The 71,789-nt window shown below is 40.2% G+C and overlaps 5 protein-coding genes across 8 annotated transcripts in view; 2 read left to right on the forward strand and 3 right to left on the reverse strand.

Annotated features, from left to right (window-relative positions):
• Window positions 1-24,102: 24,102 nt before the first annotated feature.
• On the reverse strand, window positions 24,103-33,238 carry gata2b (GATA binding protein 2b). Its single transcript, XM_068594185.1, has 6 exons — window positions 33,127-33,238; window positions 32,523-32,933; window positions 31,361-31,933; window positions 29,506-29,651; window positions 27,031-27,156; window positions 24,103-26,043 (listed from the first exon to the last, which is right to left on the reverse strand). Exons 2-6 carry the CDS (start codon window positions 32,746-32,748, stop codon window positions 25,765-25,767), a joined length of 1,350 nt encoding a protein of 449 aa, XP_068450286.1. The 5' UTR covers window positions 32,749-32,933; window positions 33,127-33,238; the 3' UTR covers window positions 24,103-25,764.
• Window positions 33,239-46,866: 13,628 nt separating this feature from the next.
• Window positions 46,867-49,684, reverse strand: si:ch211-157b11.8 (fibroleukin). Its single transcript, XM_068593383.1, has 6 exons — window positions 49,406-49,684; window positions 48,613-48,808; window positions 48,137-48,214; window positions 47,945-48,057; window positions 47,546-47,808; window positions 46,867-47,209 (listed from the first exon to the last, which is right to left on the reverse strand). The coding sequence occupies exons 1-6, from the start codon at window positions 49,682-49,684 to the stop codon at window positions 46,867-46,869; spliced, it is 1,272 nt and encodes a 423-aa protein (XP_068449484.1).
• Window positions 49,685-52,736: 3,052 nt separating this feature from the next.
• On the forward strand, window positions 52,737-62,440 carry LOC137796771 (ras-related protein rab7-like). The gene is made up of 6 exons (XM_068594884.1): window positions 52,737-53,088; window positions 57,352-57,414; window positions 58,946-59,072; window positions 59,252-59,470; window positions 60,771-60,899; window positions 61,060-62,440. Exons 2-6 carry the CDS (start codon window positions 57,362-57,364, stop codon window positions 61,153-61,155), a joined length of 624 nt encoding a protein of 207 aa, XP_068450985.1. The 5' UTR covers window positions 52,737-53,088; window positions 57,352-57,361; the 3' UTR covers window positions 61,156-62,440.
• A 2,366-nt stretch (window positions 62,441-64,806) lies between these two features.
• On the forward strand, window positions 64,807-68,470 carry arpc4 (actin related protein 2/3 complex, subunit 4). Its single transcript, XM_068594528.1, has 6 exons — window positions 64,807-64,879; window positions 66,727-66,845; window positions 66,987-67,098; window positions 67,237-67,332; window positions 67,722-67,892; window positions 68,171-68,470. The coding sequence occupies exons 1-6, from the start codon at window positions 64,877-64,879 to the stop codon at window positions 68,174-68,176; spliced, it is 507 nt and encodes a 168-aa protein (XP_068450629.1). The 5' UTR covers window positions 64,807-64,876; the 3' UTR covers window positions 68,177-68,470.
• A 341-nt stretch (window positions 68,471-68,811) lies between these two features.
• Window positions 68,812-71,789, reverse strand: part of pfkfb4b (6-phosphofructo-2-kinase/fructose-2,6-biphosphatase 4b) — a 14,738-nt gene continuing 11,760 nt past the window's right edge. For 3 of the 4 annotated variants that reach the window (XM_068593887.1, XM_068593886.1, XM_068593884.1), the window contains one exon: window positions 71,574-71,789. This exon is cut by the window's right edge. Coding sequence is in view for 1 of the 4 variants with exons in the window: in XM_068593885.1 (XP_068449986.1) it covers window positions 69,759-69,818 (60 nt within the window). In the remaining 3 variants the exon portion in view is untranslated. Of the gene's footprint in view, window positions 69,819-71,573 lie in introns of those variants that run through there. The other variant, XM_068593885.1, reaches the window with a different exon arrangement.

Below are 71,789 nucleotides of genomic sequence, written 5' to 3' on the forward strand. Positions count from 1 at the left end.
TCCTCAGTCCAGGGGGCAGTAAAGTGGTTATCTCTGTCTCTCAGATCCTAATCTGACAGCAGCTCCTGCCTGTTGCCAGGTTACCCCTTGGGCGTCAATCTCCATTTAAATCCTTGCTGCCTCCCCGCCCACCCATCAACACCAGCCCCATACACCCTTCACTGTTGTCCTCCACTCCCTCTTTCTCACCCCCCGGCCCTGAGGGTCCGCGCTCTCCTCCCTCACCCCTCCACCACTCCCCCCAGTCGGGCGGTGACGCTGACATCAGGCTGAATTCACACGGGGCAGCAGGTGACGCATGGATGCTTTGGAATCAGTTGCTATTCAGGGAAAAGATGGATTGTGTGTTTTTACGACGTGAGCTCGCATGGTGGAGTTTGTTCGACATGCCCTGCACTGCAGGCTGTTCCCAGTGTGCTTTGGCACGGTTTCGCTCACTGTGTAGAACCTGGTCCTGGAGAGCAGGGGGATACGGGCTGAGTGAGGGTTGGTTTTTTTTTTAGAGAAGGGCGACAGGCAGACAGGGGGTCTGGTAGCTGTAGGAGGATGTGGGCAGAGTCTGCTCTGCTCAGACAGATGAGGGGGAAATGATGGAGAGATGGAGCGATAGGGAGTCTGATGTCTGAGAGAACTTTCTTCTCCTCCTTCTCTCTGTCCTCCCCTGACTTGTGAATGGAGGTCCATTGTGTATGTTTGAAGGAACGTCTTGGATGTTGACCCTCATCCAGAGGTCATAAGGGGAGCTGGGTGGATGAGAGAGAGCGCATAATTACAGTGCAAACACAGAGACCAGCCCACTAAACATTTTTCCCCCTTAGAATCAAGAAGGAAGCACAGACACCTGTTGACATGGAGGTGTGTTTACTGTGTTCCCAACTATCGTGGAGGAGGTTTTAGTTCTTTTCTGAGAGGGTTTTCATTTCTTTGTTGACAAGAAATATTCCTGCTTGTTCAAACAGCCACAGATAAGAGACATGAAACTAAAAGAGCATGGCTCATGCAGGCACCTCTGAAGAGAGGAGAACATCAGCATGTGATGGGCAGCAAGGATTGCCATCACTTATATTGAAGATTTCTTTTACTATTTTCAATTTCTGCAACTCGTAACCATTTTAATGTGGACATGTCAATTATGCAATAAACTTGAAAAAGCAAAACCCTATTTTTAAGCTCATTGCATGCAAGTGTGGGTATGTGTGTCTGTTTCAATTCATGTTATATTTATCCCTATATGAGCCAAAGCTGTGGCATGAAATCAGAATTTACCGACACGATTATCATGGCCAAAGGAATTCAGGACAACAATCTAATGTTAATAATAGTGCTTTGAGTCAAATTCATGTTTAAGAGTCGCTGGATTATTTACACAATATTATCAGAAGGTGATTTTTTTAAACCCCAAAGGGAAAAGTTTCTCACATGGACCGCACCATAGATTCATCAATACACAGCACATAGAGAGAAGCTTCTGGAGCGCACTGCTAGGTGTAGTATAGAGCATTGTGCAGAGCGGCTGCTTTGTCTCTGTGATGTGCGGCTTCTCCAGGAGGCGGCTGTTAACTTGCACACACCTGTCAGATAACCAATCAATGAGTCAGAACAGATTAACCCTGCTGTCTCTCTACTGCTATGGGATAGAGAGACCAGGCAGGTTAACAAGAGGGATGCATTTGGGTCATTTTACTATGGCATTAAATTGCCTACTGACTATTATCATATTTGACCTATTAACATATGTTATAGCTTATAATATGATATCAATATTACATTTTTTCATTATCCTATATTGATATCATCATTATCAATAGCGCTACTTAGTTCTGAACTCACATTTAATGACCAAGCGATGGTGATAATGAAAAACAGCCCGGTCCGATGTAGGACAATTCTGCACCTTATGATTTATGTTCAGTGGACAAGCTAAATAACTTAATAGCTTAACTACCAAACTACCTGAGCTTAACTTGCTAACTAGCTTTGCTTATCTAGCTAACTAGCTTTGCTTATCTGACTAACTAGCAAGCCGTCCGTCTGTCCAGCGGCGTTACAGACTCCTTCTGGTTCTGATTGTTTTTATTTGGACGCGGTGGTCTGGTTTGATAGATTATCTGCCTGGTGTACTACAGTCTGGCTACTGTCACAGTTTCAACAAATAAGACAACAAAAATATGTTTCATAAAAGTTAGCATACCAAACTCAAACCATACCGTACCCAAATTTTATTTGCCATATCGTCGGCCTTTAACAATGACAACATTATGTAGTTGCCGTGTGCGGATGTTGTTCGAAGCAATATTTTAAAATGAATATTTCAATATTTCTGTCCGTCAGTAAGGTTGGGAAAAACATACACGGTAGACAAACTAGAAGTGATGGTGAGATTTGTGTGTGTATATATATATATATATATATATATATATATATATATATATATATATATATATATATGCCCCTTGCAGCGAAGTTGACATTGAGCCATCTTTGGCACTTCCAAGCCACTGCTTGGTGCCAGCGTCCCAAAGGATCTGCGGTTTTGGGTGGAGGTGTGTGTGTGACTGCAGTCCAGTTGGCTCACTCTCGGTCAGTGTGTCATTCAGTCTGTCGTGTGAGAGGGCATGCTCGGTGCATCTGAAACCTCTGGGCTGACGGCCGGCGGGCATAGCTCAGCCGCCGGTGCTCCACCTGGCTGATTGATGCGGTCCTGTTTGAAGTCTTCTCAGGGAGAATGAACTTCATTCATAAGCCGCTGCAGCCTCCACACTCCCGGCCCCACCTCTCGCTGCTATCCCTCCACTCTGTTAACAGCTGAAAGGCTACACGACTCGAAGCTCATAGTGGTATGAAACTGAGGTGGACAGAAAGCAATATGATAGATAGCCTCAGGATATTGTCCATCCGTGTGGCGCTGCAGCCTGTTGCGGTTTTAGTCGTCTGCTCCTCTTATTTGAATGTACTGTATTCAATGTGCGTGAAAAAATTCCCTTCCCGAAACCTAGTTATTGTTGATGATAGACCACCCCACAATGACTAAAGTTTTTTTTTATTTAGCTAACAAATATTTAGCTTAGCTTAGTCTAACGATTGGGAACAGGAGGAAACTGCTCGCCGAGTTGTGTCCAAATCTTAGAAAACATATAGTTTACTTTTGGACAGAGCCAGGCACAGTTGGGTGCCTGTTTGCATTATGTATGCTAAGATAAGCTAGCCAGCTGCTAGCTATAGCTCCATTCTTACTGAACATTAACAAAGGAAAGCAACTAAGCGTGTTTTAAATGTAAATCCACTTTTATTGTCAAATAGCACAGCACACAAAGACATTTTTCCTCTGCATTGAACCTATCCTAGTATTAGGAGCAGCGGGCAGCTATATACAGTGCTCAGGGAGCAGTTGGGGGGTCCTGTGCCTTGCCAAGAGCTCTTCCTGCGAACTGGCACCTCTCCAGTTACCAGCCATACTTAGTCATTGCATGCAGCGACTTTCCGGTTCCCAAGCCAAGTCCTCACGGACTGAGCTTCTGCCACTAGTGAAGATATCTACTATTCTTTTGAGAAGAAAAGTGAAAACTTGTCGTTCAAGACAACACAAGATCCGCAATCTGTTTTCTAAAGTGAAACAATTTTTAGAATTTGTTTTTATTTATGTGTGTGTGTGTGCGTGTGTGTGTGTGTGTGTGTGTGTGTGTGTGTGTGTGTGTGTGTGTGTGTGCGTGCGTGTGTGTGTGTGTGTTTGTGTACATGCTGATCATGCGTGTGTTTTTCTTGTGTCTTGTATCATGCACATGTGAGTAAGGGTCCCATGCAATATCTAACAGAGAGATCTGCCGTTGACAGGCAGAGCCAAGGTCAGTTCCTGGCCCTCTCACCACGCTTTGTCTGAGGGATCCCTGGAATGTGCAGGAATGTGGGCTCCGACAGGTGGAGAGGTTCTTCTGAGAGACAGACACCCAGACACAACCCCAAACTCCCTTCCCACCTCTTCCCCCCTCTTTCACTCCCTCGACTAGTCTTTCGGCCTCCACACTTCACCCGGTCTGGACCCTCTCTTTCAAGTCTCCCCTCACTCTGTTTCTGAAGAATGAATGTCAGGAAGCCGCTCTCCTCTTTTCTCTCTGCACATGGTGAGCAGAAGAGAAAGGGAGGTAGACATACTGGAGAGGAAAGGTTGATTTAACATGGGAACAAGAGTCCAGGCATTTCCCTTTATTTTTTTTCCCCTTCCTCCTACGTCTAATTGATTTGGTTTGGACACCATTGTCACCACATATAGAGAGATATTCCCATTCTTCTGCAAATGGACTGTCAGGAAAAAACGTGCCTCTCATTCACAGCACTGGTTCATTCAGTCTACCTCAGCAAGAAGTTAGACAGGTATTTATCCACATTAAACTGGAGAAATAACCTGCTGCAAGTAGAGCTGGATAAAGTGGAGAAAAAAACCTTATACTGTCAGCTTCCCTCATCCCCCATCCACCCACCACCCTCTTTCCTTCTCCCAGATTGTTATCGTCAGTTAGATTATTGCTTCCTGTAGAGACCTGGAGCTGCCTCTGCTCTCAGTTTTATGTTCCTCATGTTCCTGAATAAAGCGTAAGGTCAAATTACTATCCACACGCGATGAGATGTACCGAGAATATATGTTTAAGAGTATGTTTAATATGTTGTTCCTTCATTTATTTGTCCTATTCTCTCCACTTCTCCTATTTTACTTTTTGTTGTATGTGTGGTCCTACTCAGAAGATTTACTATGGTTTTTGCTCCATTAAAAGAGAATTTCATGGGTATTTCAAATTCAGCTTATATTAACTAGACCCTATTTTAACAAGCTATGCGGAACTATACATAGTTTTCACGTTTTATTTAATCAAAGTAGATTAAATGTGACTTGTCTGACATTGCTCAACAGAACAATACCTTAAAGTTGCAATGGACACATTCTTGTATTTATCCCCCGACTTTTCCACTAAGTTTTTTGGAGAGTTCCTTTATCTTCATGGTGAAGGTTTTGCATCGATACTGACTTACAACCAATAGGCTGCACGCAGATAATTTAGGTGTCTCCTGTGCACTTGGGCAAACATATTTTGTACTTTACAATTGTGATTAATTGTGGTCCCATTTAGAGATTTGTTTTAACTTTGAAATTAAGGGGTCTTTTTTCTGGAAATATGTGTCAAAAGAAGACACAATGAATCTCTTTGGGTTTGATGATTTTAGAGAATAAAAGGTGATAACTTCCAAGGTAAATACACAAAGATAAAATATCAAAGACACTCAAACATAGATGAATTTTGGCAAGCACTTGTTCCTATTTTTTTAATATGCTGATTTTTTTTAATTCTGAGAAATGATGATCTCAATACAAGTATTACTTCTATGACTTCATATTTTCCAGTAACTTTTGGGACTCTGGTTACAGTTGTATGTCGGTGATTTCTTTCAACTCTTTTTGAAATTGGAGCCATATTACACACCGTATAACTACGACAGCCTGGTTTAAAGAAAAAATAACATGAAAATAAATTCAAACCATATTAAAAACACTGTATATGAAATTGATGCCAACTTTCCATTCAACTCAAACATAATTTCACAATATATTGCGCTGACAGAGACACTGGCTTTGCTTGAATACAAATAGTTGCACACACACACACACACACACACACACACACACACACACACCCATAAACACACACACACACACACTATGAGAAAAGCTCATGTCTCCATCCCCTTCTCCATACCCTAACTACTGGTGAGCTCGCCATCAGCTCCTCTGCCCCATTACTGCATCACTTCTGGGGTAACTAGAGCCATTCAGGTCCTGTAAGACTTTGGTGTCCTCTGATTAGATTTGACTCCGCAAATTGAATCTCCCTCTGAAACAAACACCCTTTTATGCACATGAGCATACACACAAACACACATGAACTGGACATTGAAACCCTACTTAGTTGATTGTTTACACGATGACTCTTATTCTCAGTAAAAGCTGCTAATAGGAGCAAATTACTGCCAACAACTTGGAAATATCAAGTGCCTGACTGCTCGGCTGTAATAGAGTTAACTGCTGACCAATCCAATTATAGGCCTGCAAGGGGCTCAATGGAGCCCGGGGAGGGACGGGTGGGATGGAGAGAGGGGCGTGTCGGCCTCAGGGGACGGGGGAGTGGAGGGTACCTAGCTCCTGGGCCGCTAACTGTCACTGTTTGGCTGTAATTGCATTTGGAGTGGACCAAGAGGTAGAGTTGCCCAGGCCAGCCAGACTAAAGCAGGAGATGTGATATGATCAGTATTTATTAGCAAACATAAAACAGCTGCTCAGCTCAGGGCATCTCTCATTCCCTGTCTGTCAAAAAATTAGTCTTCTTCTGTCTCTCTTAAACTGTTACAATTATTCCAAGTCCTTCATTAGCACTTCCTGATCAGCGTCGCATGACAGATTGACATGTTTTCATTGAAGAATGAATGAAGTTTAACTAAAATGCTTGTAATAATTGAAGGTTTTATTGAGGTTAAGGACATACAACACCACTTTGAATCAGAGCAGTTGTAGCCGCTGAGGACCACGGCGTGTTTGTTTTTGTTCTGCTTTGTGAGAGACATTAGACTTGTCCTGACCTGGGAGGTCAGCAAGAACACAGCTCTCAGCTCGTTGGGGCAACTTTGTTTGACCTCTGGAAATGTTAGAAGGGTAACTCAAACCAGGCCTGTTAATCAAAGCTAGTGCAAGTTTGATGCAGTTGTATTTCTCCCTCTATCTCCACTTCATTTAACCACCATTACCTCGGCCTCGTTTCTTCATTCATGTCCCTGTCCTCCCTTCTCGACCCCCCTCCCGTCTGTCTCCTGTTGGTGCTCTGTTCAACTGGCTCCATAACTGGGACCACCCCCTCCCTTTACCCCTGCGTCCCCTCAGGCATCCCAAACCTCATTTACACAGATATGTTTAGCCAGCACAGGAAGCAACCCGTGCCCTTAACAAAATTACGGTCCAGCCAGCGAATGAGCCGCGGGGCTGATCTGCGAGGACCAATCGCAGAGGCCCTCGGCTCAACCACTTCCTCCTTTGAAAGGAGAGAGGGGGACTCCAACATGCTGGTGTTTTTGGTATCCCCCCTTTCTTTGAGACAACTTTGGACCAGACCAAATAGCTCACCTCTCCCAATGTGAACTAATGTACTCCATTACAGCTTTTATATGGGCTTCATGTGCAGCTTTGAACGATGTTAATGATAAGGATGGTAATGATGGTGATGTAAATGCACTGAGTGCTGCGTTAACAGACCCAGGGTGCACGGCTGCACTCTGATCACTATCTCTGCGGCGCCTCAGTAATTTGGCTCTGAAGTTTCCCTCTAATAATGGTACTCTGCTTTTCCTTTTTCCTCTCATATCCTTTAATTCTCCATGTACCTGCATTCCTCTTTGTGTCTGGTGAATCTCGCTTGCTCTATCAGCCACACTTTTTAAGTGATCACACTATTTATATTGAGGTTCCTTAACAAATGTCTCAGACATATTTTATATAGAAAAGTCTATTTATGTGCATTTATTTTGCATTAGCGCCTAACACCATGCCTCACCAATATTTACTTGAAACACTCCTTCATGGTTTTTATTGCTGCAGGGCTGCAGGTCTGTTGCACGGTGGGATAAAGTGTTTCCCTTTGATTCCTGTTTAATATTCCAATGTTGTCTGTGGTCTTGGAAGGAGCATGAGGCCACTTAAAAAAGCCCCTCTTCCCACTCCTCCCCCTCAAATCTGTTTCAGTATGCATCAGGGACTCTGGAGGGTAGCCATGTGAGATATCTCTCTCTCCCTCGTTCCAATCACCTCTCCCTCCATGCCCTCTGCTCAGGTAATTAACTTCTCCCTCCCATCTCGATCCCCTCCACGCCTAGCCTCTCTCTGCTCCTTATCTAGGCTCCTTTCAGACTGTTAAAACTATCAGCCTTCTTTCCCGTCCCCCCTGTCTAATTCCTCTGACTGAAGGCGGGGAATAGGTAGAAACTAATCCAGACCTGCCCTCCACCACCACCGCCACCACCACTTCACCACCACCTTCCCGTCCTGTCACTCCCCACATCCGCTCACTAACTCCGACTGAATCACTTTCCACCTGTTTTGTCCCTTTTTTAAAAGAATCAGGGCTTTTCAAAGGTTCATCTTTCTCACCTTCAGTTTGAATGGAGATTTAAGAGCCAGAGATTGGATTAATTAGACATGTTATCCTGATCAGTGAAAGAGAGACTTTATCCATGTTCACTATATCCTGATTAGGAACCACACACACACACACACACACACACACACACACACACACACACACACACACACAGGTGAGGTGAGCAAAAACAGGCTAAATCTTTGACTTTTGGAACTGCTAGGGATTAAAAGGAGATTGTAATTGCTTTTTCTCCTTCTCTCAGTTCATTTGTATTGACAACTTGTTAGTCCTCTGTCACACAGCAGAGAGCAGAAAGGTCGCAGCTCTGTGAATAGAGTCGGTCCGTCCCTTGACAAAGACAGAGCATGAATGAGAGGACAAGTAAGAGTGAAAGAGGCTTTCATCTTTCCTCTAGTTAGGCTCCTTAGCCACTAATGCCAATGTATGATCTGATTCGGACCATCTGTAAATGGTGATGTGCACACAGTTGGCACATGTGAATGGAGAATACAAAGACGGGTACGCTCTATAACAGATAATATTAACAGTCATAATTATCACAGTGAGATATTGGAAAAAGGGCTCTGATTGAATGTGAGAGGAGAGACATGTACACTCCTCTCATGTCTTCCTTCTTCCCCTTTTGCCTTTTGCCTGTATCCCTCTCTTAACAGCCTATATGGCGCGTAGTGTGTGGCATTGCTCGCCGAGTTAGAGGTCAAGTGTTAAGTGTTGTGTGTGCTGCGAGGATGCGTTCCAGATCGTGTGTGGTTAACCGAGACGAGGTGAAGTGCACTGTTGAAAATGAGCCAAACCCATGAGCACAAAATATCCAGCTCAAGGGGATCGTAAAAGTGAAGTCTGTGAGTTCTCACAAAACAAAAGGATCAGAAATCTATGATGAATGTTTCTGGCATCATAAATCAGCATCATAGAGGCTCAAAGATTATTATCTTATCAGCTGACAACTGAACTGTTTAAATGCAGCACGTTATGTCATCTCCATTATTATTAATTTATCTGATTAGAAAATTACAAACAGAAAATAAGGGTTTACATGAAGGTTAATTGTGTAAATCTAATGTTATAACTCATTTTAAATGACAAACTATTTATTATATACTTCCATTTATTATGTTAGCCTTCTGGTTTTTTGCAATAATAATTATCTATAAGTAACAATATCATGTTTTGTTGTACTCAAATATCATGACATTTAGATTCAATTCAGTTGAAATGTATTTTAGGAAACAAAGTTGTTTCTGATTACTTTGTTTCTGATTACTAGCCATGCACATTGTAGTATTGTTGATGCAGACGTTAGGTCTTTGGTGTCAGAAGGTGTCAAAGGAGACATACGCATACAGTACATGTTATCTTTGCAGGCAGATGAGTGCATTGTCTAAATTTAGAAGCCTGTCATTTATATCCCCGAAGCCCTAGATATAGTTTTGGGAAAATGTCAGGCTATAGAATATTATTTCCAGACAACATTTAGGCAAACCTCATGGATTCTGATCGGTTTTCATTTCAAATAGCCTGTCACCAGCATGTCAATTTAAATATTTATTGCAATTGTATTTTCTTATTTATTTGTATTCTATTTGTGTAATAGTTGTGCAACTGGTTCAATGAATGATGGGGAGCCTCAGCCCCACATCTGGGCTTTTAACATCAGCTGATCAGAGGCGCTCTCTTGTTAACACAAAACCAGAGTCACAGTTCCCCTCTCAGCATTGTGCTTTTGCTTCCACTTAAACAGCCACAAAAACAATAATGGAAAGTTTCAAATTAAATGATTTCCGTTTCGAAATACTCCGTCACGGCCGCGGCACATACATACAGGACGGTATAAATTTCTGAATTGAGACCTCTTTCCTTTTTTACTTTGTTGGCTGTATCATGTTGCCAGGACAAAGCTGCGCAGATCCCTCCTCCTTTTACACCTCTGTCTATAGCCGGGGACAAAGAACTGATTCACACACCCTCTACACATTCTACCCTCGCTTTGAGTGTTTACTGTTTACCGCTCTGCACCGAGGTTGGCCTCTGACTCAGCCATCTTTGCTGCTGCGTTGAAAGCTGGAAGGTTTAAAGCTGTTTGGGACGGAGCTGTGCAGGTCTCAGTGGGGGAGCAGGAGAATGACTGTGATAAAAGTAGAAATGGAGAGACTGAGAGCTGAAAATGAGAGGGTGCAATAGGAGAAAGGAAAGAAGGCGATTACTCGCAGTTCTTATCTCAAAGTGAAAGAAGGTTACGGTGACGAGAAGAGAGGAGAGGGGGATGGAGGGACATTTAGTGTTTTGGGCCGATTGGTAAGTGCAGTGGAGACGGTGACTGCAACTCCTTATAAGACCTGGACCACTGCTGGTGTCTGATCTCTGTGTGTGGTGATGTGGCATGAAGATGGAAAAGATGACTGCCTTTCATCTTTCCCCATCACTCTTCCTCTCCTCCAGCATCTCTTCAATCCGAGATAGGTGGTTGTCTGTAACGGCAGAGTATGTAGTGTCGTTTTTGACCATAGTGAGTATAAGAGTGACATGATGCACATTCCTGCAGGTTTTAAAGATACATTTGATACGTTTTTTGACATTTTTGTATATCTGAATTTATTAAAGGCCCAGGTGTTGTGCGTACTGGCTCACTGTTATGGCTTACTGGGACACTTGAATATATAAATATTAGTGGGTTATTAAAAATACTTGGAAGCTGCTTTTACCAAGAGTTAGATGAGAAGATTGATAGAAAAAATATGCAGCGAGAGTCTTTTTTCGTCACTGCGAACTTGCAAGTCAAACAGTGCAGAAGAAATAGTCTGGCACTGTAACCCCCCGCAAAACCACAATGTGTATTTTTTACACTACGACTGTTCTACACATTAAACAAACAATGTATAACATGTTAATAAGTGAGCTTTAACATAGATTTGGTTGATGGATTTCATTTCCTTTGGATTGGCTAGCTGTTTCTTTGAGCTAAACTGGAAAAACTTTTCATCTGGCTCCCAAAAAAAAATACATACACATATTTTATTAATTATTCTTTAGACATGGATGAGGATTACACACATTACATTTGAGTAAGAAAGACTGAATGTAAATATAACCCAAGTTGTCTTTTTCTGTCACATAGTCTTCATGCAGAAAATTGAGTTTGTTCAACGACAAACTTTAAAAAGAGAGCAAGTTAATTGGTATTGTTTTGCCACACTTTACATGTCAAGGCCAAGGATTAAATTGCATATTTATCTTTTAATAAGATGACAACAATTAAAGTCTTACAAGTGCAAAGAATAAAATCATTCAATAAACTACTGACTACTGATCCGTCTCAGTAAAAACTGAGCAAACTGAATCAGGACTTGATGCTTATACGGGTACATTACCACTAAAATAACAACCAAATATCACTATTACAAATCTGTCAGTGTTCTCAGCTGTAAATCTGAAGTACCAGACGGAGATTTTATTTTCATGTTTGCTACATTTTTGTCACATTTACTCCGGTTCCCCATTACTCCCCACCTGTACTGAGTGTAACAACCAGCCCAGTCTAAGATTACCCACCATAGCCCAGCAGCTTTGTTGGCATGACAAAGAGTGGAAGCAAGCACTCAAATGACAAACTATGTAGTTGCATAAAACAACCACCAGCCCTATATACAAGCACAAAAACAGGCAGTCATGTTACATGCCCACCATATCTTTCTCTTTGTACCGGCTGTGCTGTTCTGCTCTTCCCCAACTCCTTTCCTCCAGAGTAGACCCTCATCTTCCTCTGTTCATTTGTAGGTTAACCAAGTTACTGTGTAGTCTTTAATCCCATTTGTCAGAAGATACAACAATGAGATGAAGTGGGATGTATTTTTTGTGAAAATGTGTGAACAAAACATTGTCTCAGGGACTGTTAAAGGGCGTCGGAGTAATTTGAATGCAACCACCATCACTCATTCACTATATGACAGATGCTACAGAGTGCCGTTACAAGCAAGTCTCAGGGGAGAAAACATAACGGAGCAGGATTTAGCAGGAAGGGGGAGCAATGGCAAGCACACAGTTAGTGGACAGTAAGATTTCTGTCGACCACCAGCCATGCAGAAGGTATGACTTGTTGACTGGCAAAATCAGTTTTTTTTAACATTTCAATGCCCATTTACAACATACCATATAGGAATGGCAAGATTATGATGACATTGACAAGGAAAGTTGAAGTAATGTGTTATGGATGGGTCCTCTTCTGTGCCCTTCTGGGTCTGTTTCATTGTGTCTAACTGGATTAGGATGGACAGACAGAGATGGAACCAGTAGGGAAATAATGGCATTAGTACCTGCAGACTGAGCCCAAATGATCCGCCGTCAATTCAAACCCACTCGGCCATGATTGACTAGTGATAAAGACTTTAAAATGAAGAGCACTTTGGCCTCCATGTGATAACCATACATTTTAACCTGGAGCTTTCACAATCTAATGAACAGAGTACACTTTACATGTATTAGCATCGGTTGCTTTTAATGGTTTGGGTCAGTGTAAATCAATCAGATCATATAATCTCATCGTAAACCAGCTTTCCATTGACCATCTTTGTTTTGGGCAGCACAATAAGAAGGGACTGACTGACTGGAATGTGTTCAGCGAGGGGTGTGCTTTGTTCCCAGAATAATCTGTGATGGTGGCTGTTTCCTATAAATCAGCCAGAAATCCCCCTGTAAAAAGTAGAAATACCAGACACGAGGAAAGATAACAAAATGTAACAGTAATAGTGAATTTGTGAGCCCCAATCTACTAAGATCTCCATTAAGTGGCAGTGAGCAGAGAGCCAGTCTGATAACCTTGCTGTCTGGGAGCCGGCCCTATCTGTTTAAAGAAGACATCATTGAATTAAGCAAAACATCTGATCTCTAACTGATACGTGCCATTATTAATTACTAAGTACAGTTACAGCTCGACAGATGGTACATTAGACTTATCCCAGGCACATTTTAAAGTCTTACTGCACTGCTTTACTTTATTTTAGATCCACCACAGCCCTTTACATCTGACTGCTGGGATGGACATTCTTGAATGAGCCGATGGACATGCCGGTTATTAATTGCATGTAGATAACGATTATGTGTGACATAGTGGGAGTAGGAGTTCATTTGTTTTGTCAATACTTATTTATTCCGCTGAGTGTTGTCTGCAGAGTGAACTGATATGTTCAAAACACATGGAACTATTTATTGGCATTAAAAACAACACTCCTGCACATGGAGTCAAAGGTATGAAGTGGCTGCTGCCCCCGTGAGTGTACACAGTGAGTGTGCTGGACTTCTGGCGTCTGGCATAGTGAGCTTGGTGTGTTTGGTAGCGCCGTATGTCGCTGGAGGGTCATGGTGTTGGAGAATGTCGTGCTGCTGCATCATCCACTGTCCTGTTTTCTCTGTAGCCGAATAAAAAACAAGATAGTAATATGAAAGAATGATCCAAACATCAAATGCCAACTATTATTTAGAGTATTATTTAGATGTATGCAATTCTGGATCTAATCCTACTTTATGATAGTAGCACAAATATGAAAAACATCCTAAATATGAACTATCTTTTTGCATACGCTTTATCTGCAGGATTGCTCATTGGCTTTTATATTGTGCCTGTCAGTCTATGCAAAGACATGAGCCAGCTGTATGAGTGCAAGATGTATGCAGGACTGGAGATGGACAGTGACAGAGGACAAACAGACTGCAGGAGATGATTTATCCAAAGAAAAGTTGGAAAAGGAAAACATCAACATGACGGGGATGTAATCTCTCATTGAGGTGTTGGGGGTAAGCTTGACTAATGAACACACCAAGTGTATAGAAGAACAAATGTGATCTCGCTGATTTGTTTTTTATTCTCAATATTACATCTTTGAAATATGTTTGATACCCAGTATAAGTGAGATAATGTGCTGCTGGTTTCAAAGCTGTTGCTTCAGTGTGGTTTGAAAAGGAGGCGTGCTGGCATGAATGCAGGGAGGGAGAAAGTGAGCATTAACACAGTGGAAGTGGCGATGTTCATTTGTCAAAAGATGGATTGCAGCCATTGAGAGGAAAAGCTTTTAATTTGGCTCTGGTGTGGTAATTAGGTTTCAATTCGCTTCGCTCACTAAGAGGAATGGGGAGGGTAATGAAGTTAGTCATCTAACTGTGTGTGAGGAAGAGAGGAGGGGGGTTAAGTACGCACCGTCTCCATTTTTCAGAGGCTCTGTCTACCTCTCATACTTATTGTGTAATGCTGTTTATTGTGTTTATCACAGTGCTTTTATGCATTAGTTAAGTGGCCCCGGCACATTACTGTAATAGGTAAAACCATGAAAACACACTGAAACCTGATCCACTGGCTCTCTCCCGCTCGATCCTTTCTGTCTTAAGATGTCTCTCCTTACTCCGTAGAAAATATTTCTTGTTCTGTATCAGTTGTTTGCCTTCATTTCCCAAATGCCTCCTTTGCTTGATCTCCTCGTTCCGATGTCTGAACTGAGCTCATGTCCCTGATGTCTTGGTATAATATGCAGAAAGGACAGAACATAAGATTCTCAGGTTAGATGACTTGGGAATAAGAGGAGAGTAGTGGTAGTTGAAGTAGAAAAAGGCATAGGCGAGAGAGTAAAGGAAGTGTGCACGTGCAGATAAATATTGAAAAAGACTAGTTGGGACATTAGAGATCATAATAAAAGGACATTTGTGTCATGTATGAATTATATAAAAAACATAGTTCTGCTGTTGATTTGTGTGTTACTGACAATGTATGCCTGTTACAGAAACTGTATTATGTGCTTTAAGTGCTTTGTCTTTGTGTGTCTGTGCACATGTATGCTTTATCTGTATGTGTGTGTGTGTGTGTGTGTGTGTGTGTGTGTGTGTGTGTGTGTGTGTGTGTGTGTGTGTGTGTGTGTGTGTTTGTTTGTGTATTTGGCAGCGGGCACAGTAGCCAAGTGACGGCCCCTGCGTGACCCCTGAAAAGCGTGTAGGCGCCGGGTTCAGTCTGACTTTTGTCACATGATCCCCTGCTGCCCTCCCTCTCAATTCACAAAGGAGTATTAATCTGAACAACACATGCACACACACGCATCTATAAAAAAGGTCACGCGTACTTTTCACACACACACACACACACACACACAAACACACACACACATAAATGCTTTCTTTGTCTCAAAGAGCAGTGTTTTATGAATATGGAGACTAATACATATTTGACATGCAGTTTTATATAATCATCGGCATGCATCCTCTTCATTTATTCCTCCACAGCCTGGTTGGTCTCTAATCTCTTAACGCAGAGGCAGGTGTCCTGGTATCTGACTCTTTTTCTTTTTTTAATATACGTGCACTCTTCGTCCGCAGGCTTTGCAGCCCTGCCGGGGCATTTCTGTATGTGTTTTGTTGTCTTTTCTCTCTCCTCCTGTCTGCTGACTCTCCAGCTCACTCGTTTGTCATTAAGGGATTAGGTGGGTGATAGATGGATGAGATGGATGAGGTGGCCTAAGGTGGTGCTGGGTTTTGAGCTAATAGAGGACGTGTGCCTCCTGTCAGTCATGTCACTTCATCTTTTCCCCTGACTGGAATCCAAACCTTCTACAGAATTTTGTTTTTCAAATCATTATTTCCCTGACGGGCTGATATAAGTTGTTATACTGTTAGCAGAGCGAAGCTGACTTCCTCTTAGCTCTCCCGTCTCTCCCACGGTTGGGGCCCAGGGCCTCCAGCCTCCCAGCATCCTCGGTGTGTGGGCTGACTCCAGCTCGGCTTCCTGTTATAGAAATTCATGGAACCATGTTCCACACACGCACACAGACACACACACACACAAAGTCCAGCACACAGCAGCCCTGCAGCCATATGTGTGTGTGTGTGTGTGTGTGTGTGTGTGTGTGTGTGTGTGTTACACTCTATGCGAGCTGATTGCTCACACAATAGAGAACAAGAACAAGGGCAGCCAAAATGCAGAATGAAAGGTTTGTTTGTTCAATGTTTCCTAATTTATTTTTGAGAGACACACCTTTTAAAAATGACAAACTATCACAAGCAAATTTGTCCAAAAATAAACGTTCCTGAACATTTTTACTTTAATTTCCCCATCAACTTTTATTTTGAATAGAGACATACATTTGATAAATTACAGTTTTGATTTATGTTATGTAAACATATACACATGGTAAATATTTTATAATATATAAAGTTAACAGGCTCTTGTTTTTTCACCGCATCAGTAAAGCAAACAGCATGTTCAATAGCTTTTCTTATTCCGTTCAATGTCCATTCGATTATCTGAACAATACAAACATTGAGGCTCCCTCGTTTTACTCAAACGTATACTACAGATATATGTAAATGTAAAATAAAAGACTATGAAAGAAAACATTTTTGGTGGCTTTAATAAAATCTGCTTTAATAAAACTAGCTGGTGAACAAACTGGAGAATTCACAAAGTTAACAGCCAGATATCGGTGGAGAGCAAAAAGCTGAACATAGAGTGAATATTAGACTTACAAGTGGATACAAACTCAACTCCAAATATATGTTAAGGTTGTTCTGCTAGATGTGTAGACAAGCAACTTCTGCTTAAACACTCGCCATGTAAACTTTAATGGTTAATTATAAGTCGAGCGTTGCAATGGGTTAAAAAAGTAAATTAAGGATGGTTTGAATATCATCTCATTCTTTACATGTTATGTTATTTCTTATAAGGAAAATAAAAAGCAGGAAATGAGTCACTGTGACAGACTACTGGAAATCTAAAGTACTCATAATCTTGCAGAAGTACAGCACAGTAAGGTGTAATGTATAGGTGGAGATGAGTGGAAAGGGTGAGTAGGGTGAGGTTTCAGAAAATGGACTAATAACCAAACAGCGTCACTCAATCCACACTGATTGTACTGGAGCTTCTTGGCTGCGATGTCACGGCAATCTGAGCGGCATTGTCCTTGTATGTGGCCTGGGGCAGTGGTTCATGAAGGAAGTATTTTCTTAAATGACAATAAAAAGCACAATATTAGGGTGTAAGCGAGCGGTTTGATCATGTTAATTTCACAAAAGATCCAGTTTAAAGGAGAGAGGCAGATTTCCTTACACCCTGTGCACTTGAGCACACGGGCAGGATGACTGTGTGAAAAACTCTGAATGAACATTTGTGTTCCCATGATGTGACGTGTGGCTGTAATTTGTCTTTGTGAGTGTTTTTTGTATCAATGCACAAAAGTTAAACAATTTCGTATTGGTATTTTATATCATGTTGGTCCTGTTAGTGTTTGACATTGGATGCTATGTGTGTGTGATTGTCAAAGGTCAAAGTTTCAGGCTCAGACTGATGTCAATGGCTAAGCTTGGGCCCACATTGACTCTGGGACCCTCATAATGGTCGGCCCGCTACACAGTTAAAACATTGTACTAAAACCAGTCTCCTAACCCCCACCCATCTCTAGTCGTAGTGCGGCGTGGAGGGAGGCCGCTTGGATGCTATCTAACTCGCTCATCAGCAGGTCAGGAGAACAAACCCCAACTTGAATGGAGAGGAATGTGAAAAGGCTTCAGTTGCACTGAAAGCTTGTAGATTGTCAGCTAGTCAGAAGAAAGAGTCAAACTTACTAATAGTTTCAGTAGCTGCAAATCTAGCTCTTTTTTCTACCACTGTCTCAGAGAAATTATGTTCATCTCCCCTAATTTGGAATGAAAATACTTAATATTTTTTTAGAAAAAACTGTTATTTTTGCAAATGCTTCTACAAAATGTTCAATGACAACAAATGTAATTTACGTTGTCCCGCAATATCTGCTCTTACAATATACCGACTCCCAACTTCACTGTGATTAAGATTTAGTACTTAGTTAGTTGTGTGTGTCTACAATGTTTAAGTCGTATGCCTTGTACACCCACCATTCACTAAAAAGTATAACTCTTCTCAAATGAAAGAACATATATTTAAATCTATCATGTCAATGAAGCAAGTTGTTTCAAAACAAGTTGCACGTTTAAGATTCCTGACTCTTTGTGGATAATAGCAAACGCTCAAAAATAAATATAGTGAGAATGCAGCATTTTTGTTTGACAGAACATACTGACTGTCTCTACATGTCAAGTTTTGCCATCAAACATAATACATGCACTTTCATTTGTTTTTATAAATTAGACTCAATAACAGACAAAATGACATGTTAAGGACATTTTTTGCAGTGCATGATCCATCATCCTCACTTGGCCTCATTAGATCTCAGATGTCGCGATGTCGATGCATGTAGGTGTCTGTCTACGAGCGAGTGACGGGTTAATGGAGTTAAACAGTTTAGGATACACACATTATTGTCTACAGGCTCAATGAGTTGAAGCAGCTGCAAATGCCTGCAGTGATTTCTCTCTTCTACAGGTGACACAACTGCCTGATTATATTGGGGCTGTATAAAGGAGAATACAACCGGGTGTTGTGGCTGCGACAACAATAGCAGTGAAATTAAAGCTGTGAAGAAGCTGTTGGAGGCTGTGTGGAAATGGTTACAGAGGGTTGTGGTGGGAGCAGGGGGGTCTGCTGGTTATACGGCACTCAGACAGCAGCAGAGGCTGCAGGTGAGGCGGATCTATGTCTTCTATTTTTTCACTGCTTCTTTTCCTCTCATATCCATGTCTCCAGTTTCTCTTGGCCCGATTTCCACTCCTTGCCCCACCTAAGTGTGTGAAAGTGGTGTTGTTGGGTGCATCGCCTCTTCCAAGAAAGCCTCCCTCACATGAGATTGCTTGTATGTTTTTGATGATATAAAGTGTGAGAAAAATAACAACTTTTGAAATAGTATGGAAGGGTAAAGAATGAGCAGGATAAATTAATTGATGGGTGGGGGAAGGGTTAAACAGACACACCACCCAAATTATAAAAAAGAGAAAAGCAATAAAACGGAGAGGAAATGAAAAGCAGCTTGATGGTGGAGGGTGATAGGAGGTGCACTCGTCAAAAACGCAATCTGCTAAAATAATTTCAAAAAAGTGAAGAGAAGTAAGAAGAAAGAAAGATGTGAGGGACAAGAAAGAGATTGCGGCACACATGTCACATCGGGATACCTTTGCGATCAAAGTCTTGTGAGAAAGAATCAAAGCTTTATGGATTTGTGTGTGTAATCCTGTGTTGGTGTACGTGTGCATGTGTGTCCGGTTTTGCATATTTAGCTCATTATGAGTTTTGCATTTCCAACGCGATGAGTGAGATATCAGGGCTGTGATCTGCCTGGGGGAAGTGAGTGCTGTAAGACAATCTCTGGAGTTCCAACATATGAGCTGTTTGCTGTGGCATGAGTTCAAAACTGAGCCTGTAGCGCCGTTCAGCTCTGCTTAAGACAACCTGACCACTTAAATCAACAAACACAAGCCCAAAGTACTCTTCCTTCTTATACAAACTTGCTGTTATTCCGCTCACAGCTTCCCTTGTTCGTTTGTCATCAACTATTCTTTTTTCTAGCTGTTTTATTGTTAAGCGCTGCAAAAGTTCTCCTGGTAGTACAAGTTTCTCTTTTCGTCTTGTTCATTTGTTTCTCTCCAGTAATTTGGTCCCCAGCCGAAGAAGGGGCCTCTGCCCTGAGCTCTGCAGGTCACTGGAAGGTCAACTGAGAGGCAAATTATCAGCAGAGACACTTCCCCTCCAGTTTAAAACCCTAATAATGATCATATCTACTCTCTCGAGCATCCCTGCTCATGGCCATCACAGGATGCTGTGATTTGTTAGAAGTACAAAACTGAGTATGAGTGTGTGCACCAGTGTCACATTGTGGTTAGTCACATGTCCTTATACATTAATGGGGAAGGTTATCAAATCTACAGTGAGTGCATTGTGTGTTTGTTTGTGTGTGTGCGTGTGTGACACACTGATTCTCCTATGCAGAAGTGTCCTTGAGCAAAGATTTGAACGTCTGCCAGCAGCAGTCGCTGATCCTGACCTCAGTTTAGAGTCTCTCCACTTCTTCCTCCAATAAATATTAGGTTTCTTTCTCTTTTTTTGTTTGGCGTGTGTTTGGCGTGTGTTTGCCGAATGAACAGTGTAAGGAAAGGGGGTTTCACACACTGTGTAACTTTGTTGGTCTCCTAACTTCTCATGTAGGTTGACACTGTATTTTTGGTAAATGTTTCAACAATCATTGTAGGGCTGCAATTTACGATTATTTCAACAGATTATTTACTTGATTAATTGATTAGTTATTTTGCGTGTAAAATCATTGAAAAATGCCCTTTACAATTTCCTAAAATAACATCCTTAAATTGTAAACGAAAATCTAAAATAGCTGCAGAGGAAAACATCAGATCTGTGGGAAGATGAAGAGAGTTTGGCTCCTGATTAGAGAATTATCACCACCAGGTTTCTGTCGTCGGGGCCAATTTCCATTTGTTAGACTTTGGACCAAATGTGACGAATGACATCAGGCTTTTTGCTCCACCTCAACGTGTGGCCATGTGGTGCACTCTTGCCTTCCGTCCTGGTCTTATGACACATCGTGCAAAGTTTGTTTCAAGCAAATCTCAGCGTTTAAGCATGTATGGGCCAGCAAAGGTGCAATGTACCTCAGGTGTTTTGTCCCTCCTTCCCTCTTTCTTGCCCTCCCGGCCTAGATACCCCGCCTCTCAGATTTCCCGAGGGCTGAGCCTCGGGCTTTTTGTCGACTCTGTCATAAGATAGTGGGGCCCAGACGCCCAGTCCCAGGGGCCTTAACACACAGGACACTCACCTAGTGCCTACAGTGTAGCTCTGTGGGGCAGATGTATTTCTCCCTCCCTCTCTCCTGGACCCTCCCTCCTTCTTTCATTGGTGCAAACTGCAAAAGAAAAGAGGTGATTGTTTGGAGACAAGAGGGATGAATTTGTCTGCCTCCGACAGGAGAAGAAAAGCAGTTTGAAAGGGACTTGTCAGTGGTTGTGGATCGGATGGTTGGAGGGTGTCCCACTTTTCATAGAGAATGCACTGTGTGTCAGCATGTTCTACCTTTTCTGCAGAGCCAGGTCTGCACTGCACAGTGTGTGTGTCTGTGCAGTGTGGACCTGTGTGTCTTAGTGTGCACAAATGTGCGTGTGCATCACAGCTCCAGCATAGTTGCATGAAGAGACATACGCCCAGATTACTCCCTTCTGTCAGAATTTATTTTCAAAGCTGTTTTCTGAAAGTCTTCCTTTTCCTGTTTAGAGGAAGTTTTATCTGACTTTGTATTGTAGAATATCTCTTATTTGTTAAGAAACATCTGTACCTTGGAACATCACATCTGTAGCACATCCCCATGTCCACACTCATGATGAGACTCAGCGGGAGGAGGCCACTGTGTCTCTGTGGACATAAAAGTTTTAATTCAGCGATGTTTTATTAATTTTTCCTCTGGGATAGCGGATGTTATCATATTTTCTGTGCATCCCTGATAGCTTTCTCTTCCTCTTCCCTCTTACTGTTTTTTGTGCATGTTGGTCCTCTTGAGATCCCAGCAGAAGCAACAAGTGTTGTGTATCAAACCCACATCTCACTGGAGCTCAGATTGAGTCCCGTTGGTTCAGACACATCTTGCATCCCCTCGTCCTCCAAGAGCACAGCGTGGTACCATATTGTTGAAAATGAATTGATTACATCACAGGTTTATTTGTCTCTGGGTTACCCAGAGTGTAGAGATCATGCATTTTGTTTTAGTAATTGCGGTCATGCGGCCTTCGAGGTGCATTGCTCCTTGACCAATCGGCAATACCACATCCAGAAGAGGTCATTCATTTCACTAAGGAAATAAATAAAATGTGTAATTACAACTTCCCCTAGAGTTTATATATATGTATATACAAACACAGTTTTAGTAGAACATACATCAGCAAAATAATTGTTGCAGAATTTCGTCAGGGACAACTGATTGGTTGTATCATCAGATAAAAAAAACTAAAGTACTCAAAGAAGAGAGTTTGTTTTTAGCTGCAGAGCTTGCGTTGTGCTGGACCGCCCATAACAGATTAAAAATTCTATGAGAAAATTATAAAAGCAATAAAACAATTGTCATTAACTTCAAACAACTCAAAAAATATGAATGTACATTTCCATGTTTCACTCACAAGGACCTAGCTAATTTATTGCCCAGGCATGATCCAATCACTGCTTTTAAAATGATTATTAATGCAGCAGTCTGCATAAACTGATTTGTTAAATGTTCACCTTTTTACGGAGTGAGAACTTAATTACAAAACCATCAACAGGAACTATTTAGTTTATCAAGACAGAGCAATAGCAACACTTTTACGTGTGTATTTGGTAGTCCGACATAATCTGCTGTGATTTACAAACGAAACAAGGATCTCTGGAAGCTGAACAATTTACAGTATAGGATTATTTCTGTCTTTCATGTTTTACTGATCTGGGATCAGATTTTCTGTGTAAAAGGTTTTCTACAACATAGACCAGAGAATCCACAATAGTGCTAAATATAATTTCTTAGCTTGTGTTTGATCCGGTTTTCACCACTTCCTGTCTATGTTCATATGCTCTTTGACGCATGCAACCTTAACTTCAGACATCATGTGTTGTTTTCTCCCACTTTTGGGCGACGCCTGCTCCCTTTATCATTATTAGGGCTCTGAACTGGATAAAACTATGCTCCTTTTCCTTTCATCTCCGTTATCACCATCTCTGCTAACTCACTCCTCTGAAGTCCCTTTTGGACTTGTTCTGGATTCCTTTAATTGAGTTTGGTAGAAAAACAAATCATCTAAGGCGCGGGTGCTTGTGCAAAGGTGGGATCCATAAATCTCACTGGTGATTTAGGGTGGCCACCCAGTCCCCAAAATTCCACTTGAAAAAGGTCCTTGAAGAGGTTCACATTGAATAGATACTTGGCTGCTTCCTATCTCCCTTTTTTATTGGAAAACCAAATTCGTTTCTCATATTTTCTATGAGGACATGACATTTTAAAAGTGTCTATGAATAAGTCTGAGTGTGGCGTGGGAGCGCCTGAAAGAACGACAGAGTAAGTGCTTCCAGGGTGAGAGGGCAGGGAAGTCTTGCAAAAAAAGCTGCAAAAAAATGTGTTTAGGTCATTTCTTAAGTTGACTGCATAGTTTACATTACTGCTGATCATTTTCCAAATTATTCCACTCGTGTTTACCGTGACAAAATAATTACAATACAGGCTGGTTCCCATGCATTTTTATCTTATTATAATGAACATTTACAGGCTTTTAATCTGCTTGGGATATGTCACATCTAACAGTGAATGTCATTTTGTATTATATTGTGTTTGAGTTTCAGTTATTGGTGTGCGTTGATGCAGTTTAAAAATGGGATATGTTTTAAAAGCTTTTAAACCACACAATGATAATCTTTCTTTAAGTTTTCAAGTTAAGTTTACAGTTTTATAACTGAGAGCAATGATGGTAACACATAAAGGAGGTCACGTTCAAAATTATAAAAGACTATGTTAAGCAGTTATGTAAAATAGACCTGGTAATAGCAAAAGGACATGACTTATACTACTGTCGTAATAGCATCATGTAACGGATAACGAGAAGACCCGTTTCATAAGAGTATTACCAGTGAGCAGATGCAACTGGTTAAGTAATTGTGAGAACATATGGCTCAACCTGCCCAATTCCTGTCAGCAGCACTAATCTCCAGTGTTCAGTAAAGTAACCTGCTAATTAGAAAGTGGTGGTTTGTGTCAACAAGGGTTAGAAGGGTAACTTGAAAACAACATTGATACTGTACTATGGAGCATCACTAAAACATTTTCCTGTATGATCTATTATGCAACAAAGCAGGTTTTATGTTACAAATTCTCATCCATGTTCAGGTCATTTTAATAATTTGTTATTGAGAACATGTTGCTGCATTTTTTTAGTCTAAGGAAATAAATGTTCTCAGTCATGAGTACTAGTTTTATATGGTTTCTTTATTATCAACAGTATACAATTGTCTCCAGATTTTCAGCTTTTTGTGACAGGTAGCACGTAATATAAGCATGGATTCTCTGAATCTGGTAGGATGCTAGAAGTGTTGATCAAAAGTTATGATATAGAGGCTAATAGAAAGTTGTACATATACATATTATTTCCCCAGCTGCGAAGATGTTCCTCACATGGTGACATTGAGGATGTAAAGTGGCTTATACCCTAAAAACTGTTAAAGAAATAGTCTGACATTTTGGGGGCTACGCTTTAAAACTTTCTTGCCGAGGTTGAGATAAAAAGATTACTATCACTCTCATGTTTGTATGGTAAATAAGCTACAGCCAGCAGGTAGTTAGCTTAGCTTAGCACAAAGACAGGAAACAGCTAGCAAGGAGCTTTTCAAAGATAACAACATCCGCCTATCATCACCTCCACAGCTTGTCTGTTTCATCCATTCAAATAACAAAGAGTTCGATGGAGGTTTATGTGTTGGACAATTTCCTGACTTGGTGCAGTAACTTCTGTGACTCCAGGTAATTAGTCAAAGGAGGTTTTATGTGTTGGTTGTTGGAGTGTGTTACCTTTAAGTCTTTATTCTCAGCCAAACCGGCTGCTGGCTGTAGCTTCATATTTACCATACAAAAAAGAGAGTGAAATCAAGTCTTTTCATCTTGCAAGAAAACACAAAAGCAGATTTCTGAAAGTGTATCCATATGTAAATCTGCGTAGAAAGCTACAGAGCAGTGACAGAAGATACCTTTAAGATAGTTCTTATAAAGGTACAAAGAAACAAATACCTGTCATGGCGAGGGTCAATTGAATCGGTTCAGTGTGGTGCCCATTATGGCACAGAGAACAGCACAATCAGCCAAATGAATGTCTGTATGTGTTCTCATTATGAAGACTTAATTATTGAATGTTGATTATTGAATAGAAGGAACAGTGGGGTAATGAACTTGATCTCTTTATTTCTTACGAGTATAAATGTTGACCAGCTCAAAGATAGCGCTTCAGCTAAAAATATATTCATAAATGGGATAACAGTATCCATATTATGATTCAGGTGATATAGTAAAAGAAAAGAGGCAGTGAAAATAAATTATCTGAATAACAATAATAATTATAATAACAATAATTATAATAAACAGTGTCAAATTAGGATTCATAAACCTTTTTTGTTTTGGTTTCTGTCTTTTGTGAAAATTCTTTTAAAATTGTCCATAAGCAAAAAGAAAATCCAGCATATTTTCATTTAATGTTGCAAAGGTGATCTCCTTTGCCGGGAAGGTCCCCTTCGGTCTCACACATTTACAATATTCACAGTTACTATAAACCTGTTCGGCACATACTGAGCCACACTGCAGTCCGTCAGGCTGTCAGCGGGACAAAACTATGAGGTGCAATGACATTTTTTGTGTTTACATGTTGGTTCCTGGCCGACGGGAAGCAGAGTACCCCTCTCTGACTTCCTCCATCAAAATAGGTACCTATAAGGAGTACAAATATCACTTCCTCCCATGATACATCTGTACTCCAACATACCATTGGCATAATCAATCAAGAGACAATCAAGATGGAGACATACAAACTGCATGTCTGTAACATTGCACACACTGTCCTCTAGTGATACCCCATCCCCGCTCACACAACTCTCTCAGGTTCGGCCAGCGTTACATTTACCCCTCTCCTCGCCCTCTCAGCCCATGGCCGACACCATGTTGGAGTGGTGCTGGTGCCCGAAGGAAGGGTGTATCGGGGTGGGCGTAGGAAGCATGTGTCCAGTGTGGCCGAAAGGCGGCAAGTGGCCCATGGACATGTGTCCAGCGAGAGAGCTAAACGGAGAGCTCTTCTCGTGCAGGCTTTTGGAAAACTCCTCGTAACTGTCGCAGCCCCGCCTGCTCTTCTTGGATTTGCTGGACATTTTTCGGTTGCGTGTCTGTATTCCCTCCTTTTTCATTGTCATGGGCCGGTTTACCTGTGTGTAGAGAGAGAGAAGTGAGGATGTGAGTCATTTGGTTAAAGTTAAAAAACAGAAATTATTAATTTTTTGAAAACGTTATCAAATACATTTTTAAACATGGCATTTCTGAGTTCTTTTATTACGTTTGGTAACTGCTTAAAAGGTCAACAATAATCTATGTTGTTGTTTGTCAACAAATCTCATAAAAAAGACCTATCTGGGAAAAATAGGTTATAGGTGTATCTTAAAAAAAACATTTACGACTTAATAATTCCATTAAAAAAGCTGCAGGCACTGTTCATACCAAACATTACCCATAGTGCATTTGTTGGGGACTATTTTCAGCTGCAGATTAATACAAATTTGGTGCTTTATTGTGTATATCTGCGACTACAACTCTGTATGTGGAGTTGTGTGGCTCATTCATGATTTTGAATAGTTTTTTGACAAGAATGGAGGTCAATGGCAGAAACAAATCAGCTATATCAGGCTTTGGCTCCACAGCCAATAGTTTACTGATATAGGATTTGTTGACAGCAAACATATATATATATATATATATATATATATATATATATATATATATATATATATATATATATATATATATATATATATATATATATATATATATATATATTAGTATCCTTTATAAGTATGCGTCCCTAGCACCTATTATCGACCTTGGTGCCTCCAGTCTTAATACTATTCATGTAGCCTTGTGGCTGTCCCACTCAACAACAGTCCCACCATTGTGACTCTCAAGGGGATTACGCCTACCATGGAAACAATAAAGCACAAAGAAAGAAAACACCAACGAGTCTGCCATGCAGTGTCTGAGAGTAAAACATCTCTCTTTTTCTCTCTCTCCCCCTCCCCCTGTCTCTCTCTCTCTCTTTTCTGGCTCTCTTATCCCTCAACAATCAGTGTGACCTACCGGCCTACTTCCCGTCTACTTGACCCTGTCGGGCCCAACTCGGCGATCTGCAGTCAAAGACTTACGTTATGCAGTTTGTAGTAGAGGCCGCAGGCGTTGCACACTGGGTCTCCATTTGCATTGCGTCGCCAGAGCGTGGTGGTTGTAGTCTGACAGTTAGCACAACAGGTGCCTGCTCGTCTGGCAGCGGACTGTGGAGAGATATTCAGCTTTGATTAGAGCTCAACACCATAGTGTGAGTCAGATTAAGAATACATTTAAGAATATTCAATATGTAAAATGTGTGATGATAGTTCAACTTTCTATCTTGATATAAACCTGTCATTACGGCCACAAATGATTATTATTATATGAATACATATTTTTCTTTGATATAAGAATTGTTTCGCTCATGAAACCTCATGAAATTGCAAAAATAAAACTGTCCATCCCAAGTTCCTTTGAGGGCATGGGGACATTTCTCTCTTTTTTTTGTCAGACCAACAGTCCAAAGCCAACAATATGTGTTTATTATTAAAGAAAACAAAAATTATAGAGTATGTAACCTTGAAATCTTTTTTAAAGATTTTTCCTAAAAACAAAGACTGAAATTATAAATTGATGATGACATTTGTTGTCGCATGACAAAGTAATTATTCAACTCCACTTGCAGATCTGACATATGTGTATAGACATTCTGTTTTGGGGAGTTACATCCTCAACATTTTGACCAAAGAGTTCAAATGAAAAATGTATAAACTCGATAGAAAATGTTAATTTGCTACAGTCTGCTTTATTTGTTATTCCAAAAGATCAATTCACTGCATGCACAAAGCTTAAGATGAGGAGAGGAGCCCTAACAGCCAGAGGCTCATGCTGCATTCTTCACACCTTTACTTCATGCTTTTAACTGAGTTAGGTGTAATTTTCAGGCAATTAATCTGCATCAGTGAAAATGTTCTAATTACTGTACTATCTAAACAAACGTGAATTAACCTAATTTTTTTTCGAATCATCATCCCAGCGTTTTTGTCTTCTTTTTTTTTCATAAATACTGTCAGACATCAGCTTCCATAACTTTCCCAATCCTCTTTCTAAATGTTCACTGTACTTTCTCTGTGGTGGACGGAGAGCCTGACCACTGAACGAGGTCTGAGCCCATAGTTAGGGCTCAAGAGGCCGCAGGAGGAAACAGGCGCTGGCCGGCTCATTTATCTGGACCAGTCAGATATCCGGATAGGAAGCAACTGGAAAGCTGCTGCCACTGAACAAGCGCGCTGGAGCGCTGCGAGCTCCGGCCGTGCCATGCGGAAACCAGGCCTGATATATGGCTGTTTTATATGCTATTATAGCTGAACTAAAACACTTGGATATGTCGTGTGAGACAGGCAGCTGTTTGCGCAGTCTCCGGGTCAGCGATAGATTTAGATCTGTTCGTCGCAGCGACGCAGACTCATCTGTTCGCATGCAGCAACACACAGACTGATTATCTGTGACTAATCTTAAGGATTGACTTTAAATTATAAGCACAATACGTGCAAAATAATGTATTTTGTCGATGAGACTTCATTAGTTGCTCACTGGCAGCCTTTCCTCGATTGATTTGTTGCGTGTTTGTATCGCGTTTGCGTATATTAAACACTGTTGCTTTGATTACAAAATGCCGCTTTAATTAGGACAAATGCTGCGTGTGTTTCTGTTGTCTCGCTTTCCCCGTATATGTTCCTCCAGGATTCCAAAATAAAACTGTATTCCTGGTTCAGAAGTCTGATGGCCCAGTGCCGTGCAGTTAATTGGGCCCCTGCTGATTTTTGAGCGCCTGTTGACTCTGCAAATACTGCCTGCTGCATTACGACACAACGTATGCACAGGGTTACATGCACTGAGGCTGCAAATATAAAGCTTTACTCTAAGCTTTACTGGTTAGGATAATGATACAATAGTATAGCAATGCTTATTTTATGTCTTTCAGTATTTTAGCTATGGGCATTGGTGTGTGAAACTGTTTTAAAGTGATAAGGGAAGATGGTCTGTCACTTTCATCAAGGAGGTTTGAATCAGTTCCTCATGGGGAATAATTCACATTACACAGAGACAGACTCACTGTCCTTTCATTAAAAAAAACACTCATAAAAATGTCAATTTTGCTTGACAACCCACACATGCACGTGTTCCTTCCGTTTATTTGATGAATTCAAAATCATGTGTTTTTCATTGGACAAATTACTGAAACACCTTATCCTACAAATACAAAGAAACAAAAATAAACCTTTTATGACCCATAAACTGTCAGTTTGTGTGTTATTTTGAGGCAGGGGCTGCTATCATTGACTGTGTCAAAAGTGATAAGGATATGAGAAACTCAACATAGTCCCACTGCAAACAGCCCGAGCATGAAGAGCAGGAGGGGAGCAAGAAGCACAATTCCTGGAAACTGATTGGACAAATGTAATATTTCCTGGAATTCTTCTCCCCCACTCCTTACACTATTTGTATTTACTGCCATGCACCTCCAACACACACACACACACACACTCGTTCACTGCCCCTCTCTGACTCACCAGCCTGCGTTTGGGTTTGATGAGTGGTCTGTTCTGGCCGTTCATCTTGTGGTACAGCCCACAGGCGTTGCACAGGTAGTGTCCGGTACTGTCACGTCTCCACAGAGGTGTAGAGGTGGCTCCGCAGTTTACACACTCACGGCCCTCTGAAGAAGAACAAAGGTACTTTGATTAAATGTGATACTTTGCTGGAATACAACTTTCTCCTGCTCTTTGCTCTATCTATTTGTATTAAATATGATGATTGTAGTCCCTAAACTATAAGATACTGTCTTATCTTAATCATCTAATCACAGGAATTCATTTTAATATTTACTTTTCTGAATGAGTTATGTGTGCATGCACATGCACTTGTATGGACATATCAGATTATATCTCATTTTATATAGAGAGAGAGTAAAGGAAGAAAACTTGTGTCTGCATGTATTGTACTGTAATACAAAGGGTAAATTGTTAAGCATCAGCAGAAGTACTCAATAACTAAAATTTTAAGAAGACTAAGCTGCACAATCAGTACTATATTCCCTGTGCGCTGTCAAGCAGCTATCTCTTAAACATCAACACCAATGCTTGACTTCCATAAAATATATGTGCTGTAAAACAGCCTGGAGCATATAGAGAAAAGTATATTTATTGTATTTTATAAAAACAGAGCCAAATGATTCCACTGAACAAAATAAATGGGTATGCTGAAAGCTTTTTAACCCTCCTGAGGCAAAACTACACCAAACCACCAACCATTACAGACAAAACATGACTTAAACTTAAATAAACTTAATAACAACATCAATAATTTAGTTATATAACCTATAATTATAGTAAAGTTGTAAAACTACATTTGCAGCCATTTGCTCTGCCAGCTCTTATTTGATAAAAACAAGTTATTCAAAGTGAGTTTAGGAACCCCGGTCAATAAACGGTTAAACGCAGGTTTAATCTCTTAGTCTCTAATCAAATAATCAGGACACTTAGTGTCTTATGTAACAGAGAAGTGACTCCCAGCCTAAATACTGAGGTTTTTGGCTCGCTGCACCTGCAGATCTTCCTTTCACACCTCTGGGCTGGTTCCAGTTCACTGTTCTGCTGCAGCCAGGAGTAATTACAGAGTCACAGTAACACAAAGAGGATTATCAAAGTCGCTCTGTGTCAATGGACTGCCGAGTGCAGGCTTAGGCCTCTGCAAGCATTTATTAACCACATTGTTTTATCAATATTATTATAATTATTGTTTATTATTATTATTGTTATAGAATTTACAAAATTATGAGGATGCTCAGATCGGAGCCTGCACATTATGAATTGGCTTTGTTTATAGTCATATTAAAATACATTAATATTGTACCATTTGAATATATTTACGGACTACTATATCTATTTACGATAAACAGTTAAAAAATTAATTTAAAAAAACTGTAAATTACATAAGATAGCAGGAGAGTATTCATCAATTATTAACATGTATTTTTCTTTGATAATTCTATAGCTTTGTAAAGAGTTGTGTGATACTGATATAGCTGCTTTGTTGGCTAAGATTCATAAACCCCCTTTAATATTAATGTGCAATTTAATATGTGTGTATTACCTAACAGTATATCGGGAATTGGTCCTTTTCGGAATGTTTAGAGTCAAATATTGCATATAAAAACAAAACGATGCAAAGCCGCACACTCGTCCTTGCATAGATACACAAATACAAAGTAAAAGAAATGCATTCAGTTATTTTGTATTTGCCTGAACAGACCGATTAGATCGTTAAATAAACTGACAGCTTCTAAGTCGAAATACTGCCTGACTATTTTCAGATCTTATTTATGTTATTTTTAAACTATTCTCTGGTGAGTTATAGCGGACTCACCGATGCAGGACCGTGTCTTGCCTTTGTTCCTGCAGCTGAAGCCGGATGAAGCTCCCAGCAGGCTGCCCGGGTGGAACAGACTGCCGCCGTACTCATGCGCCGCTGGGAGGGAGTAGGTGGGGTACGTCGGTATGGGATGGTGGGTGGAGGGGGTCTGAGCGCTCATGGAGGCCAGACTGCTCCTCAGCGGACCGCAGTCCTCAAGCTTCATCCCCTCCGATATCGACACGTGGTATTTGATAGATTCCTTCTCGTCCATTCTGGAGGCGGAGGGAGACGCGGCCCCGGGGTCCGGTGATACGTCCTTTGGTGGCGTCGGGGGGAAAGTGTACAGATGCGGGCTGGAGTGGGACGGCGGCGTCAACGGGGAACCGGAGACCGCATTGGAGTTGCTGCTGCACGGGTAGACGGCGGAGAGGCCGCCGGGGGACGCGGAGCCCGGGTGGTGGAGGCTGGGCTTGCTGAAGGGGCTGACGGACCAGGCGTTGTGGTGGTGAGCCGACAGGGCTGCTTTCCCTCCGTCCAGCCATGAAATCCCCGGGCTGTGGATGAGATGAGTCCCCGTCAGTCGAGCTGAGGAATAATACAAAAGAGAAATACTGTTTAAGATAAATGATGACTGATGCAGCGTTTAGAGAAACAGTGAGGTGTTTTCTGTCGCATGCGAGTTTGAATAAAATAAACTTGTTGATTCACTGACCTGATTTAAACGTGCAAATAAAGTAGCCTGACACATATTCAAAAAAAATAGACCATAATTTAACGTGTTCCTCATGGCACGTCATCTATTTTTTTTTTTAAATGTGAATGTTGTGTTAAAAAATAAAATAAAAATGTAATCCCAAATGTGTCAGTTAATGTCATAAAATGTGACAGCGTGAATGCAACAAACCAGTTTAAAAGACTCACGAGGCAGCAAATATTCACAAGGCCAAACATTCGTTTAATTAACGTTTCAAACAAAAAACGGAGATGTAGTTGACCCTGTTTTTTGGAATAGACACAATAATCTGACAATGATCATAAAAAATAAACACACGTTAACAATTGTCTGCAGAAATTAATATATACTTTGTAATACTGTTCATACTACAAAGCCAACTACGAGTGTGTAGCTTGTATGCAGGCCTATGTGAAGTTGCACGCTTGTAGCTCGCCTCACCGTGCGCTTGGCTGTAGGACACTCTGGCCCTCGCGGAGTTGTGGTAGTACGGGTTTCCTTGTGAGTCCAGGTGATTAAAGAAAACATCCACCTCATCCGGAGGCAGGAGTTGCGCCGTGGGCTCCATGTAGTTGTGTCCCAGGCCGTGGTGGTGGGAGTCCGGGTGCTGCCCGTTCAGCATGGCGTGGTGATGCATCCAGCGGGGCTGATCAGCCGCCACATCCATCGTGGTGGCTTCTGTGTGTCGCGCGCTTTGGCGTAAACGAATATCCAGGGAGAGGATGCTCTAAAATGTGTATGTGTCCTTTATATCTTCACTGTGTCAATTTACAGAGGCTGACGAATTCTTTACTGTGGTTCCTCTGACTTAAATTCCCTCTCTTCTCTTGAACATCGAGTCGAATATGAAACCTGCAACAAGCAAACATCAGATGTTAATATTTTGAAGTCAGGGGTGTTGCGCGTCGGACTATTGATGCCACTTAAGACAATCACCTCCACCTAAAGTATTTACTACTACACCACTCTCCTCTCCACAACAGAATACGCCCTTTTCACTTCAAACGCCCAATAACTCAACGTGACAAACATAAACCTGCCGTACCTTTGCCAACGCTATTTGTATCCGCCGCGTCCGATAAGTTCGCGCGTCTTTGAGAAACTGTCCCCTTTCGGCAGCTGCAGGTCCTCTCAGTCTTCGGCTGGTGTTTGTCAGAGTCAACTCCGTCCGCTGGGACTTAAAGCAACACGTATAACTGTGGCTGACAGCGCGGGGCCAGGCTTGTCAAACTCATGGGCGGAGTCTCCTGTAATGCTTTGACTAAGCCAATTGCGCACCGCCTCTGCACACGCTCAGAGGCGGTTCCCCGCGCCAGTAAAAGATGCTTCTATAATACTCGCATGCAGAGACCTCGCTGCTCACGGCCACTGTACTTTATGGAGTTAAATGTTTCAGTGTTTATCACCAGTGTAATATTCGCTCAAACATAATATATTATCCTTATAGGTGATTTTCCCAAGCATGCCTGTTAGTCTACCCTGTGCGTATTTGTTTGAAAGGGCACAACATAACAACCACAGCCAACTTATTATATACATTATTATTAGTATATCGGATCACATGGAATATTTGCATATTTTGGTGTTTATAGAGTGTATGGAGACAATGGTTTATAAAAGCGAGTTCACCCTCAAATCAAAATCCACATTGTTCTCTTACCTGTACTGCTATTTATCAATCTAGATTGTTTTTAGAGTTGCAAAAATTGGCCATGTCTCAAATATAATAGAATAATTACATTCGACTTGTGGTGCTCAAAGCATCATAAAAATACATTTAAAAAACCTGATAGCAAGGTCTAGATATAATTAACTTGTTATTTAATAGTTCACCTGAGCAGTTCATGTAGGACAATGGTTGACAGTTACCAAAACAATTTAGATTGGTAAGAGGAAAAATGTTTGACATATAGGATGAGCTGTCCCTTTAATGAACCATTGTCTCTATAAGTTTAGATAAACACACAGACGCCAGACTAAAAGAAGTGTATATTACTGACATAGTTCTGGTGTGTTTACATGTGTCAGTGACAATTATATTTAAATTCAATGTCACCATATAATCAGTTGTATAATATTTTGGCTGTGGTTGTCATGGCGTGCCATTGTGAACACATATCCACACTCCCATGCTTTAAGTAAACTTGTATCAGTGAATAACATGTGAAACAGCAATGTCCCATAAAGAATACACTGGAATTGAAGAGTTTTAATCTGCACAATAAATTCACCACCGATGTTAAGATGAGTTAGTTATCCATTTACTTTATATTTAAGAAACAATATGTTGTGCTCTCTCTCTCTCTCTCTCTCTCTCTCTCTCTCTCTCTCTCTCTCTCTCTCTCTCTCTCTCTCTCTCTCTCTCTCTCTCTCTCTTTTCCCTCGCGCATGATTGACAGACAATAATTGAAGAGGGAGCGCGTGCAGCCCAGACCGGCAGACACTGCCGCCTGCTTGACGCCGTCTCCTGACGTCATTGCTTCTGAGTGAAGAAAGAAAAAACAGAGTCAGGACATGAACTTTTTCGAGAGAGAGAGAGAGAGAGAGAGAGAGAGAGAGAGAGAGAGAGAGAGAGAGAGAGAGAGAGAGAGAGAGAGAGAGAGAGAGAGAGAGAGAGAGAGATATGGGGTTGCCCGTAGTCTGCTTCAGTCCCAGCGGATGATCTCAATGAAGGACACTGCAACTGATATTTACACTGGCAGCATTAATAATACATCAAGTACTTCATCCTGAATGCTGTGATTTCGAAGAATAGGCCAACAAGCACTGCGTGGCAAACTACTGCCACGGTGGACTATCAATATTAGATTGGATTAGAAAACTCTAATGTTGTCAATTATTCATTATTTTTGCAGAAACACACCTTCACGAACAGAACATTCCTGGGAACATGAGTGCATTGTTGCCGTAAAGCATCTCGGTTATCTTGATGCAGTCTGTGCTGAAGACAATATGCTTGCTGTCCGCTGTTTGTGTGAAACTGTTTCTTCAGAGTTTGTATTTTGCTCATATGTGGTTACATTTGGTTTTCTGGCTTGAATTTGACAAAATTACTGAAATATCCTGAAATGACTGAAATAGCCAAAACCTCTCTGAAGCAATTAATAATAACACAAACCTTATAAAAAAATTTAAACAGGCAAAATCACAACACACATCGAGTTATTAGAGATATTTTTTCCTAATGTTGTGAGTGGCCAAATAAGAAATCTACATCTATCTATCTATCTATCTATCTATCTATCTATCTATCTATCTATCTATCTATCTATCTATCTATCTATCTATCTATCTATCTATCCATCCATCTATCCATCTATCCATCTATCTATCTATCTATCTATATACAACCATCTCTGTTTTTTGTGTGGTTTTTTTCTTCACGAAAAGCTCAGTATAATTTACTCAAACATTTATTTCAACAACTTCCCTTAATGTCTCACTTAAAGTGTATGATAAACTGCAAAATTAATAAAAGGCCTGTAAATTTAGATACATCTGTTTGTTAGTTTTAAATCAGACTGCAATGTAAAGAACTGAAATTCATCATTTACAGAGACAGCGATTCCTTTCGAGCAGCTTTAAGAGTAAATCTGCCGTAGAGACTGAAGAAAGCAGAACATACCGGAGGGACAAGTGTGGCAGCATTAGAGCTCATCAGCATGATAATGTGGAAATACACATGCTTTGAGTGTGAGCCCTTTTGATCTGGCGTGGCGATAAAACCTTATCGGCAGCGAACATCCACTTCCATTTTAGGATTTGACATTAATTCAATCCGCCCTTCTTTTTTTTACAGGTCTTTTTCTCACACGAGCGCTAGAGAAAGAGTGAGGTCACAGCCCGTTTCAGCTCTGAGAATCTCATTATAGGACATCTATTGAAAGGAAGTGGTTTTACCTCATAATAAAGATAAAAATGAAATGTCACGATGGTATATAATACAAAAATCACAATAGATAAGTAGGCTAATATAGAGGTGTATTATTAGTATTAATCTTAATTGAAGCCGAATTAATGTATGATTTGGTCATTATTGTTTCGGCTAGAGTAGTGGTATTATTATGATGATGTTATTTTTCTTGCATTTTGTGCAGTATTTTCATTGTGTATAAAATGTATAATTTCCTGCACAAAGAGCTTCTTACATTTACGCGTGCTTATATATGTATATACGTGTGTGTGTGTGTGTGTGTGTGTGTGTGTGTGTGTGTGTGTGTGTGTGTGTGTGTGTGTGTGTGTGTGCATGCGCGCGCGCGCGTGTTGAGTCGCTCCCCAGATTGAAAGAGAAATCCAATGCTGGTAGGATCCTTGGGTCCCACTGATTATAACCCATCCCGGGGTAATTTTTCATCGGTGCTGGCTAATCTTTGTTCTTTGTGAAGATAATAAATAGCCTAATCGTTATCAGCGAGCTGCTGGAGGTGTCGGGGAGAATGGGGGCTGATCGGCCCGGGAAATAGGCTCCAAAGTGCCGCGGAATAAATGGCATTTCTTATCTCCCTCTCCCAGATTATCGCCGCCTTTTCAAACACGCACAACAAATACATCTAATGCAGCGAATGCATCATTTACTGGAGCAGATCTGTGTAAATGATAGATAGATAGATTAGAGGAAGGGGGCTCCATCGAGGGGGAGGGGGGCACGGTATTGGCTATTATTTACAAGTTTAATGTTCTGCATGTGCAAAGTCTTTATTCAGTGTATTTAGACAGCATAAATACAGCTCACTTTTCCATTATTTTTAAGCTATCTGCAAGAGCCATCTGCGGTTCCGGTTCTTTGTTGCGGGATCTTATTTCTTTCATGTTGGATTTTATTGGATAAGAGTTAAACAGACTCAGCCGCTTCTATCCAGGGAGAAAATATATTTGAATAATGTTTTCAAGTGTTGGGAATTTTGCACACAAAAAAAAAAGAAAATCAAATATAAGCAAGAGGTTTAAACTGCAAAGTGGTCTATCACATAGATACACAATAGTGTGTGATTTAATTTATTTTTATTTTCTCTATATATTTGGTTGCAACCATGCAGCACTGCGTTACTTTAAATAATGAAAACAGTAAAGGTGGTTTAATTTGACCATTAAAGTCTAATTTGACCTAAATCTCATTATAACACCATCTCTTTGGGAAAACTGTTTAATAATTTCCTCGAAACATCTATTGACCAAATTCTACTGAATCTTAATTTCCAATTACTGGCTTGTGTCGAATGAAGACAAAGATGCAACTTTACAATGCATTTATTTTAATAATGTATTCATTATAGACTTCATGTTTAAGCTGAACATGTTGATATTAAAAAATAAATCATGTTTTTCCGACACAAAAGCTGTAGCTGTGCTTGACACAAATATGAAAAGACAAATCCTTTATATGCAGAAAGAATGAAGAGGAACCTCATTGTAGTGTTCAAGCATTGTGTATGAGTTTGTGGCGATTGACCAGTTATGGCAGAAAAGGTATTTTTCCATTATATACAAACTGGATGCTTAATAACTTGGCAGCTGCAGCAGCCCTGGGTGCTGCTGATGGTCTCCAGGGTAACACAGATAACAGCGCAGTCATTTTCCATATCTTACAGTCTATTATATTCAAGGATTAGTTCTCCTTCCTGAAAAGGTCAAACGTAAAGTCAAGCCAACCAGGAGTGCTGCTCCTCCTTCACCTTACGGTGACAGAGCATTTACCATTTTTTCATATTATCTAGTTAAACCAGTGCGATGACCTTTGCAGACATGCTTTGATAGATGCAAACCTCCCATGAGGAAACAAACCTGCCTGAATTCCCCTTTAATATCACAATGACTCGTGTGCTTGTGGTGAACAGTGATTTCCTTTAGTTATCACTGTACACTTTAATCATATTTTTACTTTGCACTTGTCTCTTATGCATCTAAAAGTTCCTCCCTTTGTTCTCTGTTTTTTCAGGAGACGGCAGTACAGATTTTAACAACCCCTCCTCAGTGGTAGGATCATGCAACACCACATCAAAAGATTTGAACATTTCTGGCGTCGTTTATGGGTCGTAATTACAAAACATCTAACCGGCAGAGTTTAGAGGAAGACCTAAAAATAAAGGGCGCGTCAGTCTTAACTTTAAGAGTAATTCACAAAGTTCAGGCAGGCCGAGGACTCTGCTTACAGTCTGTCTGAAGCCCATGTGCCTCATCGGTCAGTGTCTAAGAAAAATATGCAATAACAATCAACCTTTCGAAGCTTATTCTGATGGCCGGTGAGTTACCAATCAAATCAAGTTATTAACAAAACAAAACAATCCATAGGTGACAGTTTACACGTCTCTCCACAAATGTTGTTTGCAGTTCTGATGAACTTGTAACATTTCACCTGTGAGAATTATGCTTGCAACTTAAACATATTCACTAAATGATTAAAGTGGATTTCATGTCGATTAAATGACCTGTAGAGTTTCAGGATGTCTATCTAATTCAAAATGAATTTAAATTGGATTAAAAGTGAATTAAAACACAATTCATTTAATCAATTAATGTATTATTTAGTTTTTGTAGAATTTGCTTTAACTCAATTATCTATTAAGATTGATACAAAATGTTTGTTTGATTTTATTCAGTTATTATTTTCTTCTAATCTCTATGTTTTTTATTTAATTAAACATTCATTGGTTGACTATCATGGTAAAAGAAGTACGCCTTCCTTTTAGTAAAATGATAGCTATTCATATTTATGTTTACTTATTAATGCAGCAGTAAAAGTCCAACATTATATTGTTTACTTCAAGTGAAAGAGAAAGATTATGGCCGTTCTCTGTCCAGTATACCCTACTTCTATTCTGAAGTAAAAGTACACAGCAAGTAGTACACAGTTGAGATTTTTAAAGTGCTCCGGGGCCTTTTGAAGGTTATTTAGGGGTCAATTAACATATTTAATATCCTTACCTCATACCAAATCTATAACTGTTTAGTTGTCTTGCCTAACGGTGAAGTTTTCCCCTGATTTTTTGTCCTGAACCAGAATGTACTTCACTGCTGTTTCTGAACATGAGTACCTGACTTGGTGACAACATTATGCCATGGCAGGTGTATTGCTAAGAATCCAATGAAGCGCAGTGTTAAATATGACATTGTTTGTGAGCAGTTTGTATGCAAGCAGCAACAACACAAGTGCAGCATGCAGCCTGTTCTGGTTCATACACCGGTTGCCTTCATCACCGGTGTATGAACATGTGTGTTATTGACATTTACAAGTTACAATTCTGAGGCAGTTATTGTATCTTACTCTGTAACATTCATTTGGTGACTTGGTAATATGAAGCATAATCAACAAACAAATTATAAGATACAGACTTTGTTGATTGCAGGGTGGAAAATCACAAGCTAACCAGGGGTATATAAAGTCATTTAAATTCCTGTGAGCACCATGCCGCCCTATTACACAGTATATAAAATATAGATAGTAAATACAACATGCACAGAATCCACATGTCACATGTTACACAACTGGATTTTGGCATAATCAGATCAAAGACAACATTGACATTGTGTAAAGATGATGTGTGCAGAATTTTAACACCATCGGACCAAAAACTCAATTTAAGTCTGTCAAGTAAGTCTCTTAAGCCACAGCAAGACAAGACCTGAACCCTGGTCCCCATGAAGACCCGGGTCCCTGTGGAAGGTAGGGAGGTTTTGATCAAATACTGCACTTATGCTGATGTAAAAAAAAAACACTTATGTGTATCAATGCAAAACATTCTGTCTCTCCTTTTATGGCGTCATCCCCATCCACCAAAACAACTGTTTGTCTCATAGTCTGAAAAAGAAGTCCATGCTTTTTCAATGTTTCTCAGTGAACCTTTTAAGAAAAATCTAATTTTCTCTTGCTTGATGTGATATAATCCATCCTTGATCCACATGGGTGGTGATACATATTTTCATTTAAGAAGTATGAGTTGTCAAGCTAGAAGAGAAGTAAAGGACGTTATTTCTTGAAGATACAGGGGTGTATTCTACCTTTGCGATGTTGCAACCATCATTCCTTTCATTAACAACAAGTTTCATATTATGAAGATTATACTTTATTCATACGTTTTTCCAAGCTGGACTCAAACTAGTGCATTTATTATATTCTCCTGTTTCTGTTGGTTTACACACGTCTCGCTGAAAGGTTCCAGTATCTTCTGAATGTTCCTACTGGATCCCTGACTTCGCTGTGTGTAGTCTCGAGCAGAAACTTTACAAAGTCATTAGAGGTCAGAGGTCCACTACTTCACTTCCTACACTGAGAGCAGCAGGAAGTGAAAGTTTACAACACCTTGTCACTAACAACCTGTCAGTCAAACTCTGCTTCGCTGGAGCTGTCCAGGGAGTTGTAGAATTCAAAACACCTCCTTTTTTCCCAAACTGTGAGTGTTCATCAATTTCAGACATCATGCTTTTATTTTGTCTTTATGTGAATCCAGTTCCTGCGGGAGCAGGACTGTGTGAGCCAGGGAGCCAGTGTGCATGTTGAAATGTGTTTAATAGTGTGTGTAATGAGGATCGCAAAGGCAGTTACTGATCGTGAAAATATGTGCTAACTGGCCAGAGAACTAGAAAAGCTGCATATGGTCACAACATATTTGACCTGCTGGTGGCACTAGATACAAAGTGAAATGACTTAAACCGACCAGCCGACCGACTGACTGATGTACCAACGTCCATAGAGCCATGAAGCCATCATGGAGCTCAAATAGACCAACATTGTCGCTTGCTTTTCCTCAGGTTTTCTTTCAGTCATCCATGTCATTTTAGTCCATGTCACATATGGAAAACTGGGAGACATTGATGGCCGCCAGCAAGAGCCTGAACAAAAGCCTGAATATAAAAGGTGTCCTCATCTTAATTGACAACGACTTTACTGCAATATGTAAGAGCATCCGCATGCTTTATATTGTTAATCCGCAAACACCAATATAAAGCACCGCATCCGCGTGCTTTATATTGTTGAAAGTTTCTGTGTGTGTGTGCATCTCTTTGTTCATTCTGTGTTTGATCCTCAGTGATTGCGAGTCTATAAATCCCCTGACTTTCCTCTTCCTCCTGTGAAGAAATGTTTACCTCTTTGGTTAAGCTGATTCTCCAGAGCTAACCCGTCGTTTGTCTAACACTCACACGCAGGCACACACACACACACACACACACACACACACACACACACACACACACACACACACACACACACACACACACACACACACACACACACACACACACACACAGAGCAAGAGAGAGACAGAGAGAGAGAGAGAGAGAGAGGGAGAGAGAGAGAGAGAGAGAGAGAGAGAGAGAGAGACGAAGAATAAACAGGATCTAATCCATCTCTGCCCTTTGTTCTGCTCTGTCTCTCGCTCTGTTCAGTCATAAGATTGCAGTTACAAAATGTATATGTGGTGTGTGTGTGTGTGTGTGTGTGTGTGTGTGTGTGTGTGTGTGTGATGGGGAAGAAGTAAAGTACAGTATGAAGGATGTGGTAAAGCAGCCTAATGGTCAGCTTCTTCTCTTCTTTTCTTTTGCCTTCTCTCTTGCACCTGCATAAAGTCGAGGCAGGCTAAAACTCACACGCACGCACGCACGCACATACACACACACCCACACCCACACACACACACACACACACACACACACAGGCGCACTTTTCATGTTTAACAATTTTTCACAGACACAGTTTGCATAGTTGCTGATTTATTAATTGTCAAATTTTTTCCTGGTGTTTGCGGATTATGATGAGCAGCTTCTGACCTGGTGGTTTCCTTTCATCTGTGTTTATGTCAGTCGGCATTATCAGATTAGATAATCCTTTGATTTCAGAAATGGAGTTTGTCTGATCAGCATTCCCAATCTCGTCACCTTTCCTCTCTTTCCAGTATTTTCTCCTTCTCTCCTCTGTATCAGAGTGACAGTTGAGTGGATTATAATGGAAACAGTCAACACCACAGACTCTTATACAAACGGGAACAAAAGCAGCAACTGATGATTATTTTCAACAAATAATGTCTTGGGCTTGAAGGTTTTATTTAGGATTCTTGTCTATATATATTCTTTCCTTTACTTGTTTTTTTTTTAAATCTGCACATATTTGATTTTAAAGCTTGTTTTTTGCAGACACAACATTAAAATTGCATTCCTTTGCAAAGTTGAGAAGGATCATATTGATGATGATAGTAGCTGGGAAATTTGCAAAGAAATGCCAATAAAGATGAAAAGCTGTTGCACCAGGATGCAGTGAAAGCCTCAACAGTTATTGGTTATCTGTGCTCCAGGGAAAGGTTTTATAAGATGGTTTAAAACTTTGTTATCTTGACTTTTAAAACCTTAACGAAATTATAAGGCTTCTTAAGGCGTAAGTGTATACTGCTTATGTACAGGGACAAAGTCACTGTCATTTTATGTCCCTTTCTCTTTCTGGTTTGCCGTCGTTCATAGTGATAGCTGAGGACTCATAATTCACTGCTGTACTCGTATTATTTTACAAGCATCCAAGTCCTGATCATTCAAGTATTCTAGCTTTGTCTCTGCAGTGTTACGAGTGTGTGACTCTGCAGAGGCTGCCGTATGCAGCCACATAGGGATAAGAGCACACTAGCATCAAGCAGACAACAACCAGATGCTGCACATGCTAAGTGTAAATTACATGAACATATTTTTATTAAAATGTTACTCAGTGTTGCAGATCTTCACACACAAAAGTGTCGTTTCACTTCCAAGAAGAAAAAAAAAAAACTTTCTTGTGCAGATCTAGAAATGACACGAGATGGAGTGAGGCCTGCCACATGGCGCCCTGTGCGTCCTCCCTACTCCCCCCTCCTCACCCCAGCTCCTCACCACATCAGGATACACTTGTTCTGGTGAATTCCGGTTTCAAACGGATCGCTGCTTTGCTCTGGTTTTCTGCAGGACCAGTATTAAAAACAGGCACAGGCTGTCTCTCGGTGGCCCTGTGGTCAGGGAGGGGGAGCCTCTAACGGCCTGTTGCACTCACACACCTTTGAAACCTCACCCAGTCCTGCTTCCTCCCCCTGAGCCTTCCTCCCATACTCATCCTCGAAAGCCCACATGCGCACCTTATCAACATGAGAGCAGATTAAAGAATGAAAAGTTCCTTCCACAGGACGCAAAGGTCACCACCTGCTTCTGCCTCTTTTAGCTGTCACATCACTGATTCCTTTGCTACTTTAGACACATCGCTGGAACATGTTTGAGATATTTCATATTATAACTGTATTTTGAAGTTATGAAAACAATTTTAATTTCTCCAACTCTTCTTGTTGTATGTTTTTTAGTCATTTGACCTCTAACCTCTTTTACGGTACCCCAGTGTTGAAAAGAAGAACTGCAAAGAGATTTTGGGTTGAACCTCAAACCCCGAAAAAAAAACATTTAAACATTTTTGTAAATCAAATCATCTTGTTTTTGCTCTTATTCAGGTACACTCATCAGCCCTAATGTGTCAAAACACTAAAAGAAATCACAATTTACTGAAACACATAGCTTTGAAACATATAACATAATTCATCTTCCCACGCAGTAGTTTACACGTAAACTTGATGCAGTTATTGTTTTTCGACTGCTTATCTTCACATATAGCACAATATCTATTGTCCTGTGGTTTATATGTGCAGAATGTTTCTGCCTCTTTGTGTTTGTGATGGAGTTGCAGTTTCTCTTGTGAAAGTGCCAGCGCTACGTGACGAAAATCATAGCCCAGATTTCCTCTTTGCTAAGCAACATTGCCACCTGGTGTTAATCAAAGACAGACTGGCTTTCTTCTCACTCTAAAAGCAGTCAAGATGAAAGTAGATAGGTTTCGGATGTGCTTATCTGTGAAAGCTGGACATATTAATGCTCTATCTGAAGTACCTGAACATCTTGTTAGTCAGCGTTTGATCTATCACATCTCTGTAAGTGAACTAAGTCTGAGGATGGACTCGAACGTGTATTTTTACAAAAGTGAAATTGCAAAGTGTTTACTGAAGTCAAACTAAGTCTTCACCTGTGACATGTTCACTATTTACACACAGTGAGGCTGATTAGATGATCAGCTTTAGTGGATTCATTGATAGATATGATAAATAAATGACAAGATCAAAAAAATCAAATTAAATGTTTTCCAATGGCCATTTGGGGATTTTGTTCATTTGTCTCTAACGTTTCTGTTACCATCATGACTATACAGATCAGCCTGTGCATGAAATGCACCAGATATGCAGCAGATAGCCAGATAAGACATCTTGTGAATGTCTGCTTCCAGAGAGGGCCCTCAGCACGCTCATGAGGGCCAACAAAAGGGGTTCAAAGATGAGCTAGATGTATGTTTTTAATCTGATGTCTTCTGTTGGCACACTGTAATGAATGACACGGGTCACAGGGGAACTTCCCTTAGAGGAGCACAATGTTTCTCAGAGGGATGTGCTGGCTAACCGCTGCCCAGGCTGGGCTTCCGGCCCTGGGGCAGCAGAGGCTGCCGGTACCCCTCACACCCTGCAGCACCACCACTATCACCCCACTCCAGACATTGTGCCAGGATACTGTGGTGACACAACCCTGGGCCTCTGTTCCTCCCTTGTCAACAAGACTGATGGAGGAGGAGAGGAGAAAAGAAGAGGTAGCGTTGATCTATAAACTGACTGCAGCTCAGAGTAAGATTGAAATGTATGAATGTATCTATTTATTTCTTGAGGATGAATTGAGATGGAGGGATGTAATGCAAGACAGAAGGAAGGTGACCATAAGCAGAAAATGACAAGGAGTTAAAACAAGTGATTTATTTTCACATCAGTAATACATTTTTTAGGCTATTGCGCCTATTGAGCTGCATTTGAGAGATTGATCAAGATGAGTATTTTCAAAGACTTTATTCAAACCAACAGGACAATGTGTTTATTCTAATTTGACCCACTGCAGATGAAACAGCAGTCTTACTACAAAACTGAAAGATTTTCTCTAACTCTCCATTATGATCAGGAGCCACCAGGGGGCACAACATGGAGCCTTTCACCTTGCAACTATGCATTGTTTTATCTAATTATTACAGTGCACACACACACACACACACACACACACACACACACACACACGCACACACATGCACACAAAATGAAATGAGAAAGCTGATATGTATAATGGCGTATATGGATGATTGGTCTTGATTACTTATGATTAACTGTCTGCTATTTGTGTGTTTGCATGTGTGTGCAAGTATATGTGTAAGACAAAGAAAAGGGGGAAAGGAGCTCGTTGCTGCAAAACAATAATTAAGGCCGGCATGATCAAACTATCCTCAATGGAAGCCATTTTATTTCCAATGTGCACTTGTTTTAGTGAAGTCAAGCGCATCATGCACCTCCTTATCTGAGAACAACTGAGTCTCCTGTGTGTGTGTGTGTGTGTGTGTGTGTGTGTGTGTGTGTGTGTGTGTGTGTGTGTGTGTGTGTGTGTGTGTGTGTGTGTGCACATGATTACGGGCATGTCCCAGTCTGTGTATAAGTAGTGCATGTGAAATACCGTGGCTGGTCTGGAGTCTACCCACGGTGAGTCTGTGTCTTTAGATCAGAGCCTGCTGAGCCCCCTGTCTGGTTAATATTAGATACCGAGCTTGTCGGAGAGACTGACAGCTAACCGTGAACACTGCTAAAATAGGTGCAGCCATCCACACACTCACTGACAACACCACCTCCACACAAAGACACAAGCGTCACATATGCATGGCCAAAGTCAGCGCTTACGCACCGACTCTAAACTCCCAGAAAAGCCTTTGTGAAGCACAGCCAGAGAGGGAGCAGCCCGCCTGACGCCAACTCCAAAAAGCAGGTGAATGTGTCCTCTGTGTGTGTTTGAGTTGATAGTGGTGGCTGCAGGGCAGTTTTGTGGTATGACGACAGAGTAAAGCTCCTAACGGCCATCATCAGTGTGTCAGGCTTAGACACACTGATGCTAGAAAGTATGAGCAAGGCAAGGTGAGAAAAATGGCCTCTACAAAACTGGGTTTCTCTCTTATTAGTGTCAAATCATAAGCTTTTAGTTTCTCTCTATTAATACAGTTGGAGGCATGTGAGTAGACAGGTTTAAAAATCCATATCAACTCTCTGAACAACACGGTGACGTTTGATTTAAAAAACTAGGTAACACCAAACTGCGAGAGCCCCCTGCAGAGTCACAGTGACCTCTTTGCCTCATAGAGTGAGACATTTCTCTCATCTTACCTAAAACACATGTGAGCTGTTGTAGACAGTAGCCTATTTTAATGGATCATGGAGCTTAGGCCGGTAGGGGCCCATGCATTCTTGTAGGATCCCTTTTATGAACAGTTTCTGTTCTAATAATGTTGTACATGTAGTATCACTATAAAATCACCCTTTACATGTAAACAATGATTGCATGTAGACACAGCCTCAGCGTCCTCGTGATTCATTAAATTACAACAGAATATTAATTTTAATGTACAATAAAGATTCTCAAAATGTACTACGATAACAACTCTTACAAGCGGTATTTTCACGATCTATTTCTTTCTATTACTGCTATGGAGAAACGCTATAAATGTGGTTTCGTAAAAGAGAAGCAACTTAATAAACAAAAGAATGCTGATATATGGAGCTTCAACAGTCTGCTCGTGAATGTTTAGATATCTTATATCTTTTGTATAGTTTTTTTCATCTATTAGCTGCCACCTGCATGTAACTGATAAGTCACAGGAAAGCTTCTCTGTCCACACGGCAACTTAAAGAAAACTGACATGATTATCTGTGAGAATTGTTGTGATTACTTAGGATTTTCCGACAAAGTTTCTGGGTCTCGTCTTCATCTCCACCCTTTTGAAGGAGTAGCGTTCTCCAGTTCGTCCATCTGTCAGGATGTACCATGTCCCCCAGTATATCCCGTTGGTCACCCCACTGTAGCGCCCACGGTAATACCGTCCATTAAGGTTAGCTGCCAGGCAGGCATCGAACCACCAGCCTGCACCGTAGTACTGACCACAGTTTCCAGCTGCATAACGGTCGTGGTCTCGGTCCGCCGTGCTGAAGGCTCTGGTGTCGTGGTTGTAACGTTTGCTGTAGCTCAATGCATTACCTGCATCGCCAGAGTACTCCCGCGCTGTTAGGCGGTACCTGGAAGAAAGAGAAATAACATATGGCATATTTATGAGGGTTGTGCGTAACATCTGAATCCTTTTTTGTGTACTGGGGAACCAGGTGGATACACATCAAAACCTAATGACACACTTGATGTTTCCTAAAAGGACTATCTTGTCTTATCTTATCTTGCCAGCACTGTCAATACGACCTGATCAAACTACAACCAAATAATCCTAATGAAGCAAATTCTGAGTGTGTCCCAGTTATAAATCATAACCAAAACATTCATTTCTAAACTTTGATTGTTGCCCCATTTCAGGGGCTTAAAGATTTCACCACAAAGTGTGTGTTTGTGCCAGTGTGTCTCACCTCTGTGCCTCCGAGGCCACTTTGAAGTGGTTGTAGATAGCATGGCGTTTCTGCTGGTGCCAGTCCTCCAGCTCGATGCGAAGTTGGTGTTGGCCAGCGGAGGAGAGGGCGTGCAGCGCTGTGTTCCCCAGCCAGTGCTCTCCCTGCGGACTGCCAAAGCCCTCCCGGTATTCCTGCCATGTCCTGTTGAAGTCCAGCGAGCCGTCCCGACGATTCTGGATCACCGTCCACCCACCACCTGCCGTCTCCATGTCACATTTAGCCTAAGCCAAAACAAAGTCTTTGATATTATGAAGCCTATATTTTAGTGATCCACAGATAGCATACACATCCCTAAAAGAAGAGGAATAGGTTGCGGGTCTGTCTTTGTGTTTTATGAGTGTGGTGAATCTGAAGTACCTCCAACGCCGGCCTGTGCAGGTCGGGCTGGATGGTGTAGATTCCAGTCTCTTTGATGCCAAGCCTGTATATCTCTGCGCAGTCCTGAGGATGTAACCTCTCCAAGGGGGCAACTGAGAACCACACACAGTATATTTCTATTCAACTTAATAAGGAACAGCTTTTTCATGTGGGCCCTCCTGATGCCCTTACCTGTGGGTGGATATTGTGTGATGCTTTTCAGGAAAAGCAGCAGGTCTCTCTCTCCTTCTCTTCCCACGGCTGCACTCTCTGTCAACCCAGAGAGAGACGGAGTTATCAGTAAGACACACGGTTGGAATACAAATGTTGCCTCTCTGTACTACACAGAGAGGTTCAAAATCGTATGATGTATCTTCCTTACATATGATCCATACAGTATGCGTGTGTGTGTGTGTCTTTGTGTACTCGTAAATTCAGTTTTTCTCATCCTTCTCAGTGCAGTTGAATTCCTATGCACTCACCTATGACCGACACTTAGCAGGCCTCATTGAGGTTGTGTTTACTATGAGTGGGGGAGTGACTTTGCTGGCATTTCTTTGTGTGTGTGTGTGTGTGTGTGTGTGTGTGTGTGTGTGTGTGCACGCGTGTGTGTGTGACTATTTGTCTGTGTGTCGCAGAGGTGGAGGATATAAATGTGAACGACTCACCGAGTCGTTTGGCCATCGCCCCAAGGGCCTGGCTGTGACAGTGGAGGTCACACTCTGTCAGCACAGCTGCCATTAGTGCCAAGATGGCTCCTAGAGAGTTGTTCTCCTGGCCCCCGTGACTCCAGGGGCCTCCTGTTTCCTGGAGAGAGCGCATGCAGCGCTGCAGCTGAACAAGACGCTCTTTGACGCCTCCAGTCTGCAAAGACAGGGCTTACAGGTAATTCTCGACAAGAATCCTCTTTATTCACCAAAGAAGATTCATGTCTGTTGTTGAGTGAAACAATACTGAGATATTAAATAACACAAATGAAGCATGTGCATTATCATGCATCCTACTACCGTTTGAAAGGAAAACTCATAGCTCAGTAGCATGTTTTGTGCCACACTCAATCTGTCTCTCACACTTACATCAGGCATTGTAGTCATGTCCCTCACACACACACCTGTTGCGCCATGAGCTCAGCACAACCATATGATGAGGACATTTTTAAAGCAGACCTAATTTTATCCCTCCTTTGATTGCTGACTGTCATTGCTCCATGTCTGTTCGGTGGTGCCAAGTTTAGTGTGCCGACTGTCCCGTGAGAAAGGACCTGCTGACCTGTGCCAGATAGTACGCTGTTCGGTCTCCCTGAAACACGTGCGGGAGTAGACAGGGTGTCTGAATCATCTCACGATTACATGTATAGGATTAAAAGTTGCATTATCTGGCTTTTCTTAGAGTAACATTTTAAGACGTGTAAACAATACATCTCATTGGGACTGCCACTACACTGTAGGTGATGTCACTCACCTTAGGCTGAACCTGGGGAAGCTCGTGTCTGTGCTCCACCATCCGAGGAACGTCAGAGATGGCTGAAAGTGAAGCCCCCATCTTGCAGGCGGTTGTGCCAGTTTGACCCTCGCAGGCCCCAATACCCACTCCTGCTCCCGTCCTGGGCTGGATGGGTGCAGCCACCAGCATGTCTCTGCAGGGAGGGTGTGTGCAGTCCGGAGACACATCCGAAGACAGCAGTGCTCCCACATACAGGGACAGCAGTGGAAGTAAACTGAGAGAACCGAGTGAAACCATGGTAAAATGCAGAAATGCAGGATCGACCTGACCTTTGTCTTAAGCTCTTGAGGAGTGGTCCAGAAGGAAAACCTTCTTTCTCTGAGTTGCAAGTTGTTTGTCCTTTGTTTTTGATGATTCTTAGAAAACTTTTACTTCACTTTCCTTTATCTTAACAACTGTCTCTTCAGGTGGAAAATGTTTGCTGACCTGTCCTTTTTGTTTAGATCTTTCTATTGTCGTCCTCGTCTGTCTTGTTTTCTACTATTTGTGCTTCATTCATCCTCTTCTTCCTTCCTTTTTTCCTCAGTTCATCTCACTCCCCGTCACCCTCTTTCTTCTGCTCTCTGTCTGTTAGTGAGGTTGCTTTGGCTCAGATTCCTAGATAACTGCGGCACTCTTTGCTGTCTGACAGAGACTAATGCACCCACCCCCTGTTGCAGACACACACACACAAACACACACACACACACACCCACAAACACACACACACCCACGATCTGTCCATCTCATTAACTCATCTCATGCTCTCTCTCTTAGACTCCCACACAGCCACACACAGAGGTGCATGTTTACACACACAAACACACCCACCCACATGCATTGTAACATTAAGCAAATGTAAACCAGTCTTTCACAGATTAATTTACTTTTTTTTTAATGCTGTGGATGAGATCTTCACCTGCTTCACATGTTATGTGTTCATGCACGAATAATAACTTTTTATTTCTCGGAAGAATCCTATGCCTATTCTGAACAGACCTTCTTAGCTTTACCCCTTAAGGGGCATACACAGCAATGTTTGTGGAGATAGAAATGCAGCAGATGCCTAAAGTATGTAGCTCCTTCCCTCCTGTGCACCAGTTTCTAACTCACATGCTTTTGTGTCGCAGTGTTTGTGTTTACAAACGGAGGTCCAAAGAGACCATAAAGACTCTACATTCAATAGGAGCGTGAAGGCAGGAATTCCTCTATAAACACCAGTCATCAGGAATCTGCAAAGACACACTTCTACTAACAAGGAGCGCAAACACATCTATGAAGACACACTTACACATGAACATGGAGCAGGACAAAATCAAGATGAGGTCTTTTGAAATGGTTGTTCTGATGGGCCAATAGCAGCTGTGTTCTTTAGAAAAAAATGGGAGTTTCAATAAAGATGTTAAAGAAGATTCAAAAGAGAGATATAGATGTTTCTATATTTACACACTTTTCTTTTGGCACATTTTTGTTAGATATCAGTACAACACTGAGAATATGATCAAAAATAAAATCTCTATGAACGTAACAGTACTGAAATTCTCAAATAAGTAATTTTATTTGTATTTATTCATTGTTTCAACTGAAAAATAACTGTAAATGAGTTAATTTATATGACTAATGTAAGTGTGTTGTCTCTGGCTAGATGTTAGAAATGTGCCCTAAAAACAGAATATAACAACATATAAAGCCACTATATACGACATTATAAATATCACACACAAGATAGTAAAGCACACGTTAACCAAAACAGCCACAGTAAAAACAATGAACATCGTTGACTATTGTGAGTTATTCAGTTATTCTGTGTATACTTCTAATGTGTAGCAGAGGAAAAAACATTTTTTTAAATGTCAGGCATCTATTATTTAATCCTGAAGCTTTTGTGACTCAACCAAAAACTCATTTCAGATGTTGTGAATACAGTTCTCCTTTTGAAAAGATCTTGTGTGATTGTCTCACAGACGAGACATCATATTTATTAAATTAAAGTGCATCTTTGTATCATAATTATATGTTCATATATCAATACCACCTATTTGTTATCAATTTAATGTTCTGTAAAATGTTTGTTCTATTTTTGTGACGTGTCATGGTATCCTAAAATGTTTTTTTCATATTTTTTAGGTATACATAGTTGTGTGTTTTTCATTGGACAAGAAAACCAACATACCCTTTCTGTCGCATATGTCAGACAAGCATTTTTTAATGTATCATACATGACACACACACAAACTGTAAAGGCTGGCCTGCATGCTAATCTGTTTCTGTAACACTGTTTCTGTGCTTAGAGGAGAGGGACAGTCTTTCATGTATCAGACAGAAGCAGCTCATCGGGGCCTCATGGTGGCAACACCAGTTCATTTGATTCATTCATTCAAAGTGGGTTGATTCTGTCCTCTAGTGGTAGATACCCAGAGATCACCCTTTTGGCTTTGATTTGCTGCAATTACTCACACACAATCATATTGTCTTTCACTTGTTGTGTTGATCACATGCAGTTGAAAAAGCGTCACTTCTGGGGGTATAGAGCGGTGAAGTAGTGTGTACACACATATTTGTTGATAAAAATCATGTAATACGCTCAAAATCTCAAGAAGGTCAACAAATTGAGGTGGATTACTTAAGAACTGTTTTTTTAAGTCAAAAATTAAGTATCACCTGCTTTTAAAGCACAGATTTTAAGTGGAGTACAGTGTTGATGTGCAGTGCTACTCAGCCAAAGTCTACGTATATAATTATGACGATGTTGTAAAAGTTATCTCATTTTGAGCTCATGGCATAAACGTGTTAACAGACTTGTGTTTTAAATTGGGTGTGTGAGGTATGAAAACAGTGAGCATTTTGAAGGCAGGAGCATTGTGGTCATTGTAGGTAGCCTACCTGTGTTTGAATATATCCGCATCTGCTACTTTGATCTTGACCTATCTTTTATTTTTAATCTGTATTTTCTGAATCCTATATCATGAATTTGTGCAATAGAACGATTTTTACATCACATGTGGAGTGTCCAGATACAACTGAACTTCTATACTAATTATGAAATACTAGAAGTTAATATATCTTAACATGACATCTTTAACTGTGGCATTTATGGCCACCCCTAGGAAACTAGAACTGGGTCTGAACATTGAACTGTTTTCAAGGGTTCCTCTATCCACCAAAGACATTATTGCAATTATTTCAGCAGAAATAATACAAAAAGTGTAGTCTATGCTAAATCTAAAAAACAAAACAAAGTGGGCTGAGCCAGTCGAGGAGCTGCGTCTGACGGAGGACGCAGGGGTTGTTTTGCAGGAGGAAGTGAAAGGGGAAGAGAGACGCTGGGGGTAGCACACAGTTAGCTCGCTGGGAGACTAGCCTTGAAGAAAAGTGCCAAATTTACACACCAGCTGTAGATCATCTGCTTCGTCAATTTACGACAAGAGTGTTGTTGGTGTTCACGCAAAGGGCAACATCTTCGCCTCAGAATCTGAAACGTGGTATTGCCAAATTTAACGCTAGCTAACGAGTTCAGTGACAGCGAGCTAGCTAGCTAGCTAGCTAACGCAACGCCTAGTGAGCCAGTAACGCCAACTGCCCTGAACAATACCGCCCGTCCGCCCGCCGCCGGATCGATTCCCGTCGATAAAGTCGTCGTTTCGGTTTGTTACAAGTCGAAGGTAAGTTCTCAACACGACAACTGTGTTGACTGACTATATGCATGCTGTGTGCTCACTCATCAATTCAGCCAGTGTCACGTTAACGCTGTGACGTTAACGGCGAATGGTGCAATGTTGTTTAAGAAGCCGGTTGACAAAAACAAGGCCGGCCTGGGGCTCCTCTGGGTCGGCTCCAACGAGGAAAGAGAACCGGGGGAGACGAGGTCAGACAAGCCGTCGTAAATAACGTGTCAACTGTTGACAGACTGAATATCGTCTTTTCCCAATACTTCGGAGGAGTAGACAGTACGGGGCATACGATTATCACTTTTTGTGTGGTTTTATTGATCATGTCTCGAGGTGTCATGTTTGACTTGACTCCTGTCAACAGGCAGTCTGTCTGAGAGAGACATCCCGTGTCTCTGCCGGTGTGTTGTCAGGCAGACATCGTGACACCATGTTGTTCTCGGTGAAACTGTTTGGGTTATGACTCACAGATCACGCAGGTACATGTCCTTTTAGATTATTTGTTTAGAGGGACTTTGTACAACGCCCATTAGTCTTTTTCTAAACTTTCCGTGTTACCTGAAATCTATTGCTTTCCTCATTCCAGTTTTAACTTTTCCCCTTACTTCGTTTTCATTGTTTTTTTTAAATCATGGTTAGTTGATACAATGTAGATAGAGTATCATGACTGAAGTGCTATGAGATAGATATATATGTATATATATTTTATTCTTCCTCAGGTGGACATTTGTTTGTAGCAGCAGCAATCAAAGTTACAGAGTAAACATGCAAGTATTAAGTATGGGAAACACAATATATACAATAAAATAACAGAGCTTTATGATTTAGTTTTTAATGATTCATTGTAGTACTTTGCAACTGGTAACAATAATTTAGTTTCCCTCTTGGGACCTGCCTGCTAGTTGGGATCCACTCTTAATTTGACATGTAGTCATATCCAATGTCTTGACTTGAAATAGTTAATTTTTTTTTAGTGTAGTAGTGCCCCGGTTAATGGTTATGGCATAACCATAACATGCCTGCATAACAGCTATGCAGGTGTGTCACAGTTAACATTGTAGCATACACAGCTGTGTCTCACTTATTTTGCATAGTGTTTTATTCGGTAGTTCCACTGTACGGAGTTAAGTGGAGAGTCATAGATGTGTCTGTCGGCTCACGTGAAAAGCAGTCTGTTTGATACAATCCTAAAAAACCTCAGAAGGTTAACATTTTACTGTGTAAATGAAGATAAACAACTTAGATAAGCAACATACATTATTTTTAAATGATTTTTGTTTTGTTTATTGTTTTCTCTTATATCAACATGGTATTTAGACTTTACTCTTTTTGTTGACCCCTGGTCCACTGCACCTTTGCTTGTCACATGGACACTAACCAAGATGGTAGCTAACCAGGAAACATAAAGATGGTCTGATTTTATGTCTGGAGATCGGTTTGAGCATTTCAAAACATCTGAAGCAGTCCAGATCTATTTTTAGTCTGTAGTTTGTCTGTGGGTGTGCCTGCATAATCTATATCAGAAGTGATCTTTGCATTCCAGCTGCTTGTCCTGTGATTTACTGGCGGACCTTTACTTTAGTCCAACACTTTTGTTGTGAGTTGTTTTAAACTCATGCTTGTCAATATGATCCATTAACAGTTTAATATCAACTTGTGTATTGATTGCCAGTTGCCTCCATGAAAGAAAATTGTAATATTGGTGATGCCAAATTTTTACAGACATAGAAATACAGATATTTGCCCAGTGATCCTTTTGTGTTCTTAAATAATGTAAATAGATAGACTGTCCACAAAGAATAGATGGATGCAACATTAAATTCATATTAGTGGAGAAAAAAAACAACATTTCAGTACCAGACTCTCTGCAACACTACTCTAAACTATCTAACCATTTGCATGTTGAATGCAGGCTGATGTCAGAAACATGTTTGCACAATTATTTGAGCTATTGCAAGCAGAATTCAAAATTGACTAAACTGCACATGACTCGGCAGAAAGAACTTTGTTTCACAGAAAATTATGTCAAATGCATATTTTCAGACGCTAAATAATTATTTCAAATACATAAATCATTTCAGGTCAATTAACCAGTGCAGTGTCATTTTCATGAGTGCCATATCTTCAGGTATTTCCACAGGCAGTGCAGTTATTATAGAAATACTGTCACAGTTTCTGTCATCTTTACTAAGATTCATTCAGTTTTGAGCAAAATACTCTTGATAGTTGTATCAGGAAAGTCTGCCAATAAGTGTTGGTGCAGAATAACTGACTTAAGTAAGACGCATCCACCTGATTTTTGAACCTCTTGTCTAAGATGATGGTCATGCATGTATGTGCTTTTATCAATGTCCAATGCTCTGCTGTTTGTCCCAGGTTAAATACCTGAGTTGAGTTTCCAGTTTCTAGACTTTAGTTATGTGCTGTTGTTCATGCGTCTCCCGGCTAATCAATCGCTACCATATTGTTCACATTCTGTGCTTCACAGTATGGCGACCACAGGAGTGCTCTGCTCGTTCCTTTCAGAGAATATTCAAGTGTACTTTCCAGCTCCTGATGGAGCGCTTGTGTTTGTGTTTTCCAAGCTTGGTTTCAGAATCTGAATTCATTTTAAGGACTTGGGTTACAATAAAACCTGTTTGAGCTGGCAGATTGGCATGTCTAAAATATTTTTTGTGCATGATGATGTTTACTAACGTGAAGAGCTGAGAGGAAGTGGTCATGTGTTCTGTTGAACTTTGGTCAAACAGGTTATTGTTCCTCACTGCCAAAAAAGGTAGAAAGTAATAATGTAATGGATTTGTATTTGCAAACAATATTAGACCAACAAATACATTTGCTTATTTACTGTAAATACCAACTATATATTATTATGGCCAAAGTGACAGTTAAGATAACATATGTTGTATACTCAAAAGGCCGTGAGCACTTTCACATCACTGCATGCAGAATATCTCTCCTGGCGCAAGCAAAATTGAAGCTTTAATTCTTCTTGACTGTAAGTGGGCGGATCCGGTCCCAATTGTGTCTAAGTTTTTTAATCCTCGTCTTTGGATTGGCCGGATAGCACACCCGGCACAGACGAGAGGTGGTTTTCTCCTCGCGGCCTTCAATAATAAGCATATTTTGCAATTCTGCTCAAAGTGATGTGAAAGTGCTCACAGATTTAATTTGCGTGCGTTTCTGTTTGAGTTGCACGTACAAGACTTCTACACACGCACACGGACATCTAATTTTCATGGATTTGGACATTGATTTATCTATATATGTAATTCACACCTTCAGCAGGCTTTCTAAGTGTTTCTTTATTTTCTTTATATGTTGGACTATTTACCTGGCCCAGTTTAGGCAAAATTTGGGCCATAAGTCATATCCGAATAATGCCTTCTTTAATTTAACTTCCACACAGTTCATTTTGTAATATGAGTTCACTCTATGAAAACATAAGACATGTCATGACTCATGATGAAGGTAGGGAGAACAGTGTAGATATGTAGAAGTCAGAATAAATAATAGTAGGAGGGGCTAGAGAAGAGCCTCTGTCATCTGTCCGTATCAGACACCAATGGTCAGCTCATTTTATTTCCACAGAACATCAAGGAGTGATGTATAATGCATCTCATAGCGTTTTTCTGGTATCCTACAATTGCACTGTTAACTTACTCACTTGTGAAAAACTGGTCATATGAATCATTTCCTTGCTGCAATTCAGACATTTTCTAAATGAATCACATCAGCTAGATGGGTGTAATACATACTTTACTCACTGATTTGAAAACTCAAGAGATCGCTTCCTTAATTATTGTGTTAATTTATTGTGTTGTATTTGCAGTTGTAAATGTCCTCATACGTAAAAATGGTATCTGACTTATATCTAAATACAGGATGATTGAGATTGTATAAAGATCAACACATGCAGCGGTAGATTGTATTTGTGTGATTGCAATATCACCAAAAACTGCTCCACTTGGTTTGTAGTTCAGAGTTCGTCGTCGAAAGGGGAACTTCCTGGCGTGCATGAAAGAGAAAGATTGATGTGTTCCTCGTGATTTGTACAACAGCTTAAAAAGCACATGACTGGAATGAGTGGTATTCAAACCTGATTGAACCAGAGGCCTACAACAGATTTACCTTTTGTATCAATTTTATTGTCCCTGAACAATAAGAAACTTGAGTTTGACTTGCAATGAAGGGGCTTGGAAGACATAGTTTAGTGCTGTCTGTATGCTAAACTTTTTGTCGTTCGTCTTTCTGCAGCTGTGGAAAAATGACATCCAGGAAGAAAGTGCTGTTGAAAGTCATCATCCTGGGAGATTCAGGGTGAGTCACGACATGGGATTTATCTCTCCTACATGTACAAAAACAGCAAAGGGTATGAAATAATCAGTTTAGTTAAATGCAAAGGTATCATTTTAGATATGAGTCAAATCATTGAAGACTGTTCTGATTAGTGTTACTTCCTTGTTAGAAGTTATTACTTTGTCATACAACTCCTGGCTGAACAGCTCTACTGTTTTTCAACCACATGTTTTTATCTGCAGACCTATGAGACATACTCACTGCCATTACCTTTCATGCTAAGTACTGTTTGCAAAGACTATTGTATTCAAATACTATCACAAGAGCACTTGAGGTTTCACAGCATTTGTTAAAAGATTGAATAAATGTTTTATTATAAGTTACTCAAGCTGTGGCATATTCTAAAAATCTGTTTTTTATTTTTGTTGTTTCCTCTTCTGACTATGTGACAATGTTTTCTGTGACATATTCCTACATTTAAACTGTAGCTTGGTAATGTTTTCTTTATGGCTAAACACAATGGCAACAGCAATGTGAAAGTGATGGCCAAGAGAGTGAAAACATTTACTGTTCTAAAAGTCAGGAAATTGCAAAACTTGACAATATTGCAGCTTTTTAGCCTTTAAGAATGGTAGATTAAGCCACAATATATTATGAAATTACTAATCAAGATCCTAGACAGTATCCCTCACAAGATTGGACCTCTACAGTGCAGTATAAGATATTTAAAAGTACAAGGTTTAACTTAATGTATGGTCCCTGTAGCCCCTTACTTTCGGTGCCCATCAGACCCAACATCTTCAGCGGAGATGGCAGCCTCTGACTCAAAAAACATTTATCTGCTTATGTATTCTTGTTTACAATCATTTACATTATATGTTTAGAAATATCAAATGTGTATGGAAGCTGACAAAATAGGCCACAATTAAAATATTAAGGTGGGGGAAAAAGGCACGATCAGAAATGTGGTGCACCTGAATGAAGAAGTTGAGCACAAAAGGGTAACCAATGTAAAAAGTTAGTCTGGAGCCAAGCACTTAATAGTTTCGGGCATTGATCCATTTACGCCTCCTGCACATACCAATCAGTGCTCTACCACCCACACAGATCGTTCCGTTATTGCACTGATTAAGGATCAGGTTGAATTAGCTGGTGCCGTTTTCAACCTATTGCTTTATAGGTGACATGGAAAACTCATAACCCAGTTGTAATTGCATTGTAATTGCATTGTAATTGCATTGTTGCATGATTTAAGTTGTTAAACTTGAAAGTGGTGAGCGAAATCAACTCATCTGTAATGCCTCTTAGTTGCACTTATTTGAGATGACATGGACATCCAATTCTGTCAAGTCGCATGAAACGATTTAACAAGTTTAAATGGACTATTGATTACATCCATATATGCCCCCCCCCCCACCCGCTCTAAATTTAACTAGGCAATCTAATTCCTGCCCATTTTATATAAAATGTCAGCCAAGCTGGACAACCTTTTAATTTGTTTCTAACATCTACAGTATCTGTTATTCTGCGGTCTCTTGTCTTCTCTTCTCAGTGTTGGAAAGACCTCCCTAATGAACCAGTATGTGAACAAGAAGTTTAGTAACCAGTACAAAGCTACAATAGGAGCAGACTTCTTGACCAAGGAAGTGATGGTGGACGACCGGCTCGTTACAATGCAGGTACCGTACAAGTTCAGCTGGCTAGGTTCCATCTTGGAGAATTCAACTTGTATTTTACAAGACACATACCACAGCATCAGAAATTTGCATCGTTTCCACAGTTATTTGTCACAGTCCTCTCAACTGCTTCTGTGATTTTGTCCATTTACTAAAGTGTTTGTCTCCTCGTGGTTGTCTAGATCTGGGACACAGCTGGTCAGGAGAGGTTCCAGTCTTTGGGTGTAGCTTTCTATCGGGGAGCCGACTGCTGCGTGCTGGTGTTTGATGTGACCGCACCCAACACCTTCAAGACACTCGACAGCTGGAGGGATGAGTTCCTGATCCAGGCCAGCCCTCGGGACCCTGAGAACTTCCCCTTTGTGGTGCTCGGCAACAAGATTGACTTGGAGAACAGACAGGTTGGTATTCGTGGACAACGGCTCCACGTTGATCTCATTTTAAATCCCACTATGCTTTTTTTTTTTTTTTTTAACTTCCATTTCATATGCCCATTTTTAATGACTATTGAGAGTGATGTTGAAAAATTCTGAGCGCAACAGCGTGCTGGTTTCGGTGGCTGGTGAACAGAAGGAATGAGAACTGAACCCTCAAAGACTAAGTGGACATCACGGTTATAAGCGAGTGAAGTGTTCGCAGGCTCAATCTGATGAGGACCGGTAGAGCACTTAATCTGCCACTTCGGGAACTTAATTTCTATTTGTAAAGTTTAAGACTCATAGTCATGTAGGTCAGTAAAGATAGGTGTTTATTACTCCCTCGAGTATGGCTCACTAACAGCATATTAGTAGTGTTTGATAGAACACAGAACTTGGTTGATCGGGTTGATCTTGCCAGCTCCTTTTATCCAACAGCTCTAACAGCTGTGGGCAGAGGCTTATGTTATGAGTTTGTCCAGTTCATATTCTCATGAACACGATTTCTCAGAAACACCTTGATAAAATTTCTTCAAATTTGGAGATCTGGAAATTAAACTTTCTGTCTTTTTAAAAAATGAGAAAAAAAACACTAATAATTGCAAAACATCTAGATTTGTCTCGGGGAAGCAAAATCCCAGATGGAAACAGTCAACTCTCCAGAAACAAAAACACGCTGAGGGATTATTTGTACGTTAATTCCAAAGTTATCCTAGGTCATTTGCAATGCAACCTGAATTCAAATGGTTAAATCCTACTTATTTTGTCTTTTATCTTCCACTTGACCCATTAAGCTATTCAATTATTTATTAATCGCAGAACATGCATCACTCTTATCACGTTACATAAAATGAAATCTTTACCATCATCAAACTTCATCCTATGCACTCAAAATAAGTTGGGTACTTATTTTCATACGGTGTGGGAGTGCACAAAGGTTGCAGAGTTCTGGAAGATGGAGGCAATTTCTTACTTGCCTTAATTTATGTTACCTAACGACAGCTTTTAGTCGTATAGACATAATGGAGCATAGATGTGTTTGGCGAGTTGGCATCTCTTGAGAGTCCAAAAGGATGGACGTTACAACTTTATTATTTATCTGGAAATACGTCTTATGGTGTAAGATGGTCTCAAACTACTTCACTCAAAAGAGAACAATGTGTAATAACATTAAGTTTAACATCTCTGACTCCTTTACAATGTTTTTATTTGTTTTGTCAAAAGATCCATGCTTGTATATTCCAGCTCAGTGTATTTATGCATCTCCTCTTCTTCAAACACACAGGTAACCACCAAAAGGGCTCAGGCTTGGTGTCAGAGTAAGAACAACATCCCCTACTTTGAGACTAGCGCCAAAGAAGCCATCAATGTAGAACAGGCATTCCAGACAATTGCACGCAACGCCCTCAAACAAGTGAGTTCAAGTTGCAGGAAATTTAAAAAAAGTGCAGATGTGTGCTTTGTTATTTGTATATTTTAAAGCACACATCTAAATGATTTTAAAAACAGTCTTAATTACTAAGTCATTTTCTCCCATTTTTGATTTTCTTTTTCTTTCTTCTGCTGCCTGGCAGGAAACAGAGGTGGAGTTGTATAATGAATTCCCGGAGCCCATAAAACTGGATAGGAATGACAGAGCTAAACCTTCAGCAGAAAGCTGCAGCTGCTGAGGGACAACTTGGACCATCTTCTCTCTTGGCTTTCTGAAACACCCTGTCACCGGTTACATCACCTGCACCTTGCTCCCTGGAAGAGGACTTCCTCCTTCACGCCACTGTTTATTCCATCGACACAAACCCTCACGCAGTACACTGCACATGGATGTACCCCCAGCCCCTCGCATTACACAAATTAATACACTAGCGTACCCTCGCTGATAAATCCAGTGCCCAAAGATCAAACAAGAGAAAAATTACACCCCTTCTGACCACAGAGTCCCCGACTTGATAGTGAGTGATCTCCTGTCCAGCCCACCCATTTTTCTGACTTTGGCCCCTGACACTCACACTGAGGGGGAAAGATGGAGCCATGTCCAAAGAGTTTAATTGGAAACTCTAGATAGACTGGCTGAAGCGCTGTAATGTGAGATGATGTTTGCTAATCTCAGCATCCCAAGTATCTTATTCTCTCTTTATGTTTTCTCTTTGCTTTCTATTGCTTGTCTGTCAAACAAATAATCAAGTTGAACTATATATATTTTAATTGGCTGATGTTATTTCTAAAGCCTGAAAAACAAATGTTTTTTGCACTTTCTTTTTATGTTTTTGCCTTTAAATATTATAGAGGGATGACTGATTTTGGACAATGTCTGTTACCACATGCGTTTCAGCTTCAAATGATACACCTCCTCACTCGTTTTTCCTCTCAACAATATCCCCTGAGAATCTGTTGAACACTATGGTGATTGTACTGCCTTTTCCCTTCCAGTTTGTGTGTTAATGGGTTTATAACGGCCTCACACTGCAGAAGAAATGTTCCTCAGTAGACATTAAGTAAAAGCTGATAACGCAGTCACGGTGTAAAACATGGATTCATTCCTTGATATATTAATATTTGCCTTTTATGTAACATTACTTGTTCTGCTACTATTACTGCTGTATGTGTTATCTCCTTCATCAGACATCTTTCAACACTATGGAATTACTATACATGTCACCAACACAGCATACACCTGTCTTATGTCATGTCTTTGTTATTGCTGTTCTCTCTATCTGCTTGTAGCTCAGGTCGGCTAAGTACTTCATATTTTTAACGGATTGTGCATTACGGTGTATAGATGGTAAAGGTAAATGGCAGATGGATCCAACTGAAATGGATGTTCTCGCTTCCATTCAAAGAAAAGATCCAATGTATTGCCCAGGTATTACTCTTTCTCCTTATAGAATAAAATCACTGCAATGCCAATGATGTTGTCAAAGAAAATTGGGACGTCAAATAATAAATCTCTTGAATATATCAATGGTGTAGCATTATGTGTCTCAATTTGTGTTTGACTGTGTGGTTAATTTCATTATTATTCTATAAGTTAGAGCGTCTTCTGTATGTTAAAACTGCAGTGTTTTAAAAAAAACGTTGATGCCGCCGCACAAGTGCTTTCACTTATTTTGCCAGACTTGGGCTGCAGTCGAATAGTCAAATAATCACCTCCTAACGTCTAACCCTAAGCACTTGTCCTTGACCTCTGTGGAAATGTCAAGGAACGATGGCAAGGAGAATTCATGAGGAGTTAGGAAAAGACAACCGCAGTGTTTAGAGAATCCGACGTCATGCAGAGTATTTTAATAACCCGGTTCATGATTTTATTTTATTAACCAGGTCGGAATAGAAATGAATGAAGGATTATGAAAGTGAAACCAAGTACAAAGCTACTAAACTGTCTCTGTTCAGTTTCAAACATGCTGTATACATTATCCCACTAACAATGAGTGTCAGATGTGTGTCTCACATTCCTTTATGTTATTATGGTTTATATGCAGATTCTAATCTGATCATAAAAATATGCAGACAACAGTTTCCAAAACACCACACAACTTGATTGTAATTAATTGTAATGTAACAAAATAGTTGATTAAAAAGATGATAATTATAAACATGAGTCAGACTGAAGAGCTCATTCAGTTTAGCTCTTTAATTAAAGCTTCTTTAACTGAAGTAAAATAAAAGAATGAGGGCTGAGGCTGCAGTTCAACACCTGAGAGAATATCAAATACAGGAGCTTGATCACTTCACAGCCGTGTTTAGCAACGTAACATTCATAGTTTTCCAGCCAATTTAACAGATTATTGAAAATATTTCCAAATCACGCTAATTATTATTTACATGATCTGCGTTTGTCGGTCATGATTGTTTGTTCAGGTGAATGGCTGAATGAAAGTCACTCTAAATGTTGTTGCCGCAAGGGATTGTGGGTCGGCATTATTTCCTTTCCTTTTGTTAAGGAAGTTCCAATGGTTCCTAAGCTAAAGGAGCTAAATTAGGAGGCATGAAGCTCCTTTGGGATTAGAGAATTTGACCGGCACTTATCATGGCGGCCACTTAGGTACTTCTGCTGCCTTGCTTTCTGTTTCTGTAGGTTGTCTCTTAATGTCTAGGGCTGTACCCCTTTGATAAAGAATGCAGATATAGCTACTGGTAATACTTATGCCTCTACAGAAGTCACTACTAGTAATAATTATAAGCAACAACATTTGTTTATTGGAAAGGTTGGTGTACCCATTGTGCTTACCTTCTGTAATATTTTTCACACTATCTTACAATTCTGCGGATGACAGGTTATCTGCCAGGGATTATCTGCAAAGTTAATACCATTAAGCCAAACCAATGAGGACAACATTTGATATTTTTAAATATTTTATTTAATTATAAAAGTGTAAAAAAAAAATGGATATATGGAACATGAAAAACAATTGTAAAACTGGTCAGAACAAGTAAGATCGTAGAATGAGAATGTTAAATAAGGAAATCAAACATGTTTTTTTAAATAGGGCCAGGGGTGGCTCATATCTGAGGGCTCAGATGAGGCTGACTCTGGATCCATGTTGAAAAGTTGTTTATTAAGGCTGTCTGTCGCATGTTAAGGCAAAACAGGCAAGGCTACTGCTACCTGCATTGATTATATTGTCTGCACTTCATTTAGATGTCTTCCATAAAAAAGGTCTTCCCATGAATGCTCAAGCTAAATCTGCTATCCTTCACTTTCGCCCAACTATTGAGTTACTAAATTAACATTGACAGTATTTCGAAATACGTAGGTTATTATCCCATTACAACTTTATCCACTTGAGAATTGATGACAAGCCTTTAACAAAACTGCACAATGTGGTCTAAGTGCTGTTTTAGAATGTAAAGTTCTTGCTGGCTGGATTACTACGTGTTATAAGTGTCCCTTCAGAGAGCTACATGTTTAAACTTGAGAAAAGTAATTTCTGGTACACTGCCAAGCACTGACATCTAAAATGAAAAGCTGACTCCCAAACATCCTTCAATTTTTAATTTCAGAATAATTTATCTATGTGCAAGCCTACTACTCAAACAAACTCAAACTGAAAAGTTCAATAACATGTTCAACAAATATTTGATTAGAGTAATAAGCAGGTAGACTGGTATTGCACGTTTTGTCTCCAATGTTATTCTGTGAAAGGAAAAGACGGGATTATTCCGCTTTTTCTTTCATTATTACTGAAAAGCTCACATTTTGAAATGCTGATTCACAATTAGTTGGAGCGTAGGTTTTATTTTTCAAATATCGGTGTTTTATTTGTCATCTTGCTAATTGTGCCCAAAACCTGAATCCCCTCGGAGGCGGAGTTGAGTTCCGGTTTGTTCTCGGAAAAAACCCTGACCGACAAGTGCAGCTACTTCCGCCTTTAGCTGCGTCCATTCAACAGAGAAATGGTAAGAGACATTTAGACGTAATGTGCTGATAAAACCGACACAGTTACAACATAACAAATTCCTGACCTTGCTGACATGAGCCCTGCTTCTCGGTGACGCTGCGTTCACGCGAGAAGCCGCGGCTCGTGTTTAATTTTGGCTTATTTGGACTAGCTAAGCAGGTAGTTAGCTAGCTAGCATGCTAACGCTAGCTGGTCTGTTTCCAAGCTGAATTATTTGTATTATAGAAGTATCATCCGAGTTAATACAACCCTGCTGCTTCACTGTGCAGTCATATGTTTGCTACGATGAGGTGTGAGATTGACCTTAGCTCGTCAGTAACATGCAGTGGCTCAGTAATGATGGACACAGCTGTGAAACCAGCTAGCTCTGGACCCAAATTAAGTGATACACTCGGTGATGCTGTGCAGCCCTGTCTGGAGCTGTATAGTCCATCATGTGTTGTTTTTAGTGACGTTTGGCAGATTGTCGTGGACTCATATTTATCGTTTAATGCTGAGGGGATTGTTTTACATGACAAAATGCAGGTCGAGTAGACAAAAAAATGAGGTTTAAAACCAGAGTGAAAGATGGTTGAGTAGGTTCTTTGCATACAGCATGTCTAGGGATACTGGTCTCTCTCACACACACACACACACACACACACACACACACACACACACACACACTCATACTGTACACATACACACTAACACTGTATGTACACAATACACCCACCAAGGGAGAAGTTGATCGATTCAGTTGATCAGGTTGTTTACAGAATCAAAGATGCATACACAGACAGAGACTCCTCCCATCTTAATTAAACATATACTTCTGTATACACATATCTTCTTCTACTGTCTGGACAGGCTATGCAGTTGTATAATTGCACGTTAATCTGAGTCCAAATTTTGTGAAATGTGATATATGGAGTTAGACACTTCTAAAATTAGGAACGTTCAAAAGGCTTGTAGCCAGGATTATTCACATTCTTGATGGTATTTCACTAAGTGGTTATAATTCGTTATAAATCCAACAGGCACAATCTTTTTTTTCCGGTTGAATGTGAATGTCTCATAGCAAAGTAGTCTCCTGGTGGTGGGGAAGACGACACGTTTTTTTTTTTTTTTTAATCATTTCTGCCACTTTTGAATTAAATCTGATAAACAAACTATAAAATTATACACAGACTCTATAGATTCATTGTGATTGACTGTGTCTTTTCGCCTGTTAAAATAAAATAAGATAAGATGAGATAGTCCTTTATTAGTCCCTCTGTGGGGAAATTACAGTATTACAGCAGTCCTCATTCACAGATCAAGTAATATAAGTAAACAGTAGAACAGTAATAAAAACACAATTTAAAAATCAGACAGTAAAACACAAAAATAGAAATATACAAATGGAATAAAATAAATAGTAAAAAAAAGAAGTGTAAAAGTGTAAGTATTGCACCAAAAGTGTTCATAGTGTTAAAGTGTTAACAGCCAGTCTGCTGCTTGTACGTCAATCGACACTTCAATAACCAGTGTGAACCCGGAGTTACTAGACCGGCTCACGGTTTAGTACACTCATAATCATCATAGCATCTCTCATATTATACAGTAGAGCCTGAGATTTTTCCAAATATTGTTTTATGTCAAGAGCATTTTCATAGCATCATAGAATTCAGATGAATTGCTGTTTGGGTCATGTGAAGTGTCAACAAAAACAACCAGAAGGAGACGCTAGGTTGAGACTTAAGACAGTCAATGCCATTAATACTGGAGACTGATCAGGTGCAGGCCAGTCATACCTGCTTCTAGATTAAGACATTCTTCTTTAGGAATGTTTCTCATCTCCTCTTTCTCGCTTCCCTCCCTTAGACAGCTACCTTGCGCCCATATCTCAATGCAGTTCGTGCTACCTTGCAGGCCGCCCTCTGCCTGGAGAATTTCTCCTCGCAAGTGGTGGAGAGACACAACAAACCAGAGGTGGAAGTGCGGTGAGTCTGTCAACGCAAACGCATGTACCATGACCTGTGGGCGGTGAGCAACATCTAGCGGTGCATTAAATCTGACTTTCACCTCTACCTTCCAGTGGAATGACTGTAACCAAATGAATTGTGTGTTTCTCTCGGTTATAGAAGTAGTAAAGAGTTGCTCCTCCAGCCTGTGATCATCAGCCGTAATGAGAAGGAGAAAGTTCTGATCGAGGGCTCCGTCAACTCGGTCAGAGTCAGCATCGCTGTTAAGCAGGTCGGTCGGGCTGCTGTCTGGGTGCCAATGGTTTTGTTTGGTCCCCAACACACAACGGGTGGTTGCTAAACAATTATACATGAATGTGATTGATTTAAAACTGTATGTGTAATACTGACCAATTTTCTGCTGCTGCAGGCAGATGAGATTGAAAAGATTCTGTGCCATAAATTCATGCGTTTCATGATGATGAGAGCGGAGAACTTCTTCATCCTGAGGAGGAAACCAGTGGAAGTAAGTGCGCGTTGAAAGTATGTCACATTTCCATATACTAATTCAGTGAAGGAAAATCACTCAAAACCGCCTGATAAGCAATACATTATCATGTAAAAGATAATGTGCGAAAAACACATGTTTAATAGTGATAATAATATCAAAAATGTGCTTTGTTAATATAGTGTCCTGAATGACCTTGAATTGTTTGAGCTACGCTTCAGATACTAGAGAAGAGAGCAGAAACAAAACAATGTTGTTCAATTGACAGTTTTCATTTTATATTTAATTTTACAAATGTTTCCTGAAATATTTCGAAAATGAATTGTCGAAAGTAGTGGGATTCTTGTTTTACATTCACGTCAGTTATTGATGTTTAAAGTTGAACTTCCTCCATCTTGATTTCACAGGGCTATGACATCAGTTTCCTCATCACCAACTTTCACACAGAGCAGATGTACAAACACAAACTGGTGGACTTTGTCATTCATTTCATGGAGGAAATTGACAAGGAGATCAGTGAGATGAAGCTGTCCGTCAACGCCAGGGCTCGTATTGTTGCAGAAGAGTTCCTAAAAAATGTAAGTTTTTAAGTTTTTTTTTTTTTAATTGTCTGTGTTTTAATGCTTTCATTGATGCAGTATTATGTAGTTTTAGTATTTTCTTTTTACCTTAGTGTCTGTGTTTTGTATGGTAGGACTTTGATTCATGTCATGTATTATGTTATTATTTTAGGGCTATAATATTCTTAATGTTGGAGGGGATTGAAGTTACTTCATTAGTAGAACCCAGTTTATGTACTTTCTTCTGTCTTTTAGATTTACTTCGACATTGTTTTTGTTTTTATTTACTCTTGCAGTTCTGAAAGAGAGAGAACACCGGGAAAAACATTTCTTTTGCAATCTTGGCCGTCACTGTGGAGCTTTCATATCACAGAGCCGAGAGGAGGAAATCCGATCAGCCACGACAAGTCGAGAAACATAAGACACAAACAGGGTTTTGGCCCTTTAACCTTAACATGCCCTGTTGCCCAAAAATATTGATTTTTGTACATAATGAGTTATTGCACCAAATATTCATTTCTGCCTTTAGAACATTAGAAGTCAGGGCAGGTCCTTAAAAACCTATTTGTAATCAATATTCACGAGCACAGGGTAAAACAGATTTTATATATATATATATATATATATATATATATATATATATATATATATATATATATATATATATATATATATATATATGATTTGAACATAAATTTAATTTAGCTATGTTTTGTTATGACTGACTTTAAACGAGGGCAATCAATTGGTGCGTGTATGATGGAAGATTTTCTGTTGATCCGCTATATTAGTCAAAAAGTCCACAGAATAAATACTATTGTAGATGGAATTAATAAAATAAATATACTTGCTTAAAGTGAAGATAAATAAAGAACATTATTCTTTGTATTTTTGTGTTTTTTTTTTAATGTCATGAAGCAGAAACAGAAGCTCTGTCTTAACCCCAAACATTAAAGGTTTATTCAGATGTTGACAGCTGGAGACGAACAAGGCATTTGGAATGATATTTCCAGTACAGTAATATACAATATCAAATGTATAACATTACAGAAAGTGTACAACGTTCTCAAAAGAATTGCATACCGTATAATGTGTTTATTTACACACACAAGTTACATCAAACGACCATGTGTACAGTTTGCACAGCACCAGGCAGGCATTCATTTTAAAGAGAAAATCATTGGTCAATCAAACGCTGCCTTTTTAAAAGACAGACTTACGACTGCAGATTTGTCGTAGCATGTCATTGTAGGTCTTAAAAACTGCACCACACAAAGTCCATCTTAAAATCTTTTTTTTGGTTTAAAGATAAGAGGGAACATCTCATCCCAGGATTTCTGATTACAGAACATGAGCTACATAAACCGGCTGCATTTACAATGCTATTTCTATCCCATGTGGAGAAAGGACTTCATCATGTTTTAAGATGTATTATTAATCTGTTTGCTCGTGGACAATACACAGAGCACAATGGCTGCATTGTTTTTTGATAAAGAGCATCTCAACTGAAGTAGTTTCTTGAGTTTTTTTCCCGGGTTTATGATACTTGTTTTCTTCCGAAACACGGAGCATATGGCAGTATACATAGTGCACAATTTACAGTAATTATTAAATATACTCATGGAAAAGGTGCTGAAAATGAAGGGAATATTATCATTGCAACAAGTAACAGTAGACACACTTATCAAAAATATTGGCATTTTTCTCTCGTTTTCTTCACTAGGAGCTGAGCGACAGAACAGACATATAAAAATGGATTACATTTAGTGAAAGTGCTTTCCAGTTTTAGTCCGGGCAGTTGAACAGCACCGCTCCCATAATGCAGTTCAGAGGTTTGAGCAGAAAGTCGGACAAAGTCGCAGCTGGATCAGGAAGTGCAGGATATTAGAGGTGAGCAGGGACCGTCTGCAGAGCGTCTTCAGTGGTGCGCTTCACTTTCACATTCTGAAACAGGAGAGAGGAGGGTCACAATCAGTACTTATCTGACATTTTACTTGATTTGAATTCCTTGAATGCTCCTTTGACAGTCATCTCCGGATCAACAGTAAAAATGACTGATTTAATTAGTTTAATGAAATCAATCTGCTTTCATCTGCTATTCCTAGAATACATGAATAGAACTTGTGGGTCACAGAAGATATGTAATTGTTTTGAAATATGTAGCTTGCCACAAACCCATCTAAAATACTTTAGGAGCAGTGGTGTAGTGCAGGGTATACATGCAGGTATGTTTTTCCTGTGGTTTATGGTGTATCTGCCCATGCCCATACCCAATATCTCCTATAAAAAACCTTCCAATCTACCCAGAATACACCACTACAAACCTCCACTACACCACTGTTTAGGAAGAAACATAGAAGTCAGATTACTATTTAGACTGCTCTACTAAGACAAATCATTTAATGTCAACAAAAACCCCAACTGACGTGACACAGATGGGTGTATAATGTAATTTTAGACACATTATAGTCATTGTCTGAGACAAAATATCTGAGCATTGATGTGTTCACCAAAAAAAGAGGAGAAAGAATGTTTGTTTTTTCCAATATGGATTTTTATATTTACAATGACCTTCACAAACACAAAAATTTATAAAAAGTTACACTTGATGAAATAATTCAAGCATGTGTGTTAACTACCAGTTTATACTATTAGCGATGATTTTATTGTAAACAGCATACAACTTGAAAATGGAGGTTTAGTGATCATACTTTTGGTGGGTCATTGCAGATTAAGCCTCAGCATTTGAGCAGTTACCAAGAGTTAATATCAAGATAAAGGTAAGTTAAAAAAAAAACATGTTTATTACGAAAATGAAAATTACATTTTAATTCAATGAATATGCAGAAACATGTTGAGGTGAAATGTATTTGTCACTTGCATACATAATGCATAAAACAGACTTTACGATAACATAATTAAGATAACATTCATGATGTTGCGCGCACACGCACACACACACACGAATGATTTGCTCCATCTCTGGATTCCAGTTACGGAGTCCCTACAAAGATGTGAAATGGATTGAAATGCGGTAGCTTTGAGATTTCAATGCACTGCAACTGGTGAAAACTGTAGACTTAAAGAGCATAAAATATAGACAATCTTAGTATCGTCACAAAGGTTTCTGGATGGCTCGGGCTGTTGCCATCTTGCCAGTAAGAACACAACTGTCGGTGGACAGTTAGCAGCTACAACGTGTTATGATACCCACTTGTCACTTAAAGTGGCCACACCTTCAATTATGCCTACATTTAAGACATAATATAAATGAAACGGGTGAATTATATAAATATTCACTCCATCAACAGTCGTCATGAATGTGAAAATAAGATAGACAGACAAAAAAAAACAAAAAAAACGTTGTACCAGGCAGTAAACATGTTTAATGCTGCTCTAAAGTTGAGGGTTATCAAACGAGTCTATACACATTGACTCACTTGTGGAGCCAAACTCAAGCGGCCGTGTGAGGAACTGCAGTTTTAGGCACGTCCGCGTTGGCATCATTTCTTGGCACAACATTGTAATCGCATGATTCAGATTTTATTTTAGAGATCTGCTGTTAATCTATCTTTTGCTGATTACTAGTTTACTAATACAATTCTGAAGCATGCAATAAAAATGTGATGTTTAAATAAGAAATAAAATAAGACAAAATACATTTGTTTATATTATTAAGTGAATATAACAGTTTTTTCATAGTGTTCATGATATGCAGAATTCCTGTATTTGGTTGTGTTTTCTTACTTTGCAGAATTGTGTCTTACTTCAACTTCAGTCACAGTGCATTGAGCTCTTCGCGAAGAATTAAATAAAAACTCTGCTTTAACCTAAAATGTTAATGCTGACAGGACAGAGGTAGCAGCGTCAATGGTAAGTCCCAGCTTTCTTGATCGCTGGTGGACGGAGTCTGAA

Source organism: Clinocottus analis, unplaced genomic scaffold (genome assembly GCF_023055335.1).
Source record: "Clinocottus analis isolate CAN_PGR_092001 unplaced genomic scaffold, fCliAna1.0.p SCAF_3, whole genome shotgun sequence".
Classification (NCBI taxonomy): domain Eukaryota; kingdom Metazoa; phylum Chordata; class Actinopteri; order Perciformes; family Cottidae; genus Clinocottus; species Clinocottus analis.

Bases quoted from the DNA above. Each gene is read 5' to 3' on its own strand.
- gata2b (XM_068594185.1), bottom strand. From the start codon at position 32,748: ATGGATGTGGCGGCTGATCAGCCCCGCTGGATGCATCACCACGCCATG. The intron at 31,934-32,522 runs GTGAGGCGAGCT...ATTATTCCTCAG, and splicing joins GTCCTACAGCCAAGCGCACG to CTCGACTGACGGGGACTCAT. The intron at 29,652-31,360 runs GTGAGTCCGCTA...GTTCTTCTTCAG, and splicing joins CAAGACACGGTCCTGCATCG to AGGGCCGTGAGTGTGTAAAC.
- arpc4 (XM_068594528.1), top strand. The intron at 67,099-67,236 runs GTCGGTCGGGCT...CTGCTGCTGCAG, and splicing joins TCAGCATCGCTGTTAAGCAG to GCAGATGAGATTGAAAAGAT. The intron at 67,333-67,721 runs GTAAGTGCGCGT...TTGATTTCACAG, and splicing joins TGAGGAGGAAACCAGTGGAA to GGCTATGACATCAGTTTCCT.
- si:ch211-157b11.8 (XM_068593383.1), bottom strand. From the start codon at position 49,684: ATGGTTTCACTCGGTTCTCTCAGTTTACTTCCACTGCTGTCCCTGTAT. The intron at 48,809-49,405 runs GTGAGTGACATC...CTGTCTTTGCAG, and splicing joins TTCCCCAGGTTCAGCCTAAG to ACTGGAGGCGTCAAAGAGCG. The intron at 48,215-48,612 runs GTGAGTCGTTCA...CTGGGTTGACAG, and splicing joins GGCGATGGCCAAACGACTCG to AGAGTGCAGCCGTGGGAAGA.
- LOC137796771 (XM_068594884.1), top strand. From the start codon at position 57,362: ATGACATCCAGGAAGAAAGTGCTGTTGAAAGTCATCATCCTGGGAGAT. The intron at 59,471-60,770 runs GTTGGTATTCGT...TCAAACACACAG, and splicing joins TTGACTTGGAGAACAGACAG to GTAACCACCAAAAGGGCTCA. The intron at 60,900-61,059 runs GTGAGTTCAAGT...GCTGCCTGGCAG, and splicing joins CACGCAACGCCCTCAAACAA to GAAACAGAGGTGGAGTTGTA.